This window comes from Homalodisca vitripennis, chromosome 4, assembly GCF_021130785.1.
Source record: "Homalodisca vitripennis isolate AUS2020 chromosome 4, UT_GWSS_2.1, whole genome shotgun sequence".
Taxonomy (NCBI): Eukaryota; Metazoa; Arthropoda; class Insecta; order Hemiptera; family Cicadellidae; genus Homalodisca; species Homalodisca vitripennis.
The window spans coordinates 150,843,997-150,916,085 of NC_060210.1; the positions used below are offsets into that span (position 1 = coordinate 150,843,997).

General features: G+C 32.4%; 1 protein-coding gene across 1 annotated transcript; it reads left to right on the forward strand.

The window, feature by feature from the left end:
* Positions 1-911: 911 nt before the first annotated feature.
* Positions 912-18,835, forward strand: LOC124360341 (serine protease ami-like). The gene is made up of 9 exons (XM_046813890.1): positions 912-1,053; positions 6,157-6,342; positions 6,505-6,578; positions 7,025-7,084; positions 10,799-10,885; positions 11,635-11,741; positions 12,070-12,329; positions 12,569-12,726; positions 12,932-18,835. The coding sequence occupies exons 1-9, from the start codon at positions 936-938 to the stop codon at positions 13,103-13,105; spliced, it is 1,224 nt and encodes a 407-aa protein (XP_046669846.1). The 5' UTR covers positions 912-935; the 3' UTR covers positions 13,106-18,835.
* The last annotated feature ends 53,254 nt before the right edge of the window (positions 18,836-72,089 follow it).

Genomic DNA, 72,089 nt, shown 5'->3' on the forward strand with positions numbered 1-72,089 from the left:
ACAAAACACTAATCATTAAACTAAACTACGGAATACAGGTCACAATATGTCTTCACTCGTCTACTAACCATCTACGACTGACCAGAGGGGGTAGCCAATGGTAATCGTGACGGCCGGCTAAAACAAGATGGCGGAAATACAAGGGAAGGGGAACAGGAATGGGCCCTTTCGTTATTATTGGTTCATGCGAGATGAACTTCTTAAAACCATATTGTGACTCCGCATTGGTTTATTGCAAATATCCGATCCGTTTGATACTTTTGGTTTTAAGAAGTTCATCTCGCATGAACCAATAATAACGAAAGGGCCCATTCCTGTTCCCCTTCCCTTGTATTTCCGCCATCTTGTTTTAGCCGGCCGTCACGATTACCATTGGCTACCCCCTCTGGTCAGTCGTAGATGGTTAGTAGACGAGTGAAGACATATTGTGACCTGTATTCCGTAGTTTAGTTTAATGATTAGTGTTTTGTATAGTTTTTTTTATTAAGTGCATGTCTTTAGTGTTAGTGAAGTTGACATACAACATGCAGGTTGTGATTCCTGACTCAGGCGTGCCACAACGCTTTAGTAAGATTTGTTTATTTTAACCTAGTTTGTAATTATGTATTAGGTTAGTTCTTTACCTGAAGAAGAGATCAGATTGCAGATCTCGAAACGTAGTGTTACTGTTTTCTTGTTTCACTTAACGATGGCAAATGTCCGGAAAAATCCTGTTTCCTTCACGAAAATAGGTGTAGGTTTAAGTTATAATAGAAACATGTATATACAAATAGATCTACGTTGAATAGGATTTACGTGTAAGTAAATCACTGCAGTGACATACAGGGAATCACAGTAAGTAGTGACGTCAGAACAGTTGGAGCGCACTACCTATTATAACAGCTGAGGAACCGGTTTATGCATAGGTCGTAAGAGCCACTGTCCACTTCACAACGATGCGCGGTGCTGTAGTGTGCGCCTGTGTGTGTATCGCACTGCAACTATGTGTCCTACTCGTCGTTCAAGTTGACTGCCAGTTGGTTCATACCCCGTCCAACTCTTTTAGAGAAGAAAGTAAGTAGATACTTCTCTGAGATACCCTGAATAATCTAGTAACCTATTTGATTGTGAGTGAATGTCAAGAATGAAATAACCATACAGTTAAGATACATTTTGTGTGTATGTGTTTGGAGTGTTAGTGGACATTACAGGAAGTAATATATACATAAACTGTATATAACATATGTAGGCTGCATATGATAAACTGATTGCATCACTAATGGAGGGTTACATATTATTTTGTTTCAGTTTACGACTATCATAATAGTTATAGCTTTTGTCACGAGGCATACAGTATTATTTTTCCTGAACACTATATAATAGTAGAATTAAATTCGCATAATTAATGAAGGTAAACTACTAGGCATTGTATATCTGATATTATGCTCTTTTTTACAAACAAAGTTAGTAAGTATATACCTTTAAAATCATATGATAAGATCGTGTACTAAACAAATACCTAGGCATAGATACACATTTGATTTTCTAATTTTCATAATATGAAATTTGTAGGTTTTCTTTTATTTTTGTAAGCTCTTGTATGTTATGTTGGCTGAAACACTGTTAAAATTCAAAATTCGCAGATTGATACCATATGATTACTACGTTAATATTGTGTATAAAATTGGTAAAATACTCTTCATACAGCAAACATATGTGTTATGAATCTATAGATAACTGTATAGCTTACATTATTACTAGTAGCTCTTTGCAAACTCATTGTTGCAGACATGACCAAATTATTCTTAGCATTATTTTACTTAGGACAAGAAGCTGAGGAAACCCCTTATTGCACTTAGTCCTAAAAGGACTTCCGCTCTGAAATCCAAAGTTTTTTTGTAGGGTTTTCAGGATAGACAAAGCCGGTGATAAGTACCGCTTCCTTTCAAGACCCCATGAGATAGGATCGCGGGCTCTATATATCAGTAATGTCACCTTGGGAGAAGTGGAGGCTAACTCTCTCATATTGTCTAGTAAAACGATATACTAAAAACAAGCAGTGCACCGAATTGTACTTTCAAAAGTATTGTCTAAAACTAATTTAAATGTTATACCTCAGCTAATGGTTTGACCCCACGCACTGCATTACTATTGTTTCCGAAGTTTTACTTTTGTAACTCAATAAAAGACAGTTTTTCTCGAAGTGAAAGAATATCTATAATTGAATTGCATAATTTTATATACATTTTTTATAAAGTATACATAATTAGGACTATTAGAACCTTAATAGCTATAGATTTTCAAGGTTTCAATTTTCTGACTAAAATGAATTTATATATAAAATGTATGCGCATTTAAACTATTTTATCAGACTGCAATAAAATTGTGTTTGCGCCATTTAAGAATATACAAAAAGGTGTGTTTATCGTGTAAGGACTATGTGAAAAAACAGAGATCAGAAATATAAAAGAAATATTTCAGCACTGAAGTCACGTCGTCTGTATTACACAAATACAATACAAATATTTCTAGGTACAGATTCATCTAAGATATTTCTAGTGCCATGGTTCAGTTTACCTTGTTATCCCGATGAGGAAAATATATATACATACGTAGAACTGAGAAGATATTACGGTTTAGAGGGAAATTCTTTGTAACACCAATTAATTTCCGGTAAAAGGAAGGACTCCTTATTAGGTTCACGAAAAATTTCAACAAAAACCGTTTATAAGGTATTGCGTTATAGAAATATAGTCTTTCTTCGGATTGTAGTCTGGGAAAAATGAATCGATGAGGCATGTTATTGTTAATTTTGCTGACTTCAGCTAAACCACTGTTAAAACTCCAGATCGAAATATGAAGCAAGTCCACGGATAGTTGAGTTTATAACAGACTTTAAATATTATTTTGCAAATGATTAGGTGTTTTTGATTAGTTACTGCCACAATATGGAGTCAAAATTACATATTACATTTGTCTTTGTGACTTTTATTTCAACCAATTGTACTGAGATTTTACATGGACAATCTTAGGGTATCAGTCATGAATATATGCCTATTTTTATTTCGAAACTCCCTCCAGGTTACGTCCCGCCGGTCTCTAAAGAAGCGAAAAATCCCATCTTGGTTACCTAAAGTTGTAAAGCATTGATCAAAAGAGCCTACTAAATGTAATAAGCCATTCTGTGTAAACATTGTTTTATGACAGAAAAACCACATGTTTAATTAATATAACATTCAATTTATTTACGTTTGCAGTGTAAAAGCATAGATAGAATAAGCTTGATAGAAAAAACACCTTATTTCAACCTAATCAGCAACCACTATTAAGCACAGTAAGAAAATATTCATTAAAATTTTTGTAAAAATGTACTTTTAACTGTAAACTTTAGTGCATATTAAGTACGCCATGCTTGTTCAGTACTGTAATGCAAATATAAAAGACAAAGTTACTATCTAACTTATGAATTTAAAGATTGTTATAAAACCCATTTTAGTTGCCTTTGGACATAAGTGGGATTCGCAGACCTGTGTATGTATATATGTTTTCCTTGATCGGAAAATAAGGTAAAATGAGCTATGGCACAAAAATACGAAGACTAAAGAAAATTGAAATGGCCATAAATATACACTTCCTGACAGATTTTCTTACTCGTGGTGACTTAAAATTGGCGTCGGAAATATATTTCGCTGGAACCAAAAGTGCTCCTACACGTGCTAAGTCTTTGAAATTGCATGGGAAGCTGCGGGTAACTGCAACTGCAATCACAAAGGACCAGACACCAAAAGCATTTTTTGAGCAATATAATATTATCAAAGGAAATTTCGTCTATTTTTCACTTCATCCTATTAAATAATAAATACTTTCACTAATAAAGTTGTAAATAAGGTATAAATTTGACTTTGATGTTGCTTCAAATTGCTCTAACATATTTCAAATGTAACTGAAATCGTTGAAACAAATACTTATATAATACTAGCGGGCCCGGCGCGCTTTGCTGCGCATTTCAATAATTTTTTGCAAAAGTTGCCCGCGGCTTCGCACGCAATTTCCCGTTGAAAACAGTACACTATATTCACTTATTCTTTTTCTATCACATTCTAAACATTGCTGAGATAATTGATAGTCGTTCCATCGTGAGCCTCTTGGGCGTATTATGAAGGTATGTACCATATTCCTGCCTCTATCTAGCTGTTACCCACGGCTTCGCACGCAAATCTTAAGAACCGAAGTCCTTATATTACTTAGTAAATTTTTTTTTTACTATGATGATAAATTTTAGATTAAATTAGTTATATCTCCGATGCCACGATTGAGCTTGCTTTGTTGTCTCGATCGAGAGAATATGTACACACGGAGTTTTGAGAACCATACTTTAAAAAAAAAAAACAACTAAGGTTGATTTTATAACATTCTTTATATTTGTAGCCAACGTAAGATAGTAATTATGATATCTGCATTACTCTTCTGATCAAGCATGAGCATGGTTTATATTAAATAAATATTGCAGTTAAAGGTGAATTTTTACGTCAAATTTGAATTGTATTATCTGGATAGTAAAGTCTATGTTTAACAGTGATTGCAAAAACAGTTTAAACAAAATTTGTCGTTTCTCTTAAGCTTACTCTATGCTTTAAAACTATAAGTGTAATATATGTTTACAAAGAACAGCTGATTAAAAATTTGAAAAGACGTTAACATATGTTTGCTGCAATGCATTTCTTATGGGTATTTCTGTAACCAGTGGGGCGGAATCCTGAATCGGGAAAGGGATGGGCATAGCTTATAAACCTTCTCCGTGGAAAAATACATATACGTACAAATTTTCATCATGATCGGTCCAATAGTTCACGATTCCATAAAGGACAAACATACAAACATTCATTTTTATATATATAGATATTTGATGATAAGCAATGTAGAGGGATCACGAGCAAAGCCGCAGGTAGGTACTAATACTTATTATTTTATAAAATTTAAACGTAAACAGATGTTTCAGCCTTTCAGTTTAGTGTAAGTTAGAATATATTTCTAATATGTTCTATATATGTTTCAAATTAGAATTATAAAACATAAATATTCGATTTTTTCCAAATTCGAAAATATTTTAAGGAATTTTCTAATGTTCTTATTTGTATAAATCTTTCTAGGATTTCAAAGAATATTTTACGAAAAGAAATTAGCTGACTTGGTGTAGCCCTTCTCAAAATTTGAGCTTAGCAAACATTTCCCTATTAAATTTGTGTTTGGGAAATAATAAAATGAGTTGTTATAGACAGTATGATAGAGTCTAAGTAACAGAAACAGAAAGATACATTTCAACCAGTCCACAACACTAAACATTAAATATAATAACAAATTGGAAACAAACCTTAGTAGACTAAGATAAAAAGATCCATAGTGTCAAATCACAGATTAATTTTAAAGTAGCACGGTAAATATACATTAAAGATCCACGATTGCTATAATAGATAAACGTGCTTTTCATACCTACTAAATGGACCATATAAAAATATGGTTCTTCTAATAAATGTTTTAAGTTAAATAATATATTTCATGAAGTAAAATTCTTAGTATGATTGCAAACCGAATTCGTGCTAATTACCCATACATTTAATAATTTTGTTTCTTAAAATATTTATTAACATAATGTTTGCTTCGAAAGAAAGATTTTGTAAGAGATTTTATATTTAATGGTAGGGTTTATTCCATTAAATATGAAACGAGAATCTGCTTCTTGCAGTAGTCTCTTCATTCTGGAAAAGTTTGATAAAAATTGCATTTTATCAACAAGGATTCAATGAATATTGGAATTGTAAATTACATTTTGAAATTGTAAATACTACTTTGTCCCAATTTAAAAAATGAGCATAAATAGATTTTGAACTTTTAATCCTAACTCATAGTTCACAAAAAATGATAGTTTATCGGCATTGTGTTAAGAATAGATTTATTAGTAATAAAATTTGATTGTAATTAAGGTTAACAACAATTGTATTTCTTATAGTACCCAACTGTGATATACACTAGGCCTAAAAAACTAAACAGTATCAGGAAGCTTGAGTTAAAGAACTATATACCTCTGAGGTATATATCTCTTCATTTCAATAAGCTCAAACATTTTTACAGTACACAAATAACTGCCTATTAATTTACCATTTTTAATACTTATTGCAGATGAAGAGTGCCGAAGAGAAGGAGAAAAGGTTTGGCTGTGTAAGAGAGATAAGGATTGCCGTGGAGCTAGAAAGTTGTTACAAAGTGGAGGTAAACTTGTCTCCTGTTTCTGGAAGGACCCCACAACCCACATCGTATGCTGCCCACCTGAGGAACCAGTAAACCGTGTTTCAGTGTCTGAAAAAAGTAAGTGAACGATCTGAAAAACTTATTCTGGAACTAATTGTTGGAGCCTAATTTTAAAAAGCTTAATTACACAAAGGATGAAGATGTACTCCATAGTTATAACTGTATTTATGTGTGAAATTTCATAGATAATCAATATATATTTTATTTTTGAACTTTTAGAGTGCGCCGAGTTTCAAAAAGTACTGTGCCAGCAGCAAGGTCGCCGAGGGTTATTAAAGCGGTCTGTTACTCAGGTGGGTATTAAAACATTAATTTTATTCACCAAATAGTTTAAAAATCACCATTAAGAATAAATTAATGAATTAGATATAATAGCTAAGATAATAAGTAAATTATTAACATTATTCATTAATTTTTTTTACCTTTAGCCATAGACTAGTAATATGTCTTTTAAGATCGTAAACTTTAAGAGTTAACTTTAAAAATTAAATATAATCGAGATCAGTCACTAGTGTTATAACTTTTTCAGAAATATGTATCTATATTTCTATTTCTATTAATTCAATTTTTTTTATTATTTTACTCTATGGACTACATCATTATGTTCTATTGTTTACACCATAGTTCAGTTAATAAAATAACATTCATTATTTGAAGTACAAATATTCTATACTAATATTAAAGGTTTTTAGTATAGGTTTTTTATATGAAATATTTAATTTTCTTTGCTTTCATGCAGCTGAACCAATTGCCTGGGATCGGAAGAAAGCTTTCAGAAAACAAGGAGTTTTCTAACATAGTAAGTAATAACAGTACCTTTGTCAAACAGTTCAAACTGTAGTCATACAATTCTATAGTTTAGATTTTTAATAAGTCATCTTCTGGTGTCGGTGTCAATAAGTATTAAAGGCGAGGATTATCCGTCTGGAGTCGTGATAGATTAAAATTAACGAACACAGTACAAATAGTATACGAATATATCAATAAATAGTACGAGAAACACAACATTTGATAGGCCTATCACACGTAAATATTAAACATGATAGAACATCACGGCCGGCAGAAAACACGACAACTCCTGAAGTGTTTATTAGTACTGTGTAGCCTACTGTGTTCATGAATTTTAAACTATGATGATTTCAGATATATAATGCTCGCATTTATTGACACCGACACCAGAAGATGACTTATTAAAAGTCGAAACTATACTATAGGTCAACCGCTATTAAAGAAACCTGCGCAGAAGCATATTTCTGAGCAGTACCGCGCAGGAGGGGCCCCCCTCCGGCGGGAGTTGGGGTGTGGAGTGGGACCAGCACCTTCTTGTATATGTTTATCAGCTGTGTGGATCGTATCTCGTTTCTCACAGTTTTGTTTACACTGCAGCTACTTTACCTGTTCTATATCTATATATGTTTTGTGTGTAGGCATATACAAGTGTCGAAGTCTAAGCGTAAAATATTAATTAAACAGATTAATGTAGCGATAGATGTATACAGGAAACATTGTTATTTTTTGAGGTTAGCCGTGCAGTGGCAGTGGCCATAAGAGATGTGTCATTCAATTCGAACGAGTGATCCGGATCAGAGTGTTTCAAAAGACCAGTTCACTTTGAAAGTTTTGTTAAATTTTGCCTGACAACTAAATAAATTTGATATTTTTTTCCAAATCAAGTATGTGAAATGAAATGAAAATGGTTCATTTTCCCAAAAATAGTAAAATAAAACACATACACGAGTACATATACACGTAGTGAAGCAAACGTATGCATATAAATACAACGTCTGAAACCATGTGTCAGAGTGTAACAATACGGTACTTATACGTAGTTTGTTATTTCTTATTATATAAACCTTGTAGCAATTCTATTTAATTCAATTAAAACTTGAAAAAAGAAGAGTAGTATTAACTGGGAAGAGCCTACATGGTCCTAGGGCCTGTGCTAGGCTCTGGTCGTGAATATAGGAACTCAAAACTGATAATAGAACAAATGATATTATAAGTATAAAAAAATAGTAGTTTTGTAATTTTTGAGATTATTAATTAATGGTTATAGAATGTATTTTTACTCCGGCTGGATGGCAATGATAACAGTGACCGCAGGCAATTGATAAGTCACATTGATATGATACGTAACCGAGTATAAATCTAGTTTTGCTGCACTATCGTATGAAGTATTAGTTATGGTAATTATAGTGAAGGACAAACCAAATAAGAATAAATAGTGAGGAAGGTTAGAAGTTTAGCGATAATAAGGGACAACAAGTCTATATACTTCTTCGCCATATACTTTCTGAAGGTTTAGTGCAAAAACATTTACATTACTGCTGTTAATAATTGATTGCCAATTAGCATTTAAAAGGTTATCATATGGTAACACATGGTCGATAATAGGTGCGATGTGCACGGTCGATCTGAGAGGAGGCTTTCTGGGCAGTAGTGTGCGTAATATCATTTTAATGAATCGTTAAAACTTATAGTCAGTCTGGGTATTATGAAAAGTGGTGGGAACTTAATCGGTTAAATGTATAAAATGTGTTATTCATAAAAATAGATTATTTTCAAACGAGCATGTGTCTGTTTGATGTTTAATAATTTATTGAAACATTTGTAGTGAAATAACCTAATGATAAATCAAAGGCATATCAATCAACCATGTCCATTGTTCATAAGTATTAACATTTAAAATATTTAGTAATGTATTTAGTAACATACAATTAATCAGTTGTAATAACATATATTTACATTTACTAGATTCCTGAAACAATATATTTATTGTTATATATCTACCCATTTACTGTAACATATGTTGTTTCTTCCTATATTCGAACACTTTTTTGCAAGCGGATCCTTTCGTTCACTTGGTCATTCCGTTCAGTCGTTCATTTTGTTGAACACGATGACCGGGAAAACGCGCTCTAGCGGGAAGGCTTAGTAACTCTGTACTGACCGGTTCAACTGAACGGGTCGCAGCAGTGAACGATACCGACTGAGCCGGATTAGTCAGCTGATCAAATAGAGAGGTGGCGAAGGGGTATTTACCCCACCCTGCGTGAACTCAAATCAACCAAGGTTTTTTTGTTAGCGGTTTACCTATAGTGTATGACTACAGTTTAAACTGCTTGACGACGGTACGCAGTTGTTATTAGTCAATTCGCAGTTCAGGGCTATATAATATGGAAATTAATGGTAAGCAATGTAAACGTATAACGTTTTCTTAGGTTTAGATATGATACACGTAGAGCAGTATTAAATGCATAATAACATGTACTGCGCATATGGCGTAGAAGAAGCTAAATAGCTTTTAAATATTTAATATATTTTAATTTCATCAAAATAATTTGTATATTTCGCTCTTAAATGAAATAAATCAAACCTTGTTAATTTATTTTGAAGTTATTTTTTGAATAATAAATTTTGAATGTTTTATGTACATGTTTATAACATTTCCAGATATTTCCTTCTAATTGATTATACCATCTTCATCCACAAAACAATTTCCATTTGTCTAGCAATACATATATAATATTTTAGTTTGAAAACTTAATCAAAATGTCAAAGTTACAAAAATGTCGAAGAAGTTATTATTTTGTTGGAGGTGTTATATTTTTGTACTAGAAAGAGATAACTAAATGTGTTGATTCAAAAACATTTAGGATTAGCTATACCTTTTTTGCACACTATGTGCAAAAAAGTCTATGTGGTCAATCAGGTCCAATAATCTGAAATTGTTTATCAGAATATTTCAGGCTGGATAAAGATATTATTATTTATCAGTATGGAACAACCGGTTTTATGATCTACTTGAGCAAGCCAGTGGATAAAGCCGACCCCACCCTTCATAATTATGACACTTGTTCTGTACTACACGTAGTACGAATTATTTCAGGGGGGGGGGTGGAAGTGGACCTGAACTTGGACATACTAAACATAATCCTTATCGAGGTTGCAAGAGAATTACAGTAATCCCAGGCTGTAGAAAAGGTGATAATAAGAGTTTTCTAATCCAGCCAAGTCTGACACCTTAGACCGTGAAGCACAACCGAACTGTGAATAGCTGTTTAATATAATATTATTTAGGAACATTTAGCATTAAATTAGCTAGATATTTAACAAAGAAAATCAATTGTAGTTGCGACGTTAAAACATATGCTATACATTATTTTACAATTTCCATACCACACTCTTTTTGTTCTATATTAGTATTGGTAGGTTACTAACCATATATCATAGTGCACGTCATTTTTGGTTAAGCTTACAAGTATTCGAGTTATTTCCTTCTATCTATTCGTTTAATTAAAAAACTATGTTTTATAGTGTGGGTTAAAAGATACTTTACACAAAGAAAACCATTCATTGAAAGTGTCATTATTGCACATTGCTCATATCATATATTCATACTACGTAAGAGTGTAATGTATTATACCTGCTTACAGTAAGTATGTTTGAGTATAATTGTTTATGATTATTTTGTATTATTTTAACAAAATTGAATGAATTTGATTTTTTACAGCTACACAATATGAATACCACAGCTAAACCCAGAGGTATGTTTGCGATCGGAGGCGCCCCTTCTAAACCTAAGGAGTTTACCAACATGGTAAATATCATGTTGAACTTGCTTTATTAACCGTATAGCTATTACTAATAGTGAAACACATTGACATATTTCAACGTATTGTTTTTCAAATTCCTCTTAACTGAACTTGATTAGTGGTTTAAAAATTGCATGCAAAATTAAATTGCATTAGTGGATTAAAATGAGTTTAACCCTTTAAGTAGCATGTATCATTTAGATAAATCATATTAATTATGAGTAATCTCAGTTATATGACTTACTATCTATACTACCAAGGAAAGAGTTGACAAAGTAATTATTGCTTATATTGAAAACAACAATAAGTGATGACCTTGAGTAATAACTTTATTAACTCAGTTAAAATTATTATAATCAATTTACAGACCAAATAAAAGTAGAAAATTGCCAAGCTGTTGTCTGTCTGTTGATATTGAAATGATTTTTAGTATATAGTATCTTGGAACAAACCTGAACTGTGTGAGGTTGTTTCTAAAAATATGCTTTACGAAGGGTAAACGAACAGAAAAACCTTTTTTTATTGTATGTGCTTGGCTTACCATTCATTTGACCAGATTAAATGAGAGTAAAAAAACAAATCCTAACAAATGCCTAATAAAAATAAAAAGTAAATATATTAGTAAATAACACACATATTAAATATTTATCATTATAAAAAAGTTATGTACTATTAATTAAATAATATCAAAGTATTTATCTGTCAATTAAATTAGATTTTAATATATTTTGTAATTATATTTATTTCGTTAAAGGCAATCATTGGATACGGTGATAAACAATCCATCTCCTGGCAGTGCGGAGGATCTCTTATCAGTGAGAGATACGTCCTTAGCGCTGCTCACTGCTCGCTCACTGGATAGTAAGTATAATATTTTGCACAACTTCACAATAGTCTCCAGTCCATTTTCTGACAGTGTGGATACTCTCTTGCGAGAAGAGATACGTCCTTAGTACTCCTCAATCTCAACAGCACTGTGCCCTCACCACATTAATAAGTTCATTGTTTCCCACCGCCTTTCACCATGTTGATACTAGATCTAAGATTAAGATGAATCTGCATATTATATTCGTAATGTTTATTTGTAAAACATGACATTTTGAAAGACAAACTATGACCAGGCTATGTTGTTTCGGTTTTCTCAAGAAATGATTCGGTAACTGAATACTCTGTGTCCGTGTGTCGACAGTGGGCTAGCTCGGTGGGTGCGCCTGGGAGACCTGGACATCAGTACAGACAAGGATGACGCGCGGCCACAACAGTTCGAGATCATCGAGCGTATCGTACACAGCGGCTACAAGGCGCCCGCCTTCTACAACGACATCGTCCTGTTCCGTCTGGACAGAGCGGCCGTGTTCGACGAGTACGTGAGGCCGGCCTGCCTTCACACGGGTATGGCCGATCTGACTGGCGTGGGCGTAGCAACTGGCTGGGGCCGAAACGAATCAAGTAATGTTTATAAAAAATTTTCCGAAAAGAAATTTTTAATAGTTTAAGAAAAATTGTATTGAGTCACAGCGGTGACTGAATAGGTATTATGCGTTCATACCTCTACTGATGGCTTAAGCAAGACGAAAGTCTTTTATAGTTTTAAGTGATAATGATATGAAATTTATACACCTATCCAATCTACGCTGAAAACTGATAATGGATTGTCCTAAATCCTATTTAATCACAAAATATTTTAGATGGTCCAACAAGCCCATCTCTAGTGAAGGTGGGCCTCAAGTTCCTGTCGAGTGAGGAGTGTCAGCGAGTGGTGGGCACAGTGGAGAGATACCTGCCGGCAGGGCTGGACACCCAGACAATGCTGTGTGCGGGCGAACCGGGCAAGGATACATGTCAGGTGGGCATAATGTACACCATCTCTAGTTAATAAAGTATTGATAAAGTGTTAATTGTAGTTGAGGTATAATGTATTATACCTGTTTAGATTGCCTTATTTCTTAATAATAAGGTATTTTTGAATATAGCTGTAAATAATTATAATACGAAACAAAACCTTTATCCCTGAGTTTATCCACTGAACTAATGCCACCGTTGACTTCTAGGGTGACTCAGGGGGGCCGTTGATGTTAACTGACCGATTGGACTCGTGTCTCAATAGACAAGTGGGCGTCACATCGTTTGGCCCGAAGAACTGCGGAATGGCTCCTGCTCCGGGCGCCTACGTCAGAGTGGCTCACTTTGTGCGCTGGATAGAGTCTGTGGTCTGGCCCGAGTAGCCTCTAAATCATTCATTGTAATGTAATATTTTTATTTTCCTATCGTACTCAGGTATGGGAACTTGCTTGAGATACTTGTGAATAACACATCCAAAAAACGAGCTTTTCGTGAGATTTTATAATTTCCCATGTCAGGTGTAAATCTGGATCCGTATTTTATCAATGCCCTGATTATTGTATGAAGGTTTTTGCTAGTTGTATGTTATTGTCTTTAATTTAAATAATATATACTTTATTTTGGATATCTTTAGAACGCGATATACAAGTTCGTCACTACTTCCTAAATACAAGCCCATCCTTCAGAAGCCTATCACTAAAGGGTCTACAAAATGTCTGTAATTCTGGATGATATCCTGAGAATGAACTCAACTCGGTGGTATTGTAGACTTGAAGCGTTCCATGAAGCTACACTGTCATATAGGCAATATCAAATTCATTGATGGTGGTTATCACTCTATATGATTTAGCTGAGCGTTAGCGAACATTTTTACGTCGGTCTTGTAGGTAACGATTGTGACAACAGGAAAATTGCATAATTTATAAATTTGTAAACACTCTCAGTACGATCATATGAGATTTTAAAATGTGAATTTTAGCATATTTAACCTAACGATTACAAGGTATCTTGATATAGATATCACTTATAGGCTTTTATTTTGCTTGAAAGTTAGTTTGCACGTAGTCTGTAACTTGTTATATGATGGCGTATGTCACAATGCAAAAAGTAATGTTTCGTATGATTCTCAGTCTGTCCTTCTCTCCGCGTGACATCTCAAGAATTAAATGATCTATAGACTTTAAACTAAGCATGCAACCTCATCAAAGCCTATTTATTTATGAAATAAATAAATAAAAGCCTGTTACGTGACGCGTGATGTGGCGTACTCCTTCCTTGTTATATACTTATTATCTCAAAATAACAACTACAATACTCTCTATAAATAAACGGGTGTAAACGATGAAGCTTTTTCAACGTATTGTGACATGTGCTCGAAGCCAATACTTCTATATCAACAAGTATCTCTCGCAATATCTCTTAAATGTGTACCAGTGCAGAGCGGTCCTACACGTTCCTTCACCTGGTGCTTTCTGTGATACTCACTTAGTGTTAGTTTAAGAAAGGAGATGAATAATTTTCCTCGTATATTTTTGTACAGTTACTTTTATAAAAATAAAAGAAGTAATTATTCTATTTTATCTAATTATTTCTGTTATCTGTTATTGTAAAAATTTACATTTTAGTTAGGCACCGTTATAAATATCAATTATTTATAGCTTTAATACATTAATTTGTGTTATGTGAACAGTTTATATTGGACATATTTAATAAAATAGTTATTTAAAAGTGTTATCCGGAGTTAGCTTTGACTATTTAAGTATACATTTTTTCTAATAATTCCCTTTCGGCTTCAAGTAAAGCAAATACGTATAATACTAACACTAATGACTATATAGGCAAGTCATCGTCATGTAGGCTATGTCCGTAAAACACAAAGTTATACTTCTTATAACCCTTTAAACTTTATATTTTTTCATACTCGTTTTAGGAAAATATCTGTGTTTCGTATAAATTTACTAGGTTGGGTCATAAATTTACTAGCCAATGAACATAACATTTGAATGAAACTCTCTTAGTGGTTGGGATAGCATCAATTTTTATAAAATTTACAATCAAATTACCCCTTTTGTTCTCTTATGTCCCTCCATAGATAAGAGTTTCTTTGTTATTGAAGAAAAACACTACATAATATGAAGAGAGTCAAACATTAGAAAGTTATAAACTGGTTGCGTCAATTCATCAACAACGTTTCATGGTAAAGGAAGAGGCTTTAACTATAAAGCAGTGTTCAGTTCCCTAATAATCACCTTATGAGATCGTTGCTAAAAGGTCTTATGGGATCATGTTTAATATTTTGCTATTCTAAAAATCACATTGAGGAAACAATCCATGACCTAGATTTGGTGGATATTGTGTAGTATTTTAGCACAGAGAGTTGATGTTTCATTTGCATATCCGCCCTATGACTTTCGAACTCTCTTGGTGCAAGCATACTTATATGTTTTCAGAAATACTGTATCTCCACACACTGTAAGTTACATCCTCTGTTAATGGTTTTCTGTTGCCATTGATAAGAGTCCTCTTACACCTGCATTCACGGTTGGCAAAACTGGTTTTAGTTAACTAAATGAGAGTTTCCTTGATATAAGATTTTTGGAGAGGGGTCTTTGAAGACTGGCTTAGGGGGTGGACACATTGAGGTAATAAGAGGATAAGTTATGGTGAATGCAAAGATCTCCTTTCATTCATTTGTCAGCAAGGATACTGTGGATAAATTTAACGGTCTGTGATAAGTCTAGGATTGAGATCATATTCTTGTAATACATACAGTATTAGGGCCTACTTGACGTTGGATATGTTGTTTAGCGACTTTTATTCTTACATATCAGGTGCTTAGAGGAATGGAGAGGATTCACCCAAGCATGGACTTTAGTAAGTAGAATAAGATTATCTTTACAAATTATGTTCTTTATTTTTAATTTTCCATTTATGTCGGAGGTAATATTAAATAGATAAAATAAAACAGAAACGGTAATGGTGAAATATACGAGCAGAGAAACAACTGAGATATACTGATGCGTCGTCATGAGATAAACGCAGCGACTCATGAATTGTTAACTGCCCATTATGAGGGTCTGGTGCCCATGTAAATCGTACTCTCTCGTATGTGTTGTACTCATCGCACTCTGGTGTGACTTTTATCATGTTAAAAATCACGAGACTCTTCTGTCTTGTACGTTCTAATTATTCATTATCATGAAAACACAGAGCTTTATTTTTAAATATGGAACAATTTAAAAATAAATAAATAAATTTATCCTTGTAATTATGTAAATTGTTTACATTTCATTTGTATTGCTTTTAAATTTAACCTCTTTTTATAAAGCTCGATTTATGACACATCGAAATTTAAGTTCTCAGGAAACAAACCTATTTAAATCTATGTATTATATATATTTTTTCATGGAAAAATATACGTTAGTTATTATTAGAACCTTCCAATATTAATAACGTGTGTCTAAGTTAATTCATTTATTATAGTTTTTTATAAGAGTTTAACTTTTATAAACAGCAATTAAAACAGAAAACACTTACGACAAACAACATTTAAAAAAGAAGCCACAAGTTTGTACTAAAAGCACGCTGACTAGGTTTGCCTGAGGTGGGATAGCGGTAATAGTGTAATTCACGATAGAGTAAACAAGAAGTAAACACGAGTTACTAAGTTTCCGAAGGCGCCTCTCGAGGCCTACATTGTACACTCACCTTTTGTGTCCAAGTTTCAGAACGTATTGTGAGCGTAGTTTGTGTGTGATTTCCCAGTTCAAGGTTTACCTTGTTCCTTGTTCAAACCTTGGGTACCTGAATCTTGCGCTATACATTATCTACGAGTAACACCGTACTTGTTTTTACGTTGATACGATTAAGCTTGAACTTATTCTATAACTAAAATTGTACAGAAATAATTATTGCGTTTTAGATTCTACAGCGCAATGCTTTGAATGAAGTAGTAAACAGCTATAAGTATTTATATATGTTAGATATATCCATAATATTAGTCCTATGACGTTCTATTTATCTCTATTTAAAAAGTCAAGGGTCTCTCATTTACTCATAACTAATTCTCCAATTTCCCGATACCACAGAAACTTAAACAAAACTGATGTATTTTCAGTACGACCAAACATTCATAGGTGTTGAAATGGGGTTACAAACCTAAGAATAATCACGTTCATCTTTATACTTTTCGGTATGAAACACGTGTCTTGTGCTCTCAAAAGAAAAAAAAAACTCTCATGAGAATCGACCACCCATAAGGGAAGAAACAGGGTTAGAACAACTATAAGAAATTAATTTTTCACCTTTTCGGTGTCCTACGAAAACGACATTCAATACACATGTTCCTCATGATTTATTATAAAAATATGCTTTTTTCATAAATATCAACTACCCATAGGGGTTGGAATGACAAATAAAGACCACAAAAAGCTCTTTGTGTCTCTGGTCTGGAGTAAAAGATATTGGTGTTGATTTCCGCCTTACTTCCTGCGAATAGTGGTAATTAATGCAATACATATGTGAACAATTCATTTACATACAAATAAAATAAGTTGCCTTTAAATAAAGTTGTTAATAAAAGTCACATCGCATGAATTTTGTATACCCACTGTAACATTAACGTAATTAGTAATCGGTTCAGTAAATATAAAAGTCAAAGCACTTCTCATAAAATAGAAATTTGCCACATTATTAAAATATAAAACATAAAGCAATTTTATGAATATCAAACATCTATAAGGGTTGAGTTGAAATGGGGTTGCTACCCCTAGAAGAAATATATTTTGTTTTCAACTTCCCGATGTCCTAGAAAGTTGAAATATGACACACGTGTGTCTTATGCTCTCAATAGACACATAAATGTTTCATGTTTCTGTCGCTGCACTAAGTTGAATGTAGACATTTATCTATATCGTTGGCACTCATAATATTTCACTCTACGACTTCAGGACCTCAAAACATTGCTCTTTAAAATTAAAGTCCAATTATTCTGAATTGGACACTGGAATATCGCGTATATTCAGGATTGTCCATTAAGCCATTAATAAAGGACATGTATACTTGTTATTCAATGGAAAATCAGATTCAAATCAGTGGGTACATTCTAGCCTCCATGTAATGATTCCTCTTCATGTTCCAAATAACTTTTGTCTTTTGATTCCGAGAGCTCATAGAGGGTGAGGGCCAAAAGCTTGCAGGACCTGAAATCGTCCTGTAACAATAACTTCAGGTGACCCGGGGGTCATATGAGTTAGGAACTATTAGAATCGTAGAACTATCCTAGTAATGCTTTCAAAGCTGTTTCGAGAGTTGTAGGTATTAATGCCAAAAAAATGTTACTCTTTAATACAAACACTCACTTTCATCGTTTGTATGTAGCCAAGTTTTAGATAATTCATTAAATAATTGAAAGATTTATGCTTCTTTTTCATTTAACATAATTTAAAAACCCAATAAACCCCCACTAAGCTTAATAAGATACTAGCAATTGCACGTGATTTCCTATTAAATAACAGGCATGCTATATCATAAGTCCTATCAAGTGGCATAAGTACCTTAAATACTCCTGAAAATAAGTGATGGTCGTTGGAAGATATTTAAACAACCTAATCCATTTAAGAAAAAATGGACTTTTTGGTTAAAGCAATATTTTGGGGCCCTGAATTCGGCAGTGATACAGATTTTATGAGTTTTAATGAAATATTCAAATTCTAAAATATTTAATTGAATAGCTCCAACAGCTTTTTGAAAAGGTAGTTTTTATTTAATATTAAGTAGCCGTATAGTAATTTTGAATCGGAAGTAGATCTATTAATGGTACATATTATTTCATGTCCATGTTTAATAATTATTTGAGGCTCTTTTTCAGGTTGTTTTGCGCTGAAATCACTGTAGGTTCGAATATTGTCTTGTAGTCACGATAAAATAATAGTAAAAACAACATTTATTCTACTGTACTTATTATTGTACGGTATTGACTTACTGTACTTCTATTTTTCCCTACTGTATTTATTATACACTAATATTAATTATACATTGTATAATTGTATCTAATGTATATTTTGATTCTGCTGTTGACAGAGAAATAAATAAAGAAATAGCCAAAAATCGTCTAATGGCCTACTTTCAACTTTAATTTTTAACAGTATTATACCTATTGTCCTCAGCTAATACTAAAACACAATAATTTTAAGTCTAACGTGATTTGGAATCTCTTTATCCTTGAATCTCTTTACATATTTCATACAGAGATTCAAAAATAAATCAGTGCCTCAACAAAGTAAGAACCTAGGTTTTAATATGACTGGATATCTGAGATATAATAACTTAGTCTAACCGGTACCGCGTCAATCAAAATCTCTACTGATAACAGTAAAAGTATTCTAAGCCATAATAACAAGTTCCAGAGCCCAGATCGTAAAACGATATTGAATTGGATTAATGTAAATATATTAATTGCATGCAACAACATCCATTTATACATGTGGCCATATATTCCCATATATATGCTTAGAGAAATGGCGCTACATCAGTCTTAACATTAGAATCAATTTGGGATCGAAGAAGTTGGATGGAGTATTCGTTGATATCGTGATAAGGTAACGATGATTATTTGAAATTGATTTATATTTTTATAATTGATAAATATTGCACTAGTTTACTCCCATAATGTTATTGTCATGTTCATTCCTTGGTAAAATAACTTGTACAAGTAGAGGTGGCATGGTTTGCTCGACACGTGCTTATTCTCGATAATGGCAGCCCTCAGGATTTAAACACGTTTTTTCCCACGCCACGTATCCAGCGCGGTGGATAATGGATTTCAAATTTGTTTATCATTTTGTTGGTAGTGCGCTGAGTTTCATTATACCTGATATGATGCTGCAGTTTCCAAAGCTTGTTTAGATCACTCCCAGTCGTTACAGTAATGTCCATATCCGAGTTCACTGAGATGAAAATCACCTGGGCTCATAATTTCTGAAGTCGCGATTGTGGATGTCAGCTATTTATGAAGTCCTTTCCAGAAAAATGGTGGGTTTCACATGTTGACTCTTCCTTCGAGTCTTGTGGAGGATGACAGTTGGAATGGTCGAGGTTTCCTTAGAGTTAGATATATTTTTAACGCCAAACATTTAATACTTCCTTGATCGTGACGACAAATAAAACGCTACTATGGAGGTAGAAATAACTTAGACTTGAAAAAAAGATTGCAATATCCTGAAATAGACGGATTTTGAACATTTTAGAAATTTAATACTAACCCATGTATTTAATTTCTTGATCATCACAACAAGGCAAACGCTTCTTTGTCGAAATAACTTAGATTGGAAAAGTCCAACAGTTGTTTCATACTTTTTTACTTAAGTAGGCTTCTCAGGTCGAATATTGTATTTATTTACAACAAGAATACACTTCTTATATATATATATATATATATATATATATATATATAAGAAATATATATGTACATATACATATAAAGTGTAATCTTTCGTATTCTAATAACAATTTTGATTTGTATTTACAATATCTTGAAGACCAGGCTATGCTTGTTGAATAGTTACATTATTTTTTCTTGGTTAAAGTAACTAAGAATCTGTTTATTTCAATCATAATTAACTGTTGAACTCCAAATAATATTAACCAAGAACCAACGATTATGAACGAACTTTTATAGTTCGTTTTATTATTCATTGTTAATCTTTTTTTGACATGGTACAAATCAGTTGTAATTATTTCTATTGATAGTTTTCTCTAATATTGATTCCTTAATAACGACGACAACAATTAATAAAGGAAACAGGATTTTCCAGACATTTGCCATCGTTCAGTCAAACAAGAAATCAGTAAAAGTCCGTTTCGATATCTGCAATCTGATCTCTTCTTCAGGTAAATAACTAACCTAATACATAGTTCATCTAGTATGAACCAATAATAATAATAAAAAAGGCTCATTCCTGTCTACCTTCCTTTTTATTTCCGCTATCTTTTTTCGTTCTGCCGTGACGATTGCCATTTGATATTGGCCTCTGGTCAGTCGTAGGTGGTTGGTAGATGACGTATTGTGACCTGTATTCTGTAGTTCAGTTTTAATGATTAGTGTTGTGTATAGTTTTTTATTAAGTGCATTTTTTAGAGTTAGTGAAGTTGATACACAACATGGTGGTTGTGATTCCTGACTTAGGCGTGCCACAATGCTTTGGTATAATTTGTTTATTTTAACCTACTTTGTAATTATGTATTAGGTTAGTTATTTACCTGAAGAAGAGATCAGATTGCAGATCTCGAAACTTAGTGTTACTGATTTCTTGTTTCAATGAACGATGGCAAATGTCCGGAAAAATCCTGTTTCCTTCACAATCCTTCCATTGTCAAAAATAAACCTAAAAAAAGGAACAATTAATAATGTAACAATTACTATCGAAGGACTTGCTAATATGGTAGTGTCAGAGACCATCACTAACCAACGTAGGGTGCAAGTATCACTGCCACAACTGAATGTGTGGACTTTGACTACATTCAATCTCGGGCCGCGAATATATTAGTTCATCTGTCTCTCAACAAGAATTTACACGGGAAGTGTAAGAAAATATTTGGATGTTCAGAACAGACGTTACAGAGACTGTCTCTCACTTCCTACACAGTTACTAACGAACGAATGATTATAACATCAAACGTCAGAAAATGGTCTGATGCTGATTGCTAACCTTTAGCACATTTAAATTCTTTTTTTACGACTTCTGGAATCAAGAAACGTACAGTGTATAACCGTGTCTATGACAAATATTATGTGTGATTTTCGTAGTGAAAACACTTTACCCCTTTAAAAGCCTGAACAGTAATCATTCCAAATTGCCTTTTCTTACTTGAAAATAAATTACTAAACATTTCCTGTAACTTTCTTGTTATTTCAAAATTAGTTTAAGACTTACTATAGGGCATTATATAAAAATTAATACTAAGGTATATTTCAGTAGAGGACACAACTTAATGACCTTAAGTGTTAAACTGTACGGCCAACCGTAAAATATAATGTCATTGTATTATATTTTATTTATAAAAAAATTCACTTTTTTATTCTATCTACGTAAATTAATATCTCTTAGGAAACATCAATTTTAACATTCTGTTTAGCTAATATCTTTTTCTCATGTGTGGTTATAACGCGTGCGCATTCACAATAATTCTATAAAAATGAAATATATTGTCAACCCTAAACATCTATTTCATGAATTAACTACGTTAAACAACTGAATAAATTGAATTAAACAACCCTCAGAAATGATAATGGTTGAACGTATGACGGCTTTTAAGCAGAACACCCACTGGAAAACGTAAAAAGCAAATTGTATAGAATGAGTAATAGGAGATATAACTTGGTTGTAGATGGAAGTGTCAACAGCAAACCCTCAGAGATACTGCACAGCTACATGCTGACAGAGATACATGGTGTTATGTAGATAATGTATTCGGTGGATGAGTTTATATCGTTCCGGGAGATGATTTTTGTTTAACAGTCATATTCAAGATTTAAGTTGTTGGTAGTTATTTTTTTGGTTTCATAGTTTGTAATAATTATAAAATGTTTATCTGCAATTTTTAACCCATACTAGAACACAATAAGTGCAAATACTCTCATCATTAAATATTTTACAATATACGTAAAAATATATGCTTTTTATCATAACGATCTTCAACAGCAAAATAATTATCTCATATGTATTGATTAAAATTTATACTATCGTATTAATGATATGTTTATTGTTATAAAATTGATGAAAATAAAATTTATAAAAGATACTACCCTTCCAATAATTTAGCCTTTAAACAGTATACATGATTTGGACATTTCTTTAATGAGATCTTTGTATAATGCCTTGGTATACTTAAGATTTCACAACAATATTTTTCAACGAATTATGCTATAATTATCTTATTTCTACAAATTAAACTAGCGCAAAATTGATTATAGGCCATTTTCAGAGTAAACGTTAAAGCTTCCAGAGAAGGTTCACTTAGGAAAGGTATATACCAAAGATTTCTGAAAAGGTGGATAGGTAGGTCCAAGGAACTGATTATTTTGCATAAGTGCATATTCAAGTAAGCGTTAAAGCTTCCAAGAAGGGTTTATTCCTAGATGGTTTATAAGTTCCAATTGAACCTGTACTAGATGCAGCAAAACCGATGTCCTACTTAAATCTAGATAACCCTAAGAATATCCAGATTCGGCACATTAGTAACAGCGAATGTTGAGATATGGGAAAGCAAATGTAATCGATAGGTTTAGTGCACACCGGAGGATTATTTTTGCCGAGGTGTTAAGTCCCCTGCCCGTCTCTGGCGCATGCATTATCGAGAAAAAGCACGTGTAGAGCAACCATGCCACCTTCTACAACGTTATTTGTGAAGATACGAACCTGATAATAACATTATGGGAAAAACTAGCGCAAAAGTTTCTTAACCATGTTAAAGAATCATCGTTACTCTACCACGATACAAGCGAATGCTCCATCCAACTTCTTCGATCCCAACTTGATTCCAAATAGGGTGCAGGTGACAAGAAATTTTAAACTATTTTAAAAACAAAGCGCATACAAGACTAACTGATATCAAGGTCTTTTGAAAAGAGATAAGATGATTTCTCTAGTAGCTGGAATTGTTAATCATAATAGTACTGCAAAATTTCGAAAATTGCCGCAAACTGCCGTGAGGCGTATACACAAGTTCTTAGCGTTTAATACTGCACTATGGCTATAAGAGAATCAAATCTGTTAGTATAAATTTGAGATGTATAGAATTAAGACAAATATAACTCTAATGTGTCAGATGAACTTACACCGACGAAATGTTTTAACCATAACAACGCGGATAATCCGTTTTGGCTATGGTTGTCGAGCGCTCATGAATATAAAACTTTCAGGAAACGATATTGCACAATTTTCTTTGCTGTTGTCAGAAATTTTGACTTATATTATCTTCTACAAACAAAGTATTCAAAGCTGTATAGTTAAATTATAAATGGTATCCACTACTAATTGACACTAAGTATGTTTATGTAACTATAACTAAAACATTTACTATTAATTTTTAATACTAATATTTTCCCATAAAAATATGTTATTTCTATACAGTTAGAGTAGGTTTAAATAAATAATAACTTTCTTTCGTCCTTTTATAATTAACTAAATTTACAAAGTACATTTGTAATATATGTGTAACAATTACAATCTGTAACAAAAGTTACAATTAATTACACTTGTAACATTCTTCTTGATATCTCGACAATCGACCTGCTTCATTCTTTAACAAACTCTCCACGAGGATAGATTTTTTTCACTAAGAGTTTAATAATTTATTATTGCAGGAATTGATAATATTATTAAAGATATGGGTTTTTTCACATAATCTACTTTTTATGGATAAAAAATTGACAAAATAAAACAACGAACTCGAATATGGATGCAATTAATTGGACATGTGCTGATCTGCTAAACTGTGCGGATTTCTACTTTATATATCAGTAACATCATATTAGTCAAGGTCAGACTAAAATAGAAGCTGGAGTGTTGCCACCCTACCACCTGTCGTAACGTCACACTATCCGTCCGGCCGTACACTCCCACGTATTTACCACAGCTCATTGATCATAATCATCTGTTATAAGTTGTATATTACAAACTATTCTGTTGTATAAAGGTTTAAAAAGGTACGTATGTTTAGTTTACCATATCGATAGAAAATATAACCTACTTTAAGAAATAAAAATCTACTCTTAAAAAGGCAAAATATTCTCTAACCAGTATGGCATTTCATTATCTTCAACTGCAAGAAAAACGCTATAAAATATTAAAATATGAACATATATAAGGCCAAGTGCTCGATTATTCCTCTTGAATAAGGCAGTAGAACGGGTCTTATACGTGAGTATTGGGACTCAGGCCTGTATTAATATTATTAGCCCGTCTTGCCTTGTGTTAGTATACAGGAACATGTGTTGATTTTCTAAAGCGTGGAGGAGATTCAGATTGTCAGCTTAAATTCAGCTGATTACACGGCATCATTCCTCTCATATGTGTTGTAAAACTGACCGTGAACTACCTGCTGCTCAATCGTGCGGAACTACTTTACTATCAGAGAAGCAATATTAGTATACAGGAACAACACGGCATCATTCCTCTCATATTTTTTGTAAATGTGACCGTTAACTACCTGCTGCTCAATCGTGTGGACCTCTCCCTTGCTATCAGAGAAGCAATATTAGTATACAGGAGCAACACGGCATCATTCCTCTCATATTTGTTGTAAATGTGACCGTTAACTACCTGCTGCTCAATCGTGTGGACCTCTCCCTTGCTATCAGAGAAGCAATATTAGTATACAGGAACAACACGGCATCATTCCTCTCATATTTGTTGTAAATGTGACCGTTAACTACCTGCTGCTCAATCGTGTGGACCTCTCCCTTGCTATCAGAGAAGCAATATTAGTATACAGGAACAACACGGCATCATTCCTCTCATATTTGTTGTAAATGTGACCGTTAACTACCTGCTGCTCAATCGTGTGGACCTCTCCCTTGCTATCAGAGAAGCAATATTAGTATACAGGAACAACACGGCATCATTCCTCTCATATTTGTTGTAAATGTGACCGTTAACTACCTGCTGCTCAATCGTGTGGACCTCTCCCTTGCTATCAGAGAAGCAATATTAGTATACAGGAACAACACGGCATCATTCCTCTCATATTTGTTGTAAATGTGACCGTTAACTACCTGCTGCTCAATCATGCGGACCTCTCCCTTGCTATCAGAGAAGCAATATGAGTATACAGGAACAAGTGTTGATCTGCTAAACGGTGGATAAGAACCAGATGTGTCAGCTTGACTCAGCTGATTACACCGTATCTCTCCTATTACGCCACACGAGGTGTAGTGTGAGCACCACATACTAATCTGTATCTACATTATTACATAAAAATATAATGGTGGCCATGTTATTGAGTGTGAGCACGCGCACGTGTGTAAATCTACGTAAAATCTACTTGACAGATATTACTGAAATTTTACATGGCTATTCTGAATCTCTTGTTAATATAAAAAGCCTCGCAAATAGGCCTTTTCAAATTTCAAAAACCTCCGGGCTGCACTCCACTGGTCTCTAAAGTTGCGTTGAAAACAAATTTATTAATTGAAATAGCCTGTTAATAAATTGCAAATAACTGTTCTGTGTAAACATTGTGTTATGGCAGGAAAAGTCATATGTTTAATATTCACTTTATCACTGTTTTAATTTATTTACATTAATAGTCTTCAAAGCATACAGTAAGCTTGATAGTCACAGCACTTATTATATCAAACATTTCTGCAACAGCTGTTGAGCACAGAGTAAGAAAATATTTATATAAGAAAATAATAATGTTAAGAAAATAAATTTTTAATTGTACATTTAGCAAATATAATTAAGAGGTTAGTACTGTAATGCAGATTTAAAAGACAAAGTTACTATCTAACTTCTTATATACATCTGAGGAGTTTATTTAACTCATCTTAGCTGTCTTTGGACAGGAGAAAGCTTTTCAGACCTGCTTATGTATATATTTCCTTGAAAAGGGCATTAATGCAAACTCAATTGTGGCTACTAATTACAATGGAAGAATTTCGATACTTTAAGCTCGAAGTAGGCTTTTCAGGCCTGCGTGTGTTTATATATTTTAATAATCGGGAAACAAGGTAAAATCAACTATGGCGAAGAATACAGACTGGAGTATATTAAAATTACCATACATATACACTTTTAGACATATTTATCTAGTGATCATAGCAAAAAGCAAAGATAGAATTGTTGTAGGAAATATAAGTTAATTCATTACAAACATGAGTGCTCATACAGGTACAAGCAATACGAAATTGATTGAGAAGCTGTGGATAACTGCTAGTACAGCCTACACATATAACAACTACACCTTAATTAATTCAAGCTTTCGTTTCAAAATGTCCAAACTTAAAATGATTATATGCGGTATTGTTTCAATAATTAGTTATTAAAACAAACAAGAGGTACAGTTAAGTACAATAGTGGTACTTAATATATAGCTATATATCAAATCCGTTTTAATATAAAATCATTAAGATTTTAAAATATTACTTATATAAAAAGCTAATAGTTCAATAAATATAAAGTGGATTGTACTTTTGCATCTAAAAGGCACTTGGAACGTAATTCATGAAACAGTTGATTTACTTGGTTGTTAGGGGGTGAATAAAGCCCATTGATAACAAAGAAAAGTGCCGTTATATCTGCCTACTAGAACACGTGTTCCAGGCCAATTGTAGTGAGTGACTCGCTAAAAATACGTGTATAGAAATGACACTGCAGTTATACCTGGCTATTGGACCACGTATGAGTTTTAAATTCTATACAATTGTAGATTTGCTGTCAGGAATAACTGGCTTTATTAAATCAGTTCTATAATTTCGTTGTTACACGTACAGCTATATGCATGTTACTATTGTAAAGTTATGTCATAACATCTATGTTATGGTTTCAACTATCATGTTTTCTTCCCAATGTGGTTTTTATTCAATATCTACTTGGAGAAAAATAAACAAATATTTATATTTTAGCCAATAGAATATGTTTTAATTTACTGGATTATACACTAGCTGGGTTATTCTAATATTAAATCTTTATCGTTGCCATTAATATAAACAAACATTATGACTCTAATACTTTTAAATCTTCTCATTCTGTAATATTTCACGTACGTACGGTGGTATGAAATATAAAAAAACCCTCGTGGATTTTCAATGTAATGTTTGTTAAATAATTCCGTTGTGAAGTGTGGTTTAATTTTTTACCATATCGTCTAATTCATTTGTCAAGCAAGTGTTAAAAATGAGACCTTTCTAAATTATGTGGTAAGATATTACCTTTCACGTCTTATGGTGAATTTAATTGAGTTTATCCTTGTAATCTATCGAATACATAAAAAAATGAAATATTTGTCAGATTTAGCATTAAAGAATTTTGGAATGCAGTTCGACGGCAAGTTTGACTATTTTCATAGACAAGAAAACTCTCCAGGAGGGTTAAGTCCTGGCTAGTTTATACCTTCCAGCTTAACATTCACTCTGTGCAGAAAAGCTGATGGTTAAGTAACATCTAGGATATCCAGGAGTGGACATCGCTAATCGCAAATGTCGAGGTATTCCTAACACGGTAGCTTGTTTGAAGTTTATTTTTGACGATGGTAGGATTGTGAGAGAAACAGGATTTTTTTCCGGATGTTTGCCATCGTACAGTGAAACAAAAAATCAGTAATACCACGTTTCGAGATCTGTAATCTGATTTCTTCTTTAGGTAAATAACTAACCTAACACATAATCACAAACTAGGTTAAAATAAACAAACCATACAAGAGCGTTGTGATACGTCTCTCAGGAATTACAACCATTATGTTGTAATTCCTACCAACTGCACTAGCTAAAAAAATGCACTTAATAAAAAACTAAACACAACACGAATTATTAAAAATGAAATACAGAATATAGGTCACAATACGCCTGCATTCGTCGACCAACCACCTAAGTGTTACAGTTCAAGGACACTAGCTGTGCGCGTGACCTTGAGTGTGTGGTGATAGGCGGGAGGGGCGGCGGGGTAACCTTATGCGCTGCGTCCCGAAACCATTTCCTGTGACTCATGGGTAAAACCCTACTTTCAGGAATCGTATTGGCCCAAATACGATACTCGCTAAAATCAGTTTGTTTTGTGACAGTGCTGATTGTGGTGGAATTAAATAATAAGAGAACACCAACTAATAGCAATAATAGGACTTATCCTTGTTTTTCAGTTGTTATAGTGTTGTTTAACGTGTTTTTTTAAATAACGTATTTGTCAATACTAATCTGCAAATTGAAATCGTGAGTTTAAAGTCGTTAAAGAGATATTTGCGCCTTCATGTCAGCGGCTAGCACGTAAACGCAGCCCGCCACACAGATGGCGTTTATTTGTTGAAAGGGTAGCATTTGGGCCCTACGAGCACAGCTAAATTCCTCCAACTGTACTCTAAAGCGTAGTGTAAGCTGAATAGTAACAGCACTTCCTATTTCTACCTTTCTGCAATTATTATTAAGCACAGATTAAGAAAATATCCAGATAATACAATTTATTTTTTGGATAAATATATTTTTTGCTGTACACTATAAAAGGAAAAGTTACTATCTAACTTTTATTAGAAATTGTATATCTGTTTAAAACTGTTATAAAACTCATCTTAGTTGTATTTTGACAAAAGTTGCTTCTCAGACCTGTGTATGCATTTACTCGTGTACATATACACATATATTATATATATATTGATTGAGAAACAAGTCAAAATCAACTACGAAAGTATTATGTTAAGGCCTTTCTTATAAGAGAATACTAGTGGATCTCCTCCACAAGATATTGTTATTGAATAGGAACAGATGCAGATAATAGAATAATATCCCGAGTTCTGGATAAACACTACCGTATCCACCAAACAACACGATGAATAATATTTTATGTATCTTGTATACCAAAGTCATATTATGCTACAAATACCAACTAACTTGCATTGCTCTAATGGTCTATTATTTTTCGTTAGCCTACATGTCTCATATTTTACTTAGTATCTTGCAATAAAATGTTCAAAAAGTAAGTATAAAAGTGTTATAAAGGTAAGAAGAATTTGTACACTTTTACAACTGTGATAACTAAGAATAATGAAATAATGTTATGGAGCAAAATAAGAAAAAAGTTTTATTAACAATTAAACATGACACTAACATAACGTTTATTTAACTTTTACAATTTAGTATTAGATATATATTTATTATATGCAATACTGCCACATGTAGAGTTTCACGTCTTGTTAATATAAATTTCGATTTTTGACCCAACAGATTAAATGGGCATTTTATTTTGTTGTCTCCCTCGTTAATTTTGCAAAACCTTCTTTCTGCACTTTCAAATTTAATTTATACATTATCATTTCCCGGTTTCTAAAATATGTAATAATAAGTGAATATTTAGTATGGTGGGTTTAAAACTTACTCACCAACTTGCCGCCTAATCTTTTGTTTCCTTAATACGCTATGTCCGTTACCGTAACTCGCCAATAAATATTCCACGTAACTTTTCTGTAATGTGAGCCTTAACTTATGTGGTCGGCTATACCTGTATGGTGGTCCATTTTAACTTTCAATTTTGGGGTGTTTAAATTTATTTCAAGGCTGTTTGTTTGCTTTACTATATTATTTCAATCAGATTAAAACACGAGAATGAGCAAAACACAATATAAATTCTCTTCAGTGTATTATATTACAAAGGATGAAATACTCGACAATCCATTTTCAATAACATTTCAGAACTGTTTGAAGCAATTGAAGCATTCCAAGATCTTCTGCTGTTCTGTAAACATTTTAATTCCTTTCTGTCACTAAGGCTCCCTCGTATCTTTTTTATAAACATTGAACGAATCTTATAATCATAATGTATGCAGTACAGATAATAGTTGTGTATGTAATAAAATACAGAATGAGTAGTGTTCGTAGAGGAAAGTATAAAACGTGTGTACCGCTTTTCCGGTTACGAGGCATCGACTGATATTTGTCTATAGGCAAGAAAAGATTGGTTTCAAGCTTTTTAAGTATAAAAATAGGCCCTTAATATTAAAACGAAGGTAAGCAGACGGTAGCACTACGAGTCCGCTTGGAACTTCTAGCCTGAGGGAGAAGTGGAGAGGATGTTATTGAGACAGAAGGCCGTGGTGCTCATTACCCTACTACCCACTCTAATACTAACTAAACAAGGGACAGCTGCCGGGTGTATACTCCCAGGCTGGACACTCTGGTTCTTACTTTTATTATCATAAATTAATTACCTTTGTCGCCCTCACGGCCGATTTCACATTCATCCCCACAATATTTGTAAAAATGACCGCTACTCTCATCTCAGTAACTGTCGGGTTAGAAAGCTGTTCTGAGGTACCAAATACGAGGAGGTAAGATAAGTGCTACCTAAGATTCAGTTGAGTTTGTTCTTGAGATAACACGCAGACAGACAGACGGAAGAGAAATTTTACTACCTTTCCCTGAGTGATAGCCTCTTTACGTCAGCCTATAAGAACAGCAAAGTAATGTTTAAGGAGCTAAAGCAAATGAAATTTACCGCGATAGTTTAATGTAGTGACAGATTAAGGAAAAATAACATTACCCTTGAAGTAAGTGTAATGTACCCGTACATTAAACATTTTATAGAAAACATTTTTTATTATAAACCTATATGTCTAATACTTTATTTTTTGAGAAAAATTTTGAAACAATTATGGTATAAAACGAGCGTAAACCAATCGACCAAATAAAAATTAATACTCAAAATCTGTTTTGAAAAGTGGTGGGACTACCCCTAGGAAGTGTGATAGTATTGTAAATATTTGAATCTGAGATAGCTAATGCATTTTTCATTTTATATAGATTCAGAAAATACATAATGGTATCCAGGTTCTCTTGAAGAAAAATTATATAATTATATATATTTGTAAAAACCATAAATAGAACATGAAAAGCTAAATTTGTTTGCAAAGGTTGTGATTATTTTCAAAAATTAAAAAAATATAATTATTAATCTAAATGTTTCCAAAATGTACAAAGATTTAGAGAATTATATGCACTAAAATAATAAATTAATAACTGAACAATTTAAAATTTGGTTTATTTTTGAAAAGTGGTGGGATATATCCAAATTTGTTACTATGGGTACGACTATTTCCAAAATTTACAAAAACATTTAATTTATTCACTAAATATATCTAAAATGTACTAATTTTAGCATAGTATAGCCTAAAACAAAGCTATAAACCAATATAATACACCATAACAATGATATATCAGTAATTTTCAAAATGGTTAGATGAAGACAATATTCATGGAAAGTCATGACGTCACTGATTCAAAAACAGCAAACCGGGTTTCACCATTGAAATAAGGAAAGTCTTTATGTTTGAAATGGTGTATAAATAGTGTTAGAAGTGTTGATTTATGTACACATGAGCTGTCAAAACATGTGCGTGTCAGATCGACATTATAATGTCGATTGCGAGCTCTAAGAACATTTTACTAGCAGAAACCAAAAAAATGAAAGTCTTATGTTGCCCAAAAACATTTAGCCTCTTCTTAAGGCATCCTCCTTAAAAGCTGAAATTCAAATAGGTGGATTTATATGACAATACGTTATTAGTTACACTCGTTCATAATCAGTGGACCTTTTAGAGAATAAATGTCATATATTCTCCACCAATATTAATATTTGTATAGAAAACAACAACTTTTCTGTTTTCTATGCTATTATTAGATTATAATATTGTTATTAATACTTAGCGTTCTTGAAGATTCTAATAAATGTTAACAGTTAATGTGTGAATCAATAGTTTTAGTTTTACATTTGAAAAGGAAAATGTGTAGAAGGAGGAGAAAGATATTATGTAGAAGGAGCTTTTCTGCGTCAGAAGAATAAAAGATGTATAAAAGACTGAGTAAACGTGCGTTTGATGAGCGCCGTTACAGACAACTGTGCAGAAACGTTTCCCTCTAACAGGCTAAGTGAGTACCGTAATGCTTAGATGATGAAGAAGGTTTATATAAGCTTCTTCATTTTGATCGAATATTTCCATGCGATCATTATTACAGTGATCAATTAAGAGACTAATGTAATTTGGTTAAGTTCACGTACTTTTTCTGAGAAACGTGGAAGTTAATAAGCATGACTTTTTACTGCGCATTCTCTATAAGTTGTCTAACTTATTATGACATTTAATTCATTAAAGCTTTAAATTTGTATGATATGTTGTGTGTTTAAAACAACTATGTCTGGTTAGGTTAAATACTTCTAAATAAAATAATAGTTTGTATACGTACATCTGTTATAACCTTTTGTTATTGCTTTTAAAATGAGTAATACAGTTTTGAGTCAAATAATTTAAGAGGCTTTTGAGTAAAAGGTAGATTAGAAATTAAAAGTAACATTTCGAGAAAAACAAGTAAAGTAATTTAGGAAGCCACTTAGTAGTTTCAATCTCCACATGATGGATTTTCTAAATCATCAATTTCTTGGAATAATGCCTCTTTGTGTAATACCTTTATCTTATTTTCAGCTTTATTAATCCGCTAGATGTCCAGTTTTTCGTAAAAGTATTTAGCGTTTTACTTGCTAATTTGTGAGGCAAATTTCCTTCGCACCGTACACTTTACAATGTTTCCTGTATTAAACCTTGACAATTTATGAATTTAATTTTTGTTTTGAATTTCCATTTATGCACATTTGCAGAAAAACTTTATTATCTAAGTCTCTATACGTCTGTTTGGCCTCTCGTATAACAGTTTCAGACACATGAAAACCTTTTTTTTCCTACACCAAATTACCACGAGGGCATACACCATGATTTAGCTTATCATTCGTTCAACATAAGTGAAAATGAGTATCAAAAATATCATTTTCCATATCTTTTATGGAGCCTCTAGAGAGCTTCAAATAATCTACCCATAATTATAAAACAATCACTTATAAAAAATGAAAAGTAATACTTACAAATATAAGCTCAAAAGTATGAGTCGTGAAAAACATGAAAAATTTATAGAAACCCCAGATGATTTAACAGGGCGTCGAAATTGAGAGACAGATTAGCTAACACTTAGAATGAAAATATAATTTACAGTTGAAATGATAGGCGTAATATGTAAAATATAGACGTTTCTTTACGAGCTCCTTAACTTAAGTTGTGAGAAGAATAACTGCAGGTTATACAAATACATGAATCATAGCCTTTCAGTACCGATAACAATATTTTATTTATTACTTTACCTGTTATTTATTCCTTTAAAACTACACTTTAAAAACATAATCCAATAGTCCTAGACACCTCCTTAATATCAACGCAAAGTTTGCAAAGTAGATTTATTAGTAAGAATAATTTTTTTTAACTGGAAGACTACAAATACTCCACGCAGTAAAAAATAATTACCTTGAATGTAGACTACACAATTCTGCTATGTACTCTTTGGCCACAAACCTTTACCACGAATGTTGACCACGAACCCACCTAAACAACCCTAAACTAATTAGCTTTAAGCCGAAACATTAATTAATATAATACAAATGCTTCACCAGAAGGCTAAGATCCTAAAAATCTATTTCACCAGATTAAGCTATTAATTCCATTTAATAACACAAAATTTAGTAATTTTTATTCTAATTTATGTATAATAAACTAGTGTGCTTAGTTTCGATTATGACTTTTCTCAAAACACTAAAATTAGTGTTATAAAGTTTGTCTTGATTAACTAATATATATTTAACGATGATTAGAAGCCAAGGACTGCCTAGATAGAACGGTTCCATATCTAGTTTTATATTGACCTTACTCTCGTATTTTTAATTTTCTTTAACAATATTCTGGACATATTGTGTCCTCATTAACATTACTTTCACATGTTATGCAAATTGGCACTAATATTATCTGTATTTCATAGTTTTTCCTTCCTTACTCGTTTTATAGCACGATTTTTTAATTACATGATCTTCATATAAGTTCAAGTGCTTTCATATTCGTCCTTTTTTCTATCCAATAAACCTGAAATTAATTTAACTTCGGCTTGCTTACTATTCAAAAACTTCGTCTTCTCCCAAACCCACACCTTTGATACCTCAAATTCTAGCATCCATAGCACGTATTGTTACAGAATCCGCAATACGTTAATACAAGATACACGGTCTCTGGCTTACTGCAATAACATTAATTTCTTTCTAAACTGAACTTAACATCTCTCAATTATTCAATATTTGAAATTACTATATCCGCTTACATACATCTCAGTATGATGGTCCTCTTGCATTGACTCTTTTCTTGCGTCATGGTACTTAGAGAAATGTTTGCTTTCCTTTATTACTTCGCTCCTTTCTCAATGCTATTTCATAGTGTTTCATGATTGTTGCTACGTTACTTAGATATACAGTACAAGTATTGAAATAATTTTTCAGGGTGAATTCATTCAATTAAGAGTTCAATACAATTTGTGGAACTTGGATATGATATATAGTCAGTGTTTGTGTAATTTATTAAACTCACTAAGTTTTAAAACTTGCTTTTTGTACTGTATATTGGCATACATATTCCAGCTGTTTCGGAGTATTTCGTGAGTTACGCAGGTCAAGTGGCCAGTGTGAGGATTGGGGAACGTATGAGTCCATTAAATACAAACGTAAAAAATTAAAATTGATTTGAAACATAGAAGTGTAATAATGAAAATCCTTTACTTTTTTACATGAATAATATTTTTATCTCTTATAATACAAATATAATTGCAGACTAATGACTATAGTTACAGTATGATAATATGAAATGCAATGAAATCTTTCCAAAACTGTAGCACTAGGTATATATGAGCTATTGACATTTTGGAGGAGATTGTCATATAACAGCAGGAGACTGTCCACACGACTGAACAGCTGTTCACGGCCAGTTTAACCACAACTATGAGAGGAGTGATGCGGTGTAATCAGCTGAGTCGAGCCGGCACATCTGGTTCTCAACTATAGTTCTGTATACTTGTTCCTGTATACTAATATTACTCACTTATATGTTAGAATTGTATTCGTCATAAATATGCTTTATTTAAGAAAACGTTGAAATTACATTAGCCTTTGCTATTTATGATAAAAATTATGGTTGCCTGTAAAGTCGGTTTTACGGGCAAAGATTTTACGTGACAACGTCTTTTTCTCGGTAGAATATTTATTGATATGAATATTATATAATTGCACAATAGGAACAAGGAATTGATTGAAAATAAGAATTGCACAAATGTTAACTATAGAAATATATTTTGTTTACTAAAACATTGTACATAATTTGAAATTAATTAAAATTTGTTATTGTAAATGGTAAAGTTGAATAAAACATTTACTAAAATTGGAATTTGAAATTCTTGCTAAACACAGTTAAATTCTAACTCCGCGCGTGGTCATTGGTCGGTTTAGTTCGTTTGTTTGGTCGCACTGTTATGACAGGTAGAGGTTATAATTTGTTATTTTAAATGTTTGACTAGCAATACGCGCTGTTTCTTCTTGATTGCAGAGTGATTTAAACTAATAATTTACTTAACACTATCAACATTTGTCAATAGTATGACATAACCTATAAACTCAGTTTCTCAACTTTTGTGTCAATCTAACAATTAATCAATCAATCATAGTTTACGATAATGAAATATCAGTGTACAATTATTTACCTTTATTGTTGTAGTTGTTGTAAATGACGAATCTAAGCACTCCACATTTTTCACGAATAAACATAGTTATCTGCTTTATCCCGTGCGGCGGACCCACAGTTATCTGCTTTATCCCGTGCGGATCCCGTGCGGCGGACCCACTGGACGGGCATCGTAACGTTACCGGGCGTTACACTTTTTCATGAGTGACTCCGAGCCGCAACCTAATTTAAGACGTTGTCACGTCAAAAGGAATCTACAGAATTGTATCATCAAGCATTATCAAGTTCTAATTTTAAGTTTATACAGTTTAGCGCTTTAGAGTAATAAGGCATACAAATGTATTATTCTGTTTATTATTTGCTTTAATTTTGTATTTGACTTAAGAATACATATACTTAAAAAGATAATCCGAGAGTGATGTTTCAGTAATAAATTAACATTATCTGTATTTCGACTTTTGTTTTCGTGGGGATCTCAATGTATTGCAAAAAAACAATTAAGTTTTCCAAGTAATCAAATATAAAGAAAAATAGATTGATTTTGTTTCTGGAGTTGATCATGATCGGGCTTTGAAAATTTTTTCCAACATTTTTGCCTAAAAGCTCTCTGAATGAGGTTTCGGAAGCATTATTAATTATATTTGGACCCAAATCATTGATTTATTTGCAGAATTTCTCTTGAAACTTTCAATGTATATGAAGTGGATTATTTAATTAAAATCCATTAATAATAATTTAGATCTGGACTAGCGGACCCGGCGCGCTTCGCTGCGCATTTCAATAAGTTTCCCGCGGCTTCGCACGCAATTTCCCGTTGAAAACAGTACACTATATTCACTTATTCATTTTCTATCACATTCTAAACATTGCTGAGATAATTGATAGTCGTTCCTTCGTGAGCTTCTTGGGCGCATTATGAAGGTATGTACCACATTCCTGATACTTCTGTCAAAAAAAAAACAACTAAGGTTGATTTTATAACATTCTTTATATTTGTAGCCAACGTAAGATAGTAATTATGATATCTGCATTGCTCTTCTGATCAAGCATGAGCATGGTTTATATTAAATAAATATTGCAGTTAAAGGTGAATTTTTACGTCAAATTTGAATTGTATTATCTGGATAGTAAAGTCTATGTTTAACAGTGATTGCAGAAACAGTTTAAACAAAATTTGTCGTTTCTCTTAAGCTTACTCTATGCTTTAAAACTATAAGTGTAGTAATTAAATTATATATAAATATATTTTTTGTCGCATTATATATGTTTACAAAGAACAGCTGATTAAAAATTTGAAAAGAACTCTTTCACTTAATAACATATGTTTGCTGCAATGCATTTCTTACGGGTATTTCTGTAACCAGTGGGGCGGAATCCTGAATCGGGAAAGGGATAAAAAGTATCCTATAACCTTCTACAGATCAAGACGAACAAATTAAAAAAAAAATTAGGCGAATCCGTCCAGCCGTTTGTGAGTGATGCTGTTACACACGAACAGTTTCATTTTTTATATATATAGATTATTGGTGATCACGAGAGCTTTTCATACTCAGTAATACAGTAAACCATTTCGGCAAAATGACATTTCAAAAATTTTCTAAGAGCGATCTTTTTTCAGACATTACTACTATGAAACAAAACGTTATAATGTTCAAGAAGCTGTCTTGGTCTCTAAAGTTATAAATGTTAATTAAAAGAGCATGTCTAATGTAATCAACTGTTCTGATTAAACACTGTTTATTACTTTCAATTTGTTTACATTCATAATGAGTAAATTATTTAAGGAATATCCATTACATTTCACGCCATTCTAGATCTCAGCTATTAGCTAAGTACTCATCTACCATATAAAATGTCCTAAAACATAAGTTGGTCAGAATTTGATTCCGAATACTCCCTTTGAAGCAGTCGGCAAGAACTGTGCTAGACGAGGACTGAGTCGCTGGATTGAGGTTTGGAACTAATTTTGTGATGATTGAATGCCAGCTCTTAATATTCATTTCATTTATTTCCAACGGCAGAACCACATTACATAGAGAAGAGTGAAATATAACAGTATTAATTCTAACAACAAGTTAACAATGAAAGAGTGTAATAACAAAAATAACAATAATACTTAAAGATAACTTGGAGATAACAGTAATAAATATATGATAACAGTGACAGTACATACAATAACAGATAAATAATGCAGATTACAATACAAATAATAGAATATTAACGATAACAATTGATAAATAATTTTAGGCTATAGATTTTCAAATGTGTGTGTATGTGTGCGTGTGCGTGCGTGCATGCATGCATGCGTGCGTGTGGGTGTGTGTGTGTGTGTGTGTGTTAGTTTGTTTGTTGTGATTAAGAGGTTTCAGTGTGTTGCAGGTTGATAAATGTCTTGAGATTCCGTTTGAAGGTTAGGAATGAGGAAGCGAAGAAATCCATGTGGTTAGGAAGAAGGTTTCCATGAAGCTGAATTCTTCGCATCGTAGAGTTGGTCAAGTATGATGAGGAAACAGAGGATCTAATAAAAATATATTAACATATATTTAATATTCAAAAATATAAAATATTTATTTTTTATTCCAGAGGATGTTAATATTCTAAAATATTAACATCTTTTAGTTTATAAAGAAACAAACGCGTAATGTAAGTGTTAATGTACTTTTTTATACTGTATATGTAACTGTAACTGTATAATGTAACTGTAAAAACTGTATATTTTTATTTAATATTAAGTATAATATCCAAAAGACAATGTTACTATCTAACTTTTACTATAAATTTAAAAACTGATACAAAACCAATTTTAGTTCAATTTTACAGAAATAGGCTTAAGTATGGAATAAAAAAAATTACAATATCCATAAATATACGCTTTTAACATATATTCTTGATCGTGGCAACAAGGCAAACTCAACAATAGCGTCTTACATGTAATTCACTCGAACCAGAAGCGCTCACACAGTTGCAAACCTTACGTATTTGCGTGCGAAGCCTCTGATAACTCTGATAACATATAAAAATATATGTTCATACTATATTCTAGATATAGTATGAACATATCTGCTTTGAATAAGCAAATATATTTACATATTGCCTTATTTTATTTAATATGCCTACCAATGTCAAGAATGTAGATGTGAAGCATTAGGTAGTATTCTTTCAACCGCTTCCAGAGGAACGCTGGTTCACGCCTGGATATTTAGTCCACATATACTAATAGATTTTTAAACATAACTGTTATAATACGAAAAATGATAAGCGTCAAACTAAAACATAATGATGGCATGAGCGTAAAGTATGAAAGTAATATAATATATTAGCTAATTTTTTTAATTCAGCAATATTCAATTAGACAACACAAAATATTTGGAAAGGTATAAAGAGTTAAAATATTAGCTAATATACTTTTTTTTAAATTTAATAGCCTAAAACCTATTTTAATATTTAAGTATCTCTTTTAACACGGGATAAGCGAAAGCCTGAATCTACAAGTATTATGACTTTAGTCTATGTGGGACATCGCCTTTGGATAATTCGAGGAAAAACTGAGAACTTTGAGATTACTAACGATTAAAATTAATTAATTTTATTCCGTGGAAAACAATAGTTCAAGTTTATGAGTAAATATACTCTTGAAATTTAATTTAATTATTTCATTATCTATGAACTTTATAGCTGTTGTATTGATTAAAACTAAATATTTTTAATTTAGGAAAATTAAAGTTATTAGCAAAATTTATTAAAATGCTTGTGTAGATGCAAAAGATTGAGAAATAATTCTATCTACCTATAATAATAGAAATCTTATCCTGAATTTGCAAATTTTATATAGACAATGTTGTTACTAAAAGAGTACATGTCCAAAAAAACAGCTAACTCCGAGAGTTACATTCTTATTTAAACCATATGCACATTTTGAAATAAGTTTAATGTTGAAATAATATAATTCTAGATAAATATAATTTGATGAATGGTACTTCTTTTTCTCCGTCATGACAAGAAGACATACGCGAATTCCAAAAATTAATAAACTATGTCAAGAACGTTATTTGACTAGTGAGTCCTTAAACAAAGTGTCTGCCCCGTAAGTTGTCATGCTGTTTGTTGTACCATTAAGTCAAATACTAAATTTATTTAACATTTTCAATTGATCTAATTAATGAAACTTTAGGAATCTATGAACTACAGGAGTCTATTTGTGATTTATCATATTTTATGCTGATGTTTTATTGTTTTATTTTTATTAATGGAATTAGAAATGTAACCAAGATAACACCAATATTAAAGTTAATTTCAACGGGATCCTCTAAAATACAATTTTATTTTAGGTAACTTAAAAAACAAAGAAAAATTTTATCTGGTGTAAGTTTGCTGTTAAATAAGTGGAGAGATAAAATCTCAAAACTTTATATCGAGACCAAAAAAATAAATCCACCTGCTGCTGTAATAAAAAATACCAAGTTTATTGATGTGGCTCACATAGTATAAAACTCATCTTATTATTGTCCTAGTAAAGGATAATGTTTATTATTCTAGAACTGTAGAAATGTAGAATTATTCTACATTTTACATGTAGGCAGAAAAGCATCACTTTATTGAAAGCCGTAAAATATGTGGAATGTGTCGGCCATAACAATAAATCTGACCGAGGAGTACCTGGACATCCTGCAATCGTCCCAAACATTGAAAGCGGCCGTTATTTGCAGCCTTTAGTTTAGAGGATTTATTTAACCGAGCAATAAAATTTTACGTGAAACTGAATTTTAAATATTAATTTACAATATACGTTAATGGATTTGTTTATAACTCTTTGAGGAGAGGGTGCTTTTATTCGTATATAATTTTTTATATTTAATTATTTAATTTATTCGTATATAATTTTTTTAACCTGCCCTACAACAGAGGGCTTTCGAGAATGTGTGGTTCCGACAGGTGCCACAGCACACACTGCCCGAATAGCAATGAACATTTTGAGGCAAATGTTTCCTGGTCAGTTGAATTCTCGGGGAGGGGACATTGTGTGGCCAGCGCGATCACCCGATTTAACCCCATGTGACTTTTTTCTGTGGGGTTACTTAAAGGCCGAGGTGTTCAAACATCGCCCCAGAAACCTGCAAGATCTGAAGCAAGCTATACGGGAGGAAGTTCTGCGCATACCTCAAGCCATTCTCGAGAGAGTCCACGACAGTTTCAGAATTTGCTTGCAACAATGTATTGATAACCACGGCCACCACTTATCTGATATTCTTTTTAAAAGAAAGTAGAAAAAACTTCTCATGTCATAGAATAAGTTAAAATGAATAAATTTGTTTTTTGGAAAGTCAAGAATGTCCAATATGGATTGATGCAGTTACAATATAAATAAATAAAACGTTTATAGTATGATCAGCGCCTTAAAAGAATCATTTTGATAAAGGCTGCTTTTAGAGGAAGAAGGATAATAACAACATAAAATAATTTTTATTCACAAAATAAGATTGCCTTACAGTCATATACTTTATGAATACACTGCTTAAAATAATTTCAAATCAAAATTTTATCTGGCCAGAATATTACAAAATGTACAGCAATTGTTAAAGTATTATTTTAAATATTGAAAATCTACTAAACATTAAAAAGGCAACTAAACTTAGAGTACTCTCATCATACCACATTAGTACTTGCCCCTTTCCAGTGCCGGTTGTAAAAATAATGATTTTGTGGTTACCCAGTTGTATGCCATAAATTTATCAGCACTATAAAGTGCTAAGAGCGTTAGAAAGGGCTCAACACATAGTATTAATACCTTGGGCGTCGAGGAATTTTTAATCGATTTTGGCAACTTGTTGACAAAGTGAACTCCTACCTTTGAGGGTAGGTGTTCATAGATCACCGTCCTGTGTCTGTCAGTTCGGTAATTATATCTGTTTCTTGTTTCATACGCATGTATGTCTGGAGCAATTGTCATGGTACATTTCGACATGAAAAATAAAGTTGTCTCTAATGTTTAGAGGCTCAGAAGAGACAACATTTGCAGTTCAAAATGTTTTCTCACAAGATTCTCTGAAAAACTGGATATTTTCTCTAGCTCCATAGAACAACATCAATACGCCGTCATAAGAACCTCAGTTAGGAAGTATTTGGCTAAAGTCGTCATACTATAAATATCTAAGGATTGTTTTGATCAAATGTGATTTATGTCAATCACCTACCCAGAAATATTGCAAGGAACTTTGAACAGAAGTCTTTATGCAGCAGAGGATCCTCCAAGAAAACGGCTGATCCGTCGTTTGGATCTCAAAAATTATTTGTTGTCAAAAAAGCTTGTTGCTCTAAAATTATCTTAGAATTGTTTCTGAAACAAAGCGTTGTGACATCACTTATAAATCTTCCATACCGTAGCGATAACCCTGCGTCATGACATATACAAGAAAAATAATTTGACTGAGGATTGATCCTTGAGGGATCCCGTTACTCAGTTAAATCAGTTCAGATAATTTTTCTGAAATTAGGACAGTTTGTGTTTTATGGTTAAGAAATGAGCTAAGCCACTGAAGTGCCACACCTCTGTTGCCAAGTTTGTCAAGAAATGTTACGTGGTCAACTCATTCTAATGATTTCAACTAAGTTTAAAAGGAGAAACACACTTAATGTGAAATTTGACATTCTAAATCCCTACATAACCATTTCGACAAAACGCACATCATCGATGATCGACTTACCCTTTCTTAAACCGAACTGATTCCCAGAAAGCAGGTTATATTTAACAAATATTTTGCTCAAGATAGGCAAAATTGAGATAGGCCTATAATTATTGGTAGATTAGTTATCATCTACCTAATAGATTGGGGTAACTTTCCTAATTTTTAGGAGCGAGGGAAATACTCAATGTTCGAGAGAAGTATATCATACAACTGTGTGTATATATATAATATATATATATATATATATATATATATATATATATATATATATATTTCACGGTTTTGTGTATATATAGATGAATATAAATAGACTATGCCAAAGATGTTAAAGATATTGTGATTTTTGCTTCGACTGACATGACTTTTAAATTACTATATTGCAATTATTATTAAATAGCTCACTTCTTTGTAGCTATAACTAATGTTATAATTTGAGTTGAAGTAAATGATTATAAATATCAATACTGTGATAAAACTACGAAAAGATATTGATTGCCTTAAGGAAACAAAAATCTTATAAGAACATTCACGAACAATCCTCGTTGACCGTTTATTATATTTATATATATATTTATATATATATATATGAATTTATATAAATAACTTATATTATATTATATTTACTTGTATTAATACTGTGTTTCTAGTACTGGATAAGTCGTGTAATATTATTGACCCAACGGGTATCTGGACACTTCATCACATTCCCACTACTCAAGTCCCTCCACTCCGCATGAAGTTTAATCACACATCCTCCTCATCATAGATGATTATCTCTCTACGCAAACCCCATTCCATACCACGTGATGTTTAATCACAGTTATTCCTCAAAATATTGTATTTTATCCTTCCGAAACACACTCCACACCACGTTATGTTTAGGTTTCTGTATATCCTGGATCATAAGACAGGATATTATTTAATGATTACTTACATTTTAACAACTTTCAAATAACATTTGGAAGTGGAATGTATATGTTTATTTAAAGAATTGTCTTCATGTGCCTTGGCTTTTGTTCGTTAAGCATTTTTGGCACGTTCAATATAATACGAGTACACTTAAATATTATATTATATACGTTTTTCACAACGTATTTATAAATTACAATTATAAATCAAGTGGTACAATAAACTTTGTAAGGGAGTTTTTCGGGCTTTTATTATATTTGCAACCTATAAAAAAATGGTTTCGCGGTAGCTGTAGGCCGGGATTTGCAAAAAGAAACAAAAGAATCTCCATGAAAACTTAAAACTAATTCACTGTTTAATACGTTTAGGTGGATTTTTAATACTAAAACTATAAAAGTATTTATCTTTTTGCAACTACAGGTGAATTAAACCGTTCTTAGTACTACGGCTATCAGAGCATTCTCTTCTTGCAACTTTCTGTAAATTACACATTTTGTAGTACCAAAACTATCAGAGACTTCTCTGTTTTCCACTCTCGGTGGTGTACCCCGTTATAAGTTTTCAGGCTAATATTGGCGGACTCTTTTCTAGTACTAAAAATATCCGAGTATTTTTCTATCTGCAACAATCATAAGATTGCACAGTTTCTAGTAATACAATTACGAGAGTACCTATATCTCTATTTTGTAAATGTCGGTGTATTGGACAGTTTTCAAGTTACTTTTAATACCACAGCATCTCTTCATGTTAACCCTCAAATTTAAGCAAAAACTAGCCACAAGTCCAGAAGAGTTATAGATTGATCTACTAGTCATAAACATTCGCCTATAATTATTTAATTTACTCTCAAACTAAACTCAGTATTTTACCTATGGTACCTCTCAAATGAAGTAAGATGCTCGCAAGTTCAGGTTACAATCTTACAACTATCATACAGGCGAGCTCTACCTACCACTCTGTGTGTCTGTCAGGATCAGAAAAACCGCCCTTGGCGAGTCAGGCTGTCCTCCCTTTACCGTTCCGCTCTACCTTCGTAGCACTTTCACTAGACACCGGCATGTATATATGAGATCGTTCACGTCTCGATGAGTGTACTTCATTCAATAACTTCAACTCACCTAATAACTAATAACTAACTTGAAAAAATAGGGTTCATATTAAATACCTTTCAATAATATGTCGATTTCTATTTTAACTTACAACTTAGAAATGGATAACTTAAAGTGAGTTATAGCCACCGAGTTTTGAAAGTAATTAACACACAAAGGTTCCAGTATGTGTGCTTAAAGCACATGCTGAAAGAATACAGTTAAACTGTAAAGTTAGTCCTTCACTATAGTAGCCTACATGTTCAAATTTTGTGAGGTATATTTTAAAGTTTACGTATATTTGGTGTTATAGGCATTCAGTTTTGTTTTATAAGAACATAAATTTTATGTTCTTACAACCATTTTATGGTAACTTTCTATGTTAGTCAAAAGTAGTATATTTTTCAACAATGTTAGCCTATATATAACAGATTTTAATACGAATTGTGCTAAATAAATTCGTAAACAAATAGTTGAATTTTTAAAATATTATTAATATTTAACAATTACAAACAATAAAAACACAAGAATAACGAAATATGGAACAACATATTCCGTGTTTTAAAAATATTTAGTAAGATTTTATTAAAGTATTTTTATTTCTTATTTCAATTCAGTGATCATTTTAAAATATGAAATATAAAAGTTTATTAAGTTAATGAATTTAGTATTTGATATTATTTTAAAACATAAAAATAACCATTTAAAAATTAGGAAACATACCTTTTCAATATATCTATTCACAGCCCGTTATGAGAACTAGTCACTTTTGTCGGTCAATCCCGCGACTGCTTTTCCATTACAAAATATTTTAACATTGCTTTAATACTTATAGTAGGGTATTAAATAAAATAAAGTACTATGGTACATTTTAGTAGAGGAAAAACACTTAATGATGATAAAGAGTGTATGCAACTTCACGGCCAACTATGAATGGCATTGTATTATATTTTACTTCTAACACAAAATACAGTTTTGATGCACTTTATATGCAAATTTCTCTTGCATAGCAATACGTTCTATTCGTTTAGCTAGAATATGGGAGTTTTCACTATAATTTTATAACAGTGAAAAATAATGTTCTACCTGGTAGCTGCTTTCTAAATTAACTACGGCAAACAACTGAATAATATGAATTAACCAATTATAAGGAATAATAATCGTTATACATCTTACGATTTTAGTCAAGCAGAATATAGATTGAAAATAATACTATTTCTTCCATCCGCCTCAAAGTGGAAGTGTAGGTACAAAACTCTTTCTTTTTTTCTTGGATTTGTATGTATTTTGTGATAGGGATGTCCTTAAGACCACGGTTTTTCAAAACAAAACACATTTAACTAGAAAAAAACTACAAATAAAAAATTTAAACTATCAATCAAGTTTGACATACTTTTATATAGAAGAGTCGCCTACTGTTTATGTGATTGAGCAAAGAGCTTATGCTCTGATTTAGATGGATTAAAACAGATAATGTTTAGGTCGTTGATCAGAGAGTGTAGTAGACTTTGTGAGAGAGTGTATTCTGCAGATCAGTTCAAATAACTAGGGTTGTATTTTGTTTTTATTAAGTGTATGTTTTGTTAGTGTGCACCGAGTTGACACACTACATAGTTTTTGTGTTTTGTGACTTATGCGTGTTAAAACGCTATGTTATGCATTGATTATTTTAACCTAGATTGAATCAGCAGAGTTGTGTGAATCCTAGAATCCATTTCATCGAGCAAGAGCAGGTCAACAGCAAAAGCTAAAATATTTACCCCCTCTCTCTCTTAATCTAAAAGAATTTATAATTTGCACTCCCACCAAAAAAATTTTAAACCAGGACTTTTATAGCCCAGATATATTTAGAGAAACACTTATGTTCGGACTACTGACCGGAGATTTTATGCAGTTGCCTTACGTCAACTGACGCGATGCAGTTGGATTGATAATTGCCTAAAAAGTGGGACTTTTTATTAATACCAACCATGACGGTCATGTAAGCCATGATTGTCAGGGTAATTATGAAACCGCATTCAACTATTTAGGAGGATCACCATTTTGGGTGCGGTTATAACCTACTTACAATTCACTGAATCCTAGAGGAGGGACAAACCACGCTTCTAAACGAGTCCCTACTTGCCCACAAATCTGCGGTTTGTATTTAAGTGATCCGATTCAACAAATAACGGTGGAATTGACCTTCTCATTGGTTTACGTTCTATCCACCACCTTTGTCGTAGCTTATATAAATTGATTTAATTTAAAAACACTACCTACTTAAAATTTTCCTAATATAATCCATACGTGGAAATTTCATTTGTGTATAAAATACTATTTTATAAATAATATTATACCTGTACATAATAGTACTATAGCAACACATAGTCTGAATACAATATCGCGCACACAAATAAAATTATGCAGAATTCATTTTTAATACCTTGAAGGAGTTTATATATAGTAAAATATCGTTTCGATTTTTAACATAATAGTTGTTCATATTTGTTAAAAAGAATACTTTAGTTGCTTATTGTGCAATAAAAATACAAGCCTTTTGAATTTTTAGCCTTTATTGACAAGTTGAATGTTTATAATTACTATAATTGTATAATGAAATCCCTACAAGATTACATAACTTTTACAATACAGGTAGAAACTATGAAATCCTTAAAAAAATCCTTCTTTGAATACGAAAACAAATAACTTAACTCTTGCTTTTGTTTAAGAGACTAATTCATTACGGAAACTACTAAAACGGAGATATTTAAAAATGTAAACTGAACTTCATTGTTCTGGTTTTTGTGGAAGTAATTAGTGCAAAGAAAATAAAAATATCACTATTGCTATAGTTTTAAAAGGGAAATCACCTGCACTCTCAACTGTACTTGTAATTTAAATGCTGATAACGTATCTCTCGCTTGGTGGTTTCCTACAGCCGATATTTCCCTGAGGAGGTTCTAACGTGTACTTTCCGTTGTCGGTCTCACACCTGTTGTCTACAGTTGTTCTATTGTTGTCCACAGTAGGTTCTCTGTGTCTCTGGTACACAACTGTGTGTTCAGTAAACAACTTTGTTGTTCTATTGTTGTCCACAGTAGGTTCTCTGTGTCTCTGGTACACAACTGTGTGTTCAGTAAACAACTTTGTTGTTCTATTGTTGTCCACAGTAGGTTCTCTGTGTCTCTGGTACACAACTGTGTGTTCAGTAAACAACTTTGTTGTTGATTGTCTCCTTGCTTACTGCGAATATTTGTAACCCACGCAATAATTATGTGAATAACATATTTCAATAAAAATACAACACAATAAAATTATTTTAAATCGAGCAAACAACGACGTAATACAACGAGATTCCGGCCTTTACCTTTAATAATCTATTTTAAAGGTAAAGGCTTAACTGCAGATAAATCACACAAATAGAGCCTTTATAAGAACTCCTGTTGACTCTGTCGTGGCTCTACATTTTGTAAACATCTTTGTTTTGTGCCTTAACCAGAGGTCAAAACATACACACGTATGAGACACGTGACAGAGCATAATACTGAACGGAGACGCCTACCCTCGCAAGCAGGTATTAATTTCTTCAACAGACTGCACAATCCAATTAAAAACGCTCAAACGCCTAAGGCGGTAAATACTCTTCTTGGCGTCTCACGCATTCTACAATGCAGATGAGGTTTTGACATTCGACTGGGAGACCGCCCAATTAGAAGACTCTGCTGTACTAAGCTGGTTGCATTGGCGATCAATGAAAGAGACGTGATTGTAAAATTGTTTGTATTAATGTGAATTGTTGGTATTAATTTTAGAAGATTCATTGAACATCTTAGAAAACCCGTATTGAAGTTTGCTACGCAATGTACATGTTGTCGTTGCAATAAAAAAGGTTTTGATTTTGAAAATAATAATAGGAAAAATGGAAAATATATCCAAAATTGTTCCTTGTTGTATTTATGTTGTTTTATTTATTGAACTTACATGAAGTAATGGTTTATTCCCCCTCAGTATGTATGTTTTTGTAGTTGTAGTCACTGAATCACTTGTTATGGCTTTTAAATTTTTATCTCTGTTATATCTTGTATAGTCTATTAATCTAAGTATTTATCCTTATAGAGTAATTATATATTGTGATTGTATTATTATGAGTATTATTATCTTTCTGTTATTTTATAGATTATTCTTGTGGGTTATCAAGTACCAACTACGACTGTAATATTCTAACTGTCCATCTTCTTAGTATCTGTATATAACAGGCTGTGTGCCGTTGACTAAATAAATAAATTCGAGTACTATATATATATATATATATATATATATATATATATATATATATATATATATATACACACGAAATTTTACCGATATTAGCTGACAGGTTTTGAAGAGATTGTCATAAGAGAAAGAGAGGTCCGCATGACCGAACAGCAGACAGTTCACAGTCCGTTTAACAACTATGAGAGGAGTGATATTGTGTAACCAGCTGAGTCAAGTAACACATATGGTACTCAGTTCAACACGTGTTCCTGTGTTCTAATATTACTTACCTTATATGCAAGGGAGTAATGTCTGCATGACCGAACAGCAGGTAATTCACGGCCAGGTTAAAAACAACCTATGAGAAGAGATGCAATCAGCTGATGCAAGTCGTTATATGTAGCTTTTATTCACCGTTTAGCATATTAACACTTGTTCCTGTATACGAATATTATTTCACAGATACGTAAGAGAGAGGTCAAATGTATATATATATAAAACATTATATATATATATATATATATATATATATATATATATATATATATATAAAAGAAAGTCGTGTTAGTTACACTATTTATAAGTCAAAAACGGCTGATCCGATTTGGCTGAAAATTAGTAGGGAGGTAGCTAAGAACTGGGAGAAGGACATAGGATACTTTGCATCCCGTTTCCGATTCAGGATTCCGCCCCACTGGTCTCTAAAAGTTTACAGAAATACCCGTAAGAAATGCATTGCAGCAAACATATGTTATTAAGTGAAAGAGCATTTTCAAATTTAATCAGCTGTTCTTTGTAAACATATATAATGCGACAAAAGAAATATATGTTTATATCATTTAATTACTATTTTAAAATTTCTTTACACTTATAGTTTGAAAGCGTAGAGTAAGCTTAAGAGAAACAGCAAATTTTGTTTCAACTGTTTCTGCAATCACTGTTAAACATAGACTTTACTATCCAGATAATACAATTCAAATTTGACGTAAAGATTCACCTTTAACTGCAATATTTATCTAAAATAAACCATACTCGTGCTTGATCAGAAGAGCAATGCAGATATCAAAATTACTATCTTACGTTGGCTACAAATATAAAGAATGTTATAAAACCAACCTTAGTTGTTTTTTTTTTGTTGTTGTTTTTTTTACAGAAGTATGGTTCTCAAAACTCCGTGTGTACATATTCTCTCAATTGAGACAACAAAGCAAGCTCAATCATGGCATCGGAGATATAACTAATTTGATCCAGAAGTGATACACGCGCAAAGCCTAAAATAAAAACCATACGCAATTTCGCTTAACATCTGAAGCTCATAATCATTAGACTCTAATAATATGTACCTAAAATATGCCTATTTTCGTTTCAAAATTACATTGAGCGCCATCATTTATTACATTGTACTGTATGTGCGCTAATGAATCCGACTTTTTGACTCCTGTCCACGATGGTCTAATATAGTTCAATTGTATACAAAAATCTCCATGATATTGGAGAAAAATTCCAGTTATTTCACAGGTGCATATTGAGACTGTTTTAAAATTTAAATCTTAAATAGATCATGAGCTTGGAGTATCTTTCAGTGACTATCATTTATCTCAGAAAGGTAATAACGACGTTCAAAAGAAATATGCCTCCTATGTCCCAATTTTTCTGTAGGAAATCGTGTGCGAAGCCGTGGGTATTTAGTTGTAATTGGTATTTTATTGCAAATGAAGAGTTTTCGTTATAAAATACTACGAATTTATTGACGAACTAGCTGTTACCCGCAGCCAATCGCGCATAATTGCTTTTAATAAGTAATATAAGGACTTCGGTTCTTAAGATTTGCGTGCGAAGCCGTGGGTAACAGCTAGTATATATATATATATATATATATATATATATATATATATATATATATATATATATATATACATAAAAATTATACTTTAGAAAGGAAACAGAAAACTGTTTTTATTATATTATATGGTGATTATTTTTATATTTGTGATCTCGTCAAACGGTGGAGACCTTATTGAATTTACTTTTTAATAAATATTTAAGTATATTTAAGTAATTTTTTTGTTCTGGAGCTCATCATGAGCTCCAGAACAAATATTTCATACATTTCTCTTCAAAGTTGAAAAATATATAAAATAGATTATTCAAATTGAATAAGATGTATTATTAAGAGTTTGGATCTGGATAGTACTCAAGGTACAATACCGTAATAAACCATGTCGGCAAAGTGACATTTCAGGAGTTTTCTGAGGATAATCACTTTTCAGACTATGAATACTATGAAACAAAATGTTAATATATTTAGGTCTATATAAAAACTGGATTTTGTCCACAAGTGTTATTGATTACCTGCAGTTTATTTCCTGTCTTATAGATTGGGAATAGTAAAAAACATTATTATTATTAAAAATCCAAGCAATGGTGCTTAAATAAGCATTCCACCTGACCAAGAGTGTTTCCTTCAATCATGTAGAGGTCAAACACCCAAATTCACAAGGCTCTCTACAGGTGAACGAATACTCGATTGATGTTTTGAATGTCACTAACCCCCTGTGGGTCAATGTCTATTTCAGGATGGTCTTAAAATGCCGCTTTAATCTATTAAATATATCTGTCTATCTATTAGGGCTAATATAAGAAATTAAATTTAACGAAATGTTTTCATGTGTAAAAAACAAACACATTTATGAGAGCATGACTGTGTCCATGAAAATTCTTTTCATAAAAATTAACAATCACCCTTTGGAATTGTTTTGTATGTTAACCCGGCCGGTATTGGCACATTTTTGCTTCAAATAACGCATAGTCACAATAAATATAATGAATATTTTAGTAAATATTACTTATTATAAACGCTTTAGATGGTAATTGTTTAATTAATGAGAATTATTGCACTTGTTGCTATAACTATTCAAAATCCGATTTTTGCAACTGGAAGGTTTCCTTGAAATATCACCCATAGAATGCGATAATATTTACCGTATATTTAGGCGCACTAGTACAATGAGTATAAATATTATCATTAATTTCTAAAAGTATTAAAACATACATGTCTACTCTAATATTCAATTAGTTTAAATAATTGGTAGATTTTTATTTAGAAACGTACCTTAGATTAATACGGTTATGCTAGTATAAAAAAATCATATTTTATAACCAAACTTTATTTAGAAAGCTTTTATAAACTTTATAGTGTCAATCACCTAATGGCAGAAGTTTGGGAGAAACATTACATATCTCAGTCATCATGAACTCCAGAACCCAAAACAATCCGTAATTTGAAATATTTAATTATTGATTGAAAAGCAAAATTAATAAATGTATACTTCAAAGTAACTTAAGAAAACCATGAATACAAAACTCAAAATCCAAATAATAGTAATTCATTACCAAAACATAACTCTTAGATTTCTTGTTTGAGTACATATATTCTCAATTCATAATATATAAAACAAGCAGAATGGAATAGTAGTTTCTTTTATACCTTATTCCTTATACCTTATTTATACCTTATAGCACTAAACTGCTTAATCTTTAATTTTCAACATATTTCCTGAAATATGGGTAAACATTAGAACTTGGTAATGCTTGGCGATATAATGCTGTGATTCCGCTCAAAATATATAGCAAAATACAAGGTAATTTCGGCGTTTTCTTAAATAAATATTCGTCAAGATTACTACTCAAAAATGTAGGTGAAATCTAATATACTATACAGCCGCATGTGAAACTGACTGACTGACTGACTCACTGATATATAGATACAAATTCTAACATAGTTCTAGAAGTGCTGGAAACTTTAAATTTGGCACGCAGGTACCTTTTCGCAATATGACCCGGAGGAAAAAGTCTGAAAACCGGTATTTTTTTACTTTTTAAAACCCCTCAAAAAAATTCCTAAAAAAATCGCGCATTCTTTAACCCCTGCAGGCATTTCTTGTAAGCCTGATAGCGGGTGAACCGTTGGAGCTAGCTTCGATCTGACGAAAAATCGTTAGTCAGGAATGAATAAAGTGAACTACAACAAAGGTCCACTTACTTTTTGTTCTATCTCGTGTGGGTTAAAACGACAAAACGCGGGAATGTTTGACATTCCAGAGATTTTTTTGCTTAAAATAAAGTTTAGAGCCTGATAGTGGCCGAACGGTAGGTCGTAGCTCAAATCTGATTGACCCATCAAATTAGCAAATTGCGCGATTCTACAGAAAAGGTTCAGTGACTTTTTTGCTCTACTTCCAGTGGTTCGGCCGAAAAACGTGATTATGTGCAATTTTTTTTTGTAATTTTTACATGAAACTTTTGTTTTCGGGCTCGATAGTGGCTAAACTGTTGGTCGTAGACTCAAAAATAGACGAACGTTTGATTTAGGAAATAAGATTATCTACAAAAAAGGTTGAGTACCCTTTTACTCTATCTTCATTGGTTTTAGCCGTAAAATGTGATTAAGTGAAATTATTTTTGAAATTTTCGCCTAAAAATGTACCTTTCGGGCTCGATAGCGGCTAAACGGTTGGTCGTTGCTCAAAACAAACGTTCATTAGGATTTAGGAAATTGCGTGATCTACAAAAAAGGTTCATTAACATTTTGCCCTATCCTCAACGGTTTGGCCGCATAACCGTTTTAAAAATATTTATTTTTTAGGTTTTACGTGATATTTTTAAACTGCCCAGTCCAGTCTTTTGTCCTAAGCTCTGTACTGCCTAAATTATAGGTCGTAGCTTAAATCTGATGGCATAATCGAAAGAGAAAATTAAATTTTCGACAAGAAAGGTCCAGTCACTTTTTTTTGTATCTCTAACGGTTTAGCCGCAAAATGCCCTTAAATTCAAAACTTTGGTTAAATCTGGATAATTCGATAAAATAGGTCTTCTTTTAACTCCAAGATCCCTAATCTAATGCTCGGGACATAAACTTTCCCTGAATACTGCTAATCCAGTTTAACGAGTGAATATACTCCACATTAGAAATTGGCTGCTGAACGTTAGCTAAGCGTCAATAGTAGATAGGGATAAAGTGAATTTTTAATTGTGTTCACAGACACAACACCTTCTAAAATAGGCCCATGTTTCATTAACTCCAGGTGACATTAACCCCCCTCCCCCCCCCCCTACCGGAAATTTCCTGATATGACCAGATAACCTCCAGGGTAAACTAAACCCCCCTGATGTCTTAACCCACCCCCGGTAACATTAATCCCCCCCAGGTAATTTCCTATCTCCATTTGGTTCGGCCAATAAATATAAACATTTCGTAATTTTTTATTTAAGAACTTTGTTTCTAGATTCGATAGCAGCCAAACAGTTGGTTCTAGCATAAAATGTAAAAACTTAATGGGATCTTCAAAAAAGGTTATGTAACTTTTTGTTGTATGTTTTTATAATGCCCGAAAAATGCGATAAATAGCAAAATATTCGTCGTGAATTGGCAATTTTTGGAGTTTTTAAATTTATATGTAACTAATACTTAGTAATTCATTCCAGATACAGATTGCACTTCATTTGCTAGGTTCACGAGTGAATACAACCCCATTATACAAATTGGCTGAGCGTTAGCTAAGCGTCAATAGTAGATACGGACAGAGTAAATTTTTATTATGTTCACAGACACAACACCCTCTAAAATAGGCCCAAGTGTGTCATTAACCTCCGGTAACATTAACCCCCCCCCCCCCCCGGATTTCCTGGTATGACCAGATAACCTCCTGAGTAAAATAAACCCCCCTGATGTGTTACACCCCCGGTAAAAATTAACCCCTGCCCCAGGGAGTTTCCTGGCATGACCTCATGTCCGAAATTTACCAATCACCAAATCTCTTAAACCCCCCCCCCGGAATTACCTGGTAAGACCACATAACCTCCTGAGTAAATTAAACCCCCTGATGTCCTTAACCCTTGGTAACATTAACCCCCCCAGGGAATTTCCTGGCATTACCTCATGTCCGAATTTTTTCCAATAACGAAATCTCTATTATTCCCGAATTTGCAAGCGTACATCAGATTTAGAAATCACCAGATCTCTTAACCCCCCCCACCCCGGAATTACCTGGTAAGACCACATAACCTCCTGAAGTAAATTAAACCACCCTGATGTCTTAACCCCTGGTAACATTAAAACCCCCCCCCCCCAGGGAATTTCCTGGCATGACCTCATGTCCCGAATTTTACCAATCACCAAATCCCTCTTATCCCCGAATATGCAAGCGTCCATCATGGGGGCCTGGGGGCCCCAGCGAGCCGAAGGCGAGTCATATTAGTATACAGACACAAGTATGAACTTTTTAACTAAACGGTGAATGAAAACCAGACATGCTGGCTTGACTCATCTAATTATACCGCATCACTTCTCTCATAGTTGTTGTTAAACTGTCCGTGAACTACCTGCTGTCCAGTCGTGCGGACCTCTCTCTTACGTATCTGTGAAATAATATTATTCTATAGCAGCATAGAAAGCAATCGTTGTTGATGCGCCTTCTGTATTTTAACAGCAATAAACAACCCATCCATTGTTGCGGTTACAGACTAAATATAGCAGGCATTCCGCCTACCGTACTAATTCTTTTTTAATTTGTTGTTTACGGGACTATTTTAAATTTTTTTATTCTTCAATACATTTTGCTATGTACATTTCTTTTAAAACTCGTATATAATGGATCGTAGTTAAATATGTAACAATTTATTTAGTTAGCTTTAAGGAACTAAGGTTCTTATTTCAGTATGTATCTGAAATGTTATAATTAACACAAATATATTTACTAAATATTTAATACTCTAAATTATTTCAATATGCCGAGTCACTTTCTTACACTCACTTTTCAAAGGTAACATTGGAACTAAAGTTATGAATAAAATCAAAATAGGCTTAGAACAGGAATTGGATTCGTTACTAGGAGATTTATTAAAGCAAGAACATCCATGCATATGTTCTTTTTAATTGAAGATACTCAAGAATAAATCATTGCCTCTACACAATTATTTATTAATTACACAGTCATAACACATGGACTGTGATATGACTGGATACCTGAGGTAAAGATCTGATTCAAGCGCCACGACATCAGTTCACAAATCAAATCAAATTTTTTTTATTGCATAGACAATTCTTACATTGTATGGCAAACGTCATGGATTTTTTAAATTTCTGACATTTATACAACAATACACACTCACACATACAGTTTCACAGTTACGCCTCTTTCATACGTCGCCAATGCAACCCACTTAGTACAGCGGAGTCAGTTTTATAATTGGGCGGTCTCCCAGTCGAATGCCGAACACTCACCTGCATTATAGAATTGTGACACCAAGAAGCGTTTAAGGCGAGTCTTTAACGCCTTGGGCGTTGGAGCATCTTTAATCGAATTGTGCAGTCTGTTGAGGAAATGAACACCCGCCTGCGAGGGCAGGCGTTCATAAACCACTGTTCTGTCTCCCAGTTCGGTAGTTTGCTCTACCATGTGTCTCATACATGTGTATGTCTCGGCCTCTGGTTAAGGCACATTTACTCATACAAAACAAAGTTGTTTCCAAAATGTAGAGGCACGGCAGATTCAACAGCTGCAATTTCATGAAATCTTCCCTGCACGACTCTCTAAATTTGATTTTTGCGATTATTCGAATAGCTTTTTTTTGGAGTCTGAATGCTCTTTGAAACTGTGTGTTTGCGCATGCTCCCCAAAGGACCACTCCGAAGGCCAGATGGGGGTAAATCAGTCCATAATACGCCGTAATCAGTACCTGACTCGGGCAGTATTTGGCTAAAGATCTCAGAACAAAAATACCTGAGCAGACTTTGGCGCAAACATAGTCAATAAGCTCATTCCAAGTCAGCCCTTGATCAAGGTGCATTCCTAGGAATTTTGACGAGCTGACGAGTTCTTTCAGTGTGGAGTCATCTAACAAAATGGCATGCCCACACTGGTTGCCCGCAGTGCGCAAGGCAATATTCAAAACGTTGGTTTTTGAAGAGTTTGTTGTAAGATTGAGGCTGTGGAAGTATTGGACACAGTTGTTGACGTCAACAAAAGCCTGTTGTTCCAAAACTTCAATTGATATTGCATTGAAAAAGAGAGTCGTATCATCGGCAAACTGCACTAATTTTCCATGCAGAAGCGATGATTTTACATCGTTGACGTAAAGCAGGAAAAGCACAGGACTGAGGATGGATTCCTGAGGGACTCCGTAACTCACTTCTATTTGTTTGGACGACTTGCTAGATATCTGGACAACTTGGGATCTGTGAGTTAGAAACGAGCTAAGCCATTTAAGAGGCAAGCCTCGAATACCGGGAGACTCAAGTTTTTCAAACAGTATACCGTGGTCAACGCAATCGAATGCTTTGGACAGATCTAAGAACACACCCATTGTGTGAGTACGACATTCAATCCTACAATCTACAATCATATCGACAATACTCACGACTGCGCCTGTTGTCGATTTGCTCTTCTTGAATCCAAATTGTTCACTGGAGAGCTGATTGCATTTGTCCAAAAACTGAAGCATTCTTATAAGAAAAAGCTTTTCAAAAAGTTTGCTCAGAACAGGCCAAATTGAGACAGGCCGATAGTTAGTGATTGAAAAGTAAATCTGAGTCAAAATTAACTATTATGAACATAATAAAACAATTTCACATAAATTCCTCCATAATTTTTATATCCCCTATAAGATTACCTCTTTAAGCTAAATAAAGCTTCTTTAACATAACATTATTAGTTCACGGAATTAATAATACTTATCTATTAATTCGTTCATAATCTTCCACTTTTGAAATTTAAATAAGAGTACAATACATATTGCTGTCAAATAAAAAAATAAATAAATTTGAGAGCATTAAAATGAATAAAAGCTTAACTGTATCAACGTAACAACCAGTATCGTGATAATGTAAAACACAAGATTCAGGTCCCTAATGTTTGCAACAAGAAACAATAAGGGCCCACTCTCAACTGGGAAATCACATACAATCTACGTTCACAATACGTTCTGAGACTTGGACAGAGAAGCTGAGTGTACACTGTGGGCCTCAAGAGTATAACTCTTTACTTTATCGTGTGTTATACTACTTTTGGTATCCAATTTCAGTCACAGACTTGGTTAACATGCTTTTGTATAATTCTGACGTTTTGTAAATGCTTGTTCCCACTACTTCTCAATCTAGATGTTTGGTAATTGAAATCCCTCTACACAAGTATATTTAATTTACTTAGCCTAACGTTATTAACATTGCGAGGTTATAATAGAATAACGAAAATTTATTGCTAGTATGGAAAATTTGTAAATATTTTATAAAGGAAATAAACTTGATATTGTACCTGTCTATTGTTTTAAATATTTTTTTCTTTTTTAATCTTGTAAAGATTTTTGTTTAAAAAAAGAGTATTATTGTTTAAATATGTGCATTATAAATAGCGCTTTTTAAAAAAGTGTTTAGAAATTTAGGGACACTATAAGGTTAATAAGATATGGAGTTTAGATGCAATATAAATTAAATTAACTTTAGCTAAACAACTAAAGATTTACGAGGATAAATTGTTCCATATTTACAAATAAAGCTCTTGTGTTTTCATGATAATGAATAATTATTACGTACAAGACAGTAGAGTCTCGTGATGTTTAACATAATAACAGTCACACCAGAGTAGAGAAAGAACAACACATACGAGAGAGTACGATTTACATGGGCACCAGACCCGCATAATGGGCAGTTAACAATTCATGAGTCGCTGCGTTTATCTCATGACGACAGCCTTTCTCAGCTGTTTCTCGGCTCTTATATTTCATCATTACCGTTTAGGTTTTATTTATTTAATATTACCACTAACATAAATAGAAAGATAAGGACAAAGAACGTAATTTGTAAATAGAATCTTATTCTTTGTATTAAAACCCGTACTATGGATAATGTTCCCAATTCCAATAAGTACTACTTGATATTATATATTATATAGGATAACACTCGCTAAACTGTAGAAACTCGCTAACTATGATCATATCCAATTTTAAGTCGTCTCTAGTGCTGTATTACTGGAATATGTTCTCAATCCTCAACTTTTAATATATCATTACATATATTCACAATATCCTCGCTCGGTGATGATTTAATATACGGATGGAGATCCACCTTTAGAGATGTTGCTCAATGAGCCCTTTGTACGAAACATTTATCAAGGAACTCCAATTTAGTTCACTTTACTATGCTAGGTAACTCCTTACATTCTGGTACATCTTCATGAAAGGAAATTAAAGAAATATTTGATACAAAAACAATACTATGTAATTTTATTAGTATTAAATGTACATACTTAAATCATTAAATTCAATTTTCTCATGGGAACTAACATGTAAAGAACATAATATAATGATTGGTACGAGTAAAAATAGTTATTTTCTAAATTATTGCAAATAAAAACTATAGTACGCATACATTTCTGTCTGCATAATTCAACCAGTAATGGATATTTAATCAATTTTTAAAGTTTTTTTTTTAATTTATACAATTAAAAAGACTGATAATTATGCGTGGTAACCAAAAACTATTAGTAATAAAACAAATATTTCACTACGAAGGAACCTTGGATTTAGCGTTTGTAATATATAGTGCTGTTAACTACTTATATACTCATTCCTATCATAATTCATTCAGTAATTTGTTCTTAACATTACAACTAGCTGTTTCCCGCGGCTTCGCACGCGTCTCTTAAGCTTTGCCCGTATATTTCTTTGCCTTCAAATAGTGTTTGGATATTTTAATATACGTAACTACTGTGTTGTAATTGCAGTTTATAATGTGCAGGCGCTTTGATAACTTTTATATCTTGCAGTACAGCCTGGTGGTTAGTTACATCAATAGGCATTGCGTATAAACCTTCTACATAGAAAAATACAAATTTTCATAGTGATCGGTCCAATAGTTTCTGAGTCTATAAAGGACAAACACACAAACATTCATTTTTATATATTATGATTGCAGAAACAGTTTAAACAAAATTTGTCGTTTCTCTTAAGCTTACTCTATGCTTTAAAACTATAAGTGTAAAGAAATTTATATATAAATATATTTTTTGTCGCATTATATATGTTTACAAAGAACAGCTGATTAAAAATTTGAAAAGACTCTTTCACTTAATAACATATGTTTGCTGCAATGCATTTCTTACGGGTATTTCTGTAACCAGTGGGGCGGAATCCTGAATCGGGAAAGGGATAAAAAGTATCCTATAACCTTCTACAGATCAAGACGAACAAATTTTAAAAAAAATTAGGCGAATCCGTCCAGCCGTTTGTGAGTGATGCTGTTACACACGAACAGTTTCATTTTTATATATATAGATTGATCATAAATAAAATTAATAGTAAATACCTACTTTTATCTATTACACTTAAACACAATTAGAATTATAACCATGAAGACAATAATCAATATATATTTTAATAACAACCAATTGATTAGAATTTAATAATTGTGTTAATTTAGCTTTCACGAAGTAGGTGCTCATCACTTATCATTTGAATATGTGAGTTCCAAAGTTTAGTTATAGAAATTGTTCTTCAGAGCGTTAAACTCACATTTTTCACTCACTGAAACACTGTTTAATGTTTGCTCAGGAGGGCAAAATATAATGTGGGTTGTGGTGTTCTTAAAAAAAAAAACATGAGATAAGTCTTTTAGATGACAACATTTCTATTATATCTGTGTGTTCATCTACATCTTAAGAAAGAAAATTGACCTGAACAATTTAAAATCTACATGAAGGTTCACGAGACATTCTTAAATATTTTAAGAACTGATTTAGCTATGCTTAAAACTTTGCATTTAACTTAAATTATACATTGGCAGCAAAGAGTTTGACGATAGTATGCAACGTTATCGCAGTCACGTGGATTGGGGTACCTTATTAATAATATACTGTAAGCACAAATGATTAATTTCATTAGCGAGCTGTAATATTAAATTTAATAATCTTTTAATTGGAGGCCAACCAACATTTATATTTAAACACGTATGAGATGTTTATAAGAAAAGTAAAATATAGGTTACTTTAGATGAATATTTGTACAGAAAACTTATTTCACTATGAAAAATAATAACCACAATAAAAATACAAATAGTTTAGGTATTAATGAATACTGTCCCTCATCCAATGACTTTATATTTATATACAAAATATTACGTGTAGATTGTATGTTGGTTGTCAGAGTTAACATAAAGCTAGATATAAATAAACCTCGGTGTTGGTGCTATAAACGAAGTTACGATTCTCTGGTGGGAAAACCTCATGGGTATCTTAAAGTGAGCGTCTAATCCTAACAGAGAGATATATATTAAAATGTTATGCTTTATTTTTTTGAATTTTTATTTTACTTGTTCAAATATTTACTAGTCTACTTTTCCTACTGACTCCATTGTTCTCAGAACTATAACCCTAAAATGGTTATAAATATAATATGTAATATACCTACAATTAAGGGGAGCGGGAAGGCAAAAAATTGAATTTTTTTAGTTTTCTGTTTTTTTTTTTAAATTTTTTGTTACTCAGTCTTGTACAGTTTCAGAAAATATAACACTTTTTGTTGCAAGATTATCCTAAGTACGCAAAAAAAATTATTTACGAAGTAAACTACTGGCGCTTTTGGCATGAAATTTACTCCACACTGTGAACAACTTTCATATAGTACAACCTGTGTTGTTACTGATGCAGTATTGATTGGTATTTTTGACTTCTTTTATAATCTTTTATAATTGACACGACAAATTTATAAGGATTTAGCAAACCCCGAACTTCTAAAAAAGTGCCTTCACCAAAAAACTCAAAATCCCCAAAAATGTGTTTGTGAGACTGAACACTTTGAAGTTAGGTGTGCTGGATGCAGTGCTAAGTTTCAATGATGGATTTCCCAGTAAGTTGGATATCTACAATGAATTAGGCCTAAATTTGAGTAAAAACTCAGTGCTCGCGCTTCGTGGTTTTGCGACTCAAGAAAGCCGACAAAGCTGCACAACTAATGACCAAGGAACCCAGAACAGCTAGAAAAAAGAGAAGACTGGTTCTAGAGGAGGATCAGGAGCATGCTGATGGCCCTGCCTATGGTGCTGGGATGTTCTAAGCTAGCTAAAGTAAGTACAGTACCTAGTTTTAAATATAACCGTTGTTTCCCGACAACTGTGTTTTATTAAACAAAGGTAAATTTTTCTCAAAAACCAATGGAGGTATGGCAACCAATTTTTTTCCACTTATAAAACACCTAATTACCTAACCATGGAAGCAGAATAGAAAGTGTAGCACAACACACTAGCTTAAAAAAAATATTTTTCTAAAATAAAACTAGAAATTTTAAATAACTTTTTAAAAAAAAAATCTAAATTATCTATTAATTTATTTTTAATTTTTACCATTGTGCTTCTGTAGTTAGATAAATATCATAAAAATACACACACAAAATTGTAGGCCTATAGATTTAATGGTTCCTGAGAAAAGTGTACCTAAATTTGTAGAATTTAACATGGTCGGTATAGGGCCTTCCCGCTCCCCTTAATAAAAGTACCGTATACAACTGATTCTTTGTAAATGATAACCTGCTACTTACTAATATATTTACTAGTCACTAGTATACTGTTTCATACAAATATAATAAATAAATGATTCATGTACTAAACATTTTAATGTGAAACTGTGGTGTACAGAGGTAACGTAACTCGATTAAAAAGTTTTAAGTTTACCTTTGAGTTCGGTAAATAACTTCCTTAAAGGTTAACTGGTAACTTTAGATACAGCATTAAAACTGTGATACAACTTCTTTGAGCACTTAGCAAAAGGATGAATACTTCAAGCTCTCTGCAACTATTCAAAGACTTTACTTCATAACTGCAATCGCAATAAATGATCTTTTTTATTATGTAGTTGTTACATATCCAGTATAATATTTTAAGAATAGGTATTATTCTTAGTTATAAAAAAAATGTTTGACGAAAAATTGGTTTGTTGTATCATATTGCGAATGCTCAACATTTTAATTCTGTTTCTAAATATAACTAGTTTAATAAAATTTAGGAAAAGGAAATTTTAAACTTCTGTTTAGTAAAATAATTTCTTATCTTTGACGACTACCTTGTGCGGACTTCTCCCTGAAGTGAAGTACATATCGGTGAAGTACAATTACAGGAATACGTGATGATCTGTTAAACAATGGATAAGGACCATATGCATCGTCTTAAACCAGCTGATTCCCCTTCTTCACTCCTCTCATAGATGTTGTTTAACTGGCTGTGAACCACGTGCGCTTCAGACAAGCTGAAGATTTTTCTCTTTCATATTGATGAAAGTAATATAATTAAACTAGAATATAGTGGATGAGAACCAAATATATCGTCTTGACTTGATTTTATCCCATCACTCTTCTCTTTCTATTTTGTTTAAGAAACATATTTTTCGGCTCGAATCAGCTGATTACACCTCATCATTCCTCCCATAGTAAGTTGTTTTTAAACTAGTCGTGAACTAACTACTGTTCAGTCGTGGGGTCCTCTTCTGTAATAAAAGAATTTACTCCAAAACTGTCTTTTGGTTTGATGTAGATCACTTTAAAAGATTAAGGAAAACTTAATGAGTATTAAAAACTACACAGAGACTATACATTACTTTCAAGTTCCATACAAATGAGTAAACCCTTCACCGAAATAACTGTCCTATACAAGTATTTTGTATGTTAGTATGCCTAAATCACCTGGTAGTAATTGAGAAGTATTCCATGAATGAGAGTTGTTGAGATGGGAGCAAAGCGGTAAGGGAAGAAAAAAATTATATTGTCATCAGTGTTCTTTTTTTTTAATTTTTAGTAGATACAGTTCACACTATATCTTCTATGAAAGAAAGAAATAATTACGTATAAAATATAGAAGTACATGTGAAATGAGTTAGCATAAACCATTACACATGAAATAAATCCATGAAACAAATAAGAATGCGGAAATCTTGTATGTCTACTCTCTCTCTCTCTGTATGGTATGTAGAGAAATCTGTCACTGACAAACTAAGTAATATCACGAGTAGAGAGATATGAGATCCATCTGACATGCAAACTGGCATCTGCTCTGCTTATAACAATTGAATCAATCCTGTTTCTATTGTGCACATGTCCCAAGAAACATTTGTGTCTTTATCTATATAAAAGACAAACACATACCAAACATTTTTCTAGATATTATAATGTTACAAATTCGTATTAAACTCGTTTTTTGTTCTCAATTATAATTTTTAATAATTGGTTGATATTTGTTTAAAAACGGTCCTTAGATTATTTTGATTATGCTAGTATTATCAAATCTTATTTTATTATTACATGCAATATGTTACTAATAAACCTAATTTCCAGACGAAATTAACGACATAGAATGTTTAAAAAAGTGATAACATAAATGTTGACAGATGTCATCGTTGAATGAAAAGTGAAGGAATAATGCCTCATAGAGTATTTACAACACTAAATATTGTGTAAAAAGTTTATTTTACAGAGTGAGCAAGTTATATTATCTGTTGAATAGGAGTACTTGTAATAAAAAGTCCGCAAAGAATGCCAAATTATTGTCATGAAATACTGAATTATTTTAATCCTTTTAGTAATTCATTACATAGTTTCCTAGGCAGTGGATATTTGACCACCATTTTTTTGCTTATGTAGCTCTTATTACTGAACTTTACTAGTTTGAAGAAATAAAGACAAATATAAACTTAAATAATAATGTATTTCATGTCTTGGTAAACGATATAATATTATGATTCCTCTCACTAAGTTATTTTTAATAAATGCCGTTTTATGAATGTGATGGTCTTTACGCAAAGTAACTCATATTTACGATTAATTTTAAGTGCTCTGAAAGTAAAGTAATATGAAAATAATATAAATATAATTACTAAATCACAAATAATGGTAATGTAAAGCATGTTATATATAACATATGATTATATTTTTGTTAATATTTTATTCTAGATCATTTAATTGGTTTATTTAAGTGTTTTTAAAACGCAAATATTTATATATGCCTTATTATATTTAGTATACCAATAAATTTAATGCATGTAGATGTGAAGCATTACGTTGTCCGTTTCAAAAAGAAAAGGAGAGTAACCTGTGTAAGACTACACGCGTGTATACTTACGTCAAGTATAGTAACTCTCTAAATATAAATGTTATGCTATGGACTAAACATTACACTAGAAATAATGATGATATGAGTGAAAAATATTAAAATAATATACTAATGCTGAATATTTCAATTAGCAATGTTCGAATATATACACAACAAAAATCATTCATAAAAGCATACATAATTAAGATATAATTTGTATGATTAAATTATATTAACTAATACTTTTAAATTTCAGAGTGTCTTTGTTAACACGTAATAATTGTCACCTTCAATCTACGAGTATTATGACTTAAACGTGAATGCGTTGGAATACACTTTTGGATAATTTTGAGAGAAATTTTAAATGAACTCTTTCTAGATTACGAAATATTAAAATAAATAACCTTACCTTAAAGTTGAATTTAATTATTTTATTTGATTACAATAAACTTGAAAGTTGTTTTCATCATAAAAACTAAAAGCTGCAATATATTTTATTTTGAGAAAATGAAAGTTATTATCTAATTCAATACAATGTTTTGTCTTGACGCAAAATATTGAGAAGTAATCCTAACTACATTTAATAGAAATCAAATCTAGAATTTTCAAAATTTATATAGTCATTGTTGTCACTGTGAGCGTATATGTCAGAAAAAATGTATCTTTCAGAATAACATTCTAATGTAAACCATATGCATATTTTAAATTATATTTAATCTTGATATTAACACCAAAATACATATAATGTGATGAAAACTACTAATAAAACTTACAAAGACACTGGAATTCCGGGAATGAGAAAAGCAACGCAAGAACCCTACTTGCGAGTTCTTTAAAAAATATGTTCTGTGAATTGCCATACTTCTGTAAGTAATGAAAGTTCAGGTGTAACCTCTGACCTACAGGTGTATGTTTGCAATGTATCATATTTTATGCTGGTATTTAAATGCTTCTATATATTTATGACATTAGCAATTTGTTTGCAATGTATCATATTTTATGCTGGTATTTAAATGCTTCTATATATTTATGGCATTAGCAATTTGTTTATGATAACACCGCTATCAAAATTAATAACAATGAGATCCTGACAAATATAATTTTATTTTGGCTAACTTAAAACAAAACAAAAAATTAAAACTAGTATATATTTGCTGTTAAAGAAGTGGAGAGACCAAATCCCAACACTATTTGTCGAGATTATGAAAGTAAATAATAACCTGCTGCTTTAATGAAAAGTTTATTTATATGGCTTATATGATATAATAAAGAGCCAACTATGGCCTTAGTAAAGTATAATTTTTATGATTCTAGAACATTAAAACTGAAGGGCTAAATGCATCATTATTTTATTGAAAGCTGTAAAATTTGTGGAATGTGTCGGCCATAACAATAAATCTGACCGAGGAGTACCTGGACAACCTGCGATCCTTTCAAAGTGGAAATCGCCCATTATTTCCAGACTTTAGGTTAGAGGATTTATATTACCGAACAATAAAATTTATTTTGAATCCGAGTTTTGAATATCAATTTATAACAAACTATAAAATATATGCTGTAGATGGAGCTTATATTGGTCACTATTAAATTACATGAAAAAACATAAAACCAATATTTAAAACTTTTATTGTTTTGTGAGGCCTTTCGATAGCGAGGCTATCATCTTCAGACACATCACAAAAGTTTTTATGTAATTTTTCATTAATTTTATAAAATATATGTTTATAACTTTTCGAGAAGATGGAATGCAATTTACTGAGTTATGCTTTTCTATATGTATAAATTACTAGCTGTTTCCCGCGGCTTCGCACGCTTTTCGTAAACTTTGCCTGTATATAAGCACTTCTGGTTCAAGTGAATTATATTTCCAATGCCGATGTAGAGTTTGTCTTGTTGCCACGACTAAGGAAATTTGTCAAACGTGTATGTTTACAGACATTGTACACGTACATGTACTTTATTATAAAGTGGTCCAAACCTCAAGCTTTAAGTTTAACCAGAAATTTATTTTAAAGAAAATATACATAATAATTTAGCGTCTTCAAATAGTGTTTGACTATTTAATATACGTAACTGTCATGTAATTGCAGTTTATATTGTGCAGGTGCTTTGAAAACTTTTATCTATTGCAGCTCCTCCTGGTGGCGAGTTACATCAACGGGCATAGCATATAAACCTTCTACATGGAAAAATACACGTACATACAAATTTTCATAATGATCAGACAAATAGTTTACGATTCCACAAAAGGACAAACACACAAACATTCATATATATATATATATATATATATATATATATATATATATATATATATATATATATATATAGGTTATATATAAGAAGTAACGCCTTGATAAAACAATTGTAAGCAATTTTACTGTTTCAATATTGTTAAAGTTTACCTTAAATCTCTGCAACGTACTGAAAAACTATGATCGGGAATATTACATAGCAACATATCAGCTGCAAAGCAACGACTACATCACGTGACATGCCACCTCCTGCACGTCACCGTGATTCCCTTTTGTCATACTTTATACAATACTGGCATCAAAATGGTGATATAAATAATTTACTGTGGTAAAATATCGTGCTGATGTGTATTCAACGTTGGTTTATTTTGAGACAAAATCTTAGCTTTTATTTGTGTTTTTAAGCACTCATAAAAAACTAAATTTCGAATGAGATACCACAGCATAACCTCAGAAACCGATGCAGAGACCTTGTAAGTAACTAACTAGCAAGACGTCGGAAAATAATAAAAATTAAATTTTTTGTACTTTAGTAGTAAATTGTCGGTTCTAAGTTAAGGAAACTGTAAGATTTATTGCATCTACTCGTATAAGTACTGCAAACAATGGCTGCTTTCCATGTTTGGAAGGTCGAAGGATGTCCAGGTACTCCTTGGTAAAATTTATTGTTATGACTGACAAATTTTACGGCTTTCAATAAAGTAATGATGTTTAATTCATTATTCCTTTATTTGTGTTTATTCCTTTAAAACATTGTTTCAATATTTAACCAGTAGTTATGTAAATTATTTCAATACTTTTAACCTGCACAAATAAACGCGATAGACATGTACAATAAATATGTCTAAGTTGAGAAAAAGATTAAATTATGTGTAAGTATAGGATGTACGTAAATCACACCAGTAGGAAACACAGTAAGTAATGATGTAAAACAGTTGAAGCGTTGTTCCTATTGTGACGGTGAGAAACTGGTCCAGTTGACAACGGTGTGTTCTACCGTCGTGTGCGCGAATTTCACATTGCTACTATGTGTTCTGATGGGCATGGAAGTTGATGGCCAGTAGTTGGTGCATACCTCGTCCAACTCTTACAAAGATGAAAGTAAGTAGGTACTTCTTCTCTGAAATATTACAGGTTATAAATAAATAAACTATAGCCATTACTAAATTTTAGTATCAGAAGGTGTTGGTGGTGTTTTTAAACAGGATGATCATAATGTATGTATAATAATCTTAAACACATCACCATGATTACATTTCATTTCTCTAAGTTTATTGTATAATAAAATGTCTCTTAAAAACCAATACTTACACGTTCTAGTTGGCTGAAATACGTTTCTTGTTTCCTCGTGTTTAGTGACAATGCATGAGTATTTACTGTAACTCTATAAAAGAGAAGAATTTTGATCTAAATCAAAATCGTTTTTTAAAATTAACTACCGTTAACAACCGGATAAACTGAATTAAACCTCTGTCGATTAATAATCGATAAGCGTATGACGGTTTTTGTGAAGAAATATACCCACTGGGAAACTTAAAAAGCAAATTGCATAGAATGAGTAATATGAGATATAACTTGGTTGTAGATGGAAGTGTCAACAGCAAACCCTCAGAGATACTGCACAGCTACATGCTGACAGTGATACATGGTGTTATGTAGATAATGTAGTCGGTGGATGAGTTTATATCTTTCCGGAAAATAATTTTTTTTTTACACTCACATGATTGTTACTAGTTTTTTAATTTGTAGTTTAATAATTCGTAACCATAACATTTTTTATTTGAAAATTTTAACTTATACTACAACTGTTGGAACAGTTTACAAATTAATTTTCTAAAAGTATTAATTCAAGGTATATACAGTAAAATAATTGAAAGTTATAAATATCATTATTGCATATGTTGGGAAAATTATTTATATATGTACTTTGCATTTCACAGATAATTATATTTTTCAATAAAATAGGTTAATTGTGACTAAAAAATCTAACTGGCACAAAAGTTTGTAAAATGTGCATATTAAAGTAAACATTTAAGTTTCACAGAACAGTTATGTTGGTTTATACATTTCAGCTGAACCTATACCAGGTGTAGCTAAACCGATGTGACTTTAAGTCTGAGCAATCAAATGGATGGCAGACACATCAATAACCGTAAAGGTCAAGATTTTGGGATGCTAAGGTGGAACTGCAGATGATGACTGTTGCTGCCTCCCAAGTGTTTGAGGCAGTTGCTAGCCTGGACATGAGGACATGCTATCCCCGCTCACTTTGATTGTAGGGGCCGGTACGGAGTTGGCCTCTCCTTCTTCTAAGGTGACCTGGTTAGCTTATGATCTGAAAATACTTGATATGAACATGTTGTAAACGTGTTGATAACGTGTTTTTTTATGTTTTTGTTTATCTAAATATATTAATCGGTTTTTCCTACAAAACCATTGTATTTGAGCTGTCCTTTGAAAGTTCAAACGTCACCGCCTCAACTAACTGCACATATGGACATGTCTTTATACAATTTCTGGCCGGGAAATCACCAAACATACCTTCATGTTCAAATCCATTATGTTACAACATGAATGTGCATGTGTACAGATCATAAGAGAATTTTATTAATACAGTAGTCTGTAAAGGATATATTAATAAGTGTTATTTTTGTTTAAGTCTTAAGTGGTTACAACTACAGTGCAAGTGAGCAAAGAGGCCCAGAACATATGCTAGTAAAGGTTGGCAATATCCTCGAGATACAAAGCATTTCTAATTATACTTGCTATGAAATCATGTACATAGATTATATAATTGTATAATCAAGCCTCTATCTAGTATTGTTTAGACGATTACGTTTATTAAACATATTTAGATAGGTTTCTTTACTAAATGATAAAATCATAATTGAAACGAAGTTATGAAATTATGCAAATAAGAATGAAAAAGTATAAGTGTACATGATATAGGGCTACTGTCAAGATCCCATTTTGTATCCTTCATGATAGATATCCGGATCAGTGGTTAATAATATCTCAGGCATGTAAACTTGGTAAAATGAGAGACTAGCTCTATTCCGCTTCCGGTGTCAAGAGATGGTACTCATGTTTGGGCTTGAAAAATCTTCAACACTAATGAAGCTTCAACCATTCTAAATACAATACTCCACAAGATTCCAAGGGATCTAGAATCCACACACGAAACTCACCACTTCTCTGGAAGTAACTTCGTAAATAATTGACCTCCATAGTAACAACTTAAGAATTTACGAGTTCAAGTGACTTACTTCTCGGTTATGGACACTACTATAATAACGGTTGGCAATGATCTAAACAAGCCTTGCAAACTGCAAGCATCAGATTAGCTATAATGAAATCCCAATACACATAAATTTTAAAATAAATTAAATAAATCCATTGTCCACAACGCTGGCTGGACTCGTAGCGTGAAAAGGACACGTATTCACATTTTGTTATGCAAAATGGTCAAGCAGAATCACGCGCAGAGCGACCATGTGATCTCTACTTTTTATTTTACCAAGCAACGAACAAGATAATACCACTGTGGGAGAAAATTAGTGCAAAATTTTCAAAATCGGTAATGAATCATCGTCAAACCGTCAGTTGAATGCTCCATCCATCTTCTTAGATTCGTACTTGACTGTAATGTTGAGATCGATGTAGCGGTATTTCTCTAAGTATACATTTGGGAATAACTTTGTTTTATCCTAAAGTGAACGTAGAAAATGAAAAATCTGTGGCCTCTAACCAACGATATCTCAAACGAAAAATAAAACACTGCACTTAGCTGGATCTTAAATATGGCAATGAGATGATGCATCTGTTTCTGTCTCAGCAGAATTGTATGAAAACCGAAATCTAATTAATCGGGCAAGAAAAGATCTATAGCAAAAGCTAAAATATTTACCCGCTCCCTAACAATGTAAAAATATGTACAATAACTGATTACTCTGCCTACCACCAAGGTCCTTCCTCTAAGTCAAATGAACCAGCGACATCTTAGCTACCACTTCACACACCAGAGTATTCCACTCATATTGCTCCTCTGACATTTTTAGCAGATATATATTCAAAGCAACGTTGGCGAAGTCGATTTAATCCGCCATTTAAAGGAACTGAGCGGATAAAATTCTATCCAGGTGCCTGATGATTACTGACGCGATGCTGATGGATGGAAAATTTATGTTGCCTGAAAGTGGGACTTTTTATTAATTATAACCGTTCTGTAGGCCGTTATATATTGTCAGGGAAATTATGAAACCGCAGTCTACTGTTTAGTGGTGCGGCCAGTTTGGGTGCGGCTATAACGTACCTACAATTGACTGAATCCTAGAGGAGGGAGAATCCACACGCTTCTAAACGATTCCCTACTGGCCCACAAGTCTGCGGTTTGTATTCAAGTGATTCGATTTAACAATTACAGGTGGATATACCTTCTCATTGGTTTACGTGCCATCCACTATCTTTGTCTTAGCTTATACAATTTGATTTAATTCATAGATAGTATCTACTTATAATTGAATTAATATAATCTATACGTCGAAATTTCATTTTTGTGTAAAGTACTATTTAATATATAATATTATTTAAACATATTATTACTATAGTAATATATTATTGTCTGAATACAATATCGCACACAAAATAAACTTATACAGTTTTCCTTCTTAATATCGTATCTATTTTTCATACCTTAAATGAGTTTATATCTAGAAAAAACGATTTTTAACATAGTATTTGTTTTTACATTTAAAAATAATCCTTTAACTGCTTATAGT

Bases quoted from the DNA above. Each gene is read 5' to 3' on its own strand.
- LOC124360341 (XM_046813890.1), top strand. From the start codon at position 936: ATGCGCGGTGCTGTAGTGTGCGCCTGTGTGTGTATCGCACTGCAACTA. The intron at 6,343-6,504 runs GTAAGTGAACGA...TTGAACTTTTAG, and splicing joins TGTTTCAGTGTCTGAAAAAA to AGTGCGCCGAGTTTCAAAAA. The intron at 12,330-12,568 runs GTAATGTTTATA...AAAATATTTTAG, and splicing joins CTGGGGCCGAAACGAATCAA to ATGGTCCAACAAGCCCATCT.